Source organism: Engraulis encrasicolus, chromosome 16, assembly GCF_034702125.1.
Source record: "Engraulis encrasicolus isolate BLACKSEA-1 chromosome 16, IST_EnEncr_1.0, whole genome shotgun sequence".
Lineage (NCBI taxonomy): Eukaryota > Metazoa > Chordata > Actinopteri > Clupeiformes > Engraulidae > Engraulis > Engraulis encrasicolus.
This window is the reverse complement of record NC_085872.1, coordinates 34,024,401-34,079,526: the sequence shown is the minus strand read 5'-3', so window position 1 is coordinate 34,079,526 and position 55,126 is coordinate 34,024,401. Positions and strand designations below refer to the sequence as shown.

At 43.3% G+C, this 55,126-nt stretch overlaps 4 protein-coding genes across 10 annotated transcripts; 2 read left to right on the top strand and 2 right to left on the bottom strand.

Annotated features, from left to right (window-relative positions):
• The first annotated feature begins 3,969 nt into the window (after positions 1-3,969).
• On the top strand, positions 3,970-5,062 carry lpar5a (lysophosphatidic acid receptor 5a). The gene has a single exon (XM_063219971.1). The coding sequence runs from the start codon at positions 3,970-3,972 to the stop codon at positions 4,912-4,914; it is 945 nt and encodes a 314-aa protein (XP_063076041.1). The 3' UTR covers positions 4,915-5,062.
• An 820-nt stretch (positions 5,063-5,882) lies between these two features.
• Positions 5,883-12,229, bottom strand: itm2cb (integral membrane protein 2Cb). The gene is made up of 6 exons (XM_063219438.1): positions 12,039-12,229; positions 10,644-10,781; positions 9,439-9,630; positions 9,137-9,247; positions 8,849-8,999; positions 5,883-7,234 (listed from the first exon to the last, which is right to left on the bottom strand). The coding sequence occupies exons 1-6, from the start codon at positions 12,129-12,131 to the stop codon at positions 7,143-7,145; spliced, it is 777 nt and encodes a 258-aa protein (XP_063075508.1). The 5' UTR covers positions 12,132-12,229; the 3' UTR covers positions 5,883-7,142.
• A 1,709-nt stretch (positions 12,230-13,938) lies between these two features.
• On the top strand, positions 13,939-15,695 carry hes6 (hes family bHLH transcription factor 6). The gene is made up of 4 exons (XM_063220420.1): positions 13,939-14,278; positions 14,371-14,457; positions 14,559-14,640; positions 14,761-15,695. Exons 1-4 carry the CDS (start codon positions 14,198-14,200, stop codon positions 15,198-15,200), a joined length of 690 nt encoding a protein of 229 aa, XP_063076490.1. The 5' UTR covers positions 13,939-14,197; the 3' UTR covers positions 15,201-15,695.
• Positions 15,696-16,712: 1,017 nt separating this feature from the next.
• Positions 16,713-53,807, bottom strand: per2 (period circadian clock 2). 7 transcript variants are annotated; one of them, XM_063219431.1, is made up of 24 exons: positions 53,648-53,807; positions 46,298-46,806; positions 33,448-33,546; positions 32,824-32,981; positions 32,519-32,640; positions 31,686-31,887; positions 31,214-31,265; positions 30,559-30,701; positions 30,082-30,160; positions 29,759-29,865; positions 29,416-29,569; positions 29,201-29,309; positions 28,889-29,047; positions 28,653-28,728; positions 28,365-28,539; positions 27,572-27,687; positions 27,241-27,444; positions 26,673-26,930; positions 24,882-25,777; positions 23,960-24,112; positions 21,289-21,481; positions 19,934-20,153; positions 18,206-18,356; positions 16,713-18,101 (listed from the first exon to the last, which is right to left on the bottom strand). In XM_063219431.1, the coding sequence occupies exons 2-24, from the start codon at positions 46,690-46,692 to the stop codon at positions 17,913-17,915; spliced, it is 4,410 nt and encodes a 1,469-aa protein (XP_063075501.1). In that variant the 5' UTR covers positions 46,693-46,806; positions 53,648-53,807; the 3' UTR covers positions 16,713-17,912. The 7 variants fall into 7 exon arrangements, with proteins under 7 accessions (XP_063075501.1, XP_063075502.1, XP_063075503.1 ...); XM_063219432.1 differs by having other exon boundaries at positions 28,365-28,536; XM_063219433.1 differs by having other exon boundaries at positions 28,901-29,047.
• Between the last annotated feature and the right edge of the window lie 1,319 nt (positions 53,808-55,126).

Sequence of the window (55,126 nt, the reverse complement as noted above, 5' to 3'; positions counted from 1 at the left end):
ATAGATCTCTTAAGGTCACGGCATATCCTCTCAATGGAGTTTATATCAGGGCTGGGTGGGGGGAGTATTCCAGAATGTGTATTTTATTGTTCTGAAGCCATTGTAATTGATTTGCTTCTAAAATATGGTTTGTTGTTCTGCATCAGCACCCATCCTCTTTTGCGCTTCAACTGTGTGACAGACTACCTCTGTTTTTTCTATATAATGTCTCAATAAAGGGCCTGAGACACTAAGCTATACCCTCATGTGATGATCTCGCCATACTTAAAAGTGGGGATGCGTTTTGGTTTTGGTGAGGGTGTTTTACTCCAATTTTCCACATTGTGTGTTCTGCCAAACAGTTCAAACTTTTAAACTTTGGTCTAGAAATGCTTTTCACAAACCTAAAAGGTGCGGCATCCTCTTTGCTATCCCGTAAACCCCATTCCTGTTTATTTTTGTCGGCATTGTAGATATGTCAACAGAGATGGAGGCATGTTCCTGTGATTTCTGTAGCTGACCCTCTATGATTATTTTTAACCTCATTGAGGACTCTACTATGTCCTTGGAGTAATTTTTACCACTTGGGTCAGAAGCAACACTGTTGCACTGTCAACAAGGCCTTTTCACTAACCATGAATTTGTGGACGTCAAGACTTTTAGACATGGTTTTGTAACCTTTAGAGCAGAGGTTCAACAGAAAAACCCTTCAAAATGTGTAATAGTCTTGTTTGTCTGAAATTCTCGCATTATCTTTTGAAGGATCCTTAGCCACTGTTCTTTACTGCGATTTCCGGACAGAGCAGACCCTGTTTTATGACCAATTTCGACAGACATGTAAGAAATTCCAAAGGGTGTTAAAACTTTTCCCTACAACTGTACCTTTATTAGCTTAATATTCTTGACTGATGTTCATCGACTTCCAGCCGAAGGTGTTTCGTCATTAGGAGGGTGTAGCCTGGGTAAGAGATTCCTGGTGATGCAAAGAGCAGATGTTGTGAATATTGAGAATTCAAATGTCCAGTTTTTTAAAATCCTATTTTTTAAGTGTTCCATTGTATCCTTAATGTCCAACCTGAAAAAAAAATAATGCATTAAAAATAAAAATAAATATTTATCATTTGTGGAACTGATATCACATGGAAGTTCTTGCAGCTCGCACGGGCTTGTCGTCTTAACAAGCACACATGCAACTGAACCACACATGCCTCCAATATCCCCAAGAGTATGCATTATACGGTACTAAAAATAAAATACAGTTGGTATCACATTTTTCACTTACCCATGTCATATCATAAACTACTGTATGTATTAGGCCTATACACCTATTAATCAAGGACTTCATTTTGTACTGGAAACTCAACTTTTGTTAAGTCTTGAGGTTTTGCTCATACAATCATCATCTTTGGCTATGTTGTATTTTTGTGACCAAATCACCAAATATGTCCTAAATCCACTGCATGGATGTTTCACTCAATGGTTTTGCTGTATTTTTCTTTCTCCATATCATACTTTGTTGCACAGTGGTTGCCACCATCACCAATGAGGTATTATGCTGCTACTGCGGCTTTACAACTATAGGCCACGTCTACTACCACCATATTACCACCACCACTATACTACCTGGCCTACTTAACAGCAACAACAACAACAAATAATACATTTCTATTAGCAACCCAGGGTTTCTTCAGGTGGCTTTCTGTGAAACGCTAAGGATGCAAAATGATAACATTTTGTGAAAAAAACCCCAAAAAAACATGAAACAAATAATATATGATATATCACAAATTAAATGATGGAAGTAAATATTGCCGTAACTGATCCTCTCATTCGGAAATAGACTGTACATAGACCACAATGATTTTGTGTGACCTTTCTAAAATCATAGAGAGGGGATTGCTGTGTGCTCAGCTCCCTCTAGTGCAAGTTAGATGCAGTCTGCAGTTTTGTAGCCTATTCCAGTGTTTCTCAACATTTTCTCAGTTGCATTACTCTTAAAATGAATGAAAAATCTCAAGGCACCTCAGATCGTTTTAACATAGTTTAATGTAGATCATCACAGTCTCTAAACAAAACACATGTAGCATGCGTACAAACACCTCTCACAAACGTGAGCACACCGACATCCACACCCACACCCACCAGATTCAGAGTTACAACCCCACCTTTGGGCTTTCATGCCCATGGAGACCTTGGTTCAACTCGGGCCGGAGTCATTTCTCATCCCTATCCCATGTCTCTCTCCTGCTCGTTTCCTGTCTCCTCTCATACTGTCCTGTCATAAAAGCCCTAAAAAGCCCCCCAAAAAACATACTAAAAAATAATAATGAAAAAATAATAATGATTTAATTAAAAAAAAGTGCATCCTCGATTTTAATTATAAACCTAGAAGAAAGATTGCATCATCATTTCATACATTTAAATTTGATTTATTAGCCTAATGTTTGCCACATTTCCATGGGACAACTGGATGGTCTTCCCACCCATGATGTGTGTGACTTTTCTCTTACTTTGTGTAGAGTCATCTTCGCTATCACTTAGGTGCTGTTTCCACGTAGCAGGACATTTTTTTTGCAGGGTATTTTTTTCTCCTATTTAGGTGTAAACGCAACATGTGGATACAAATAATACTCCATTGTAACAAATGCGTGTCAGCCCCCTAAATAGGATATTTTTTTCTCATGCTTTTTCTACCTGGATTTTGAATATCTGCTACGTGGAAACAGAGGGCCAAAACCAATGCAAAACCAATGCAACCAGGAGAAAAAAAATATCCATATACAAAAATATCCAGCTACGTGGAAACAGCACCTTAGGTCCATTGTACAAAGCCTAGCAATAATAATAATAAACTAGAAATGCACTCAGAGAGTGCAGACCTCCACCAAGGAAGCTGGTTAATAGAACATTTGACTAGGTTTAAATTTTAAGTCTTTCTGCCTTGTTTTTGTGGAGTTAGAAACTGGAATGTCAAAATTTGCCCTATCCCGCTGATCACCACCACAATTTAATCACTTGTTCCTTTTGTCGTTTCCAACAACTCCACAAAATGTCACCAAAATCCGTTCATAACTTTTTGAGTTATCCTGCTGACAGACAAACTAATCTAAATGGGCAGGTTAGCCCATATTGGCTTCACAGACTTGCAGAAAGAAAAGGCAAGTGGCTCAGTTAGACCATATCAACACAGGCAAAGACGGCCTTGAGATAAAGTTGATAAACTGCTTGCTGACTCAGGTTTGCAGTCACATTTTACAATAGATAGGAATAGACATCCACTACATGGCGCTGTGTAGCTTGCAAATGCAGAACCATGATAGAAGAACTCAGATATTTTCCCCATGACAGTGGCGGCTCAGGTGATAGGAGCCATTTGGTAACCGGAAAGTTGCAGGTTCGAGTCCTGCTCGGTCTGACCGATGTGTACTTGATGTGTATTTAACCCCAAGTTGCTCCTGATGGCAGGGTGATACCCTGTGTGGTAGCCACTGCCACTGGTTTGTGAATGAGAGTGTGAGTGGGTGAATGTGAGGAATACAATGTAAAGTGCTTTCAGTGCTCGAAGGAGTGGAAAGGCGCTGTATAAATGCAGTCCATTTACCATTTATATGACTTAATTAAAATAGCTTAGGCCTAATGGCTTTTTTTTATTTCCATGTGACACTTTTAAGGAAGTTCAACTTTTTGAGAATTTGGTTATTACCAGTATTCATTAATCCATAAATTCAACCATTTTTGTTGCACAATTATAACTTTTTTTATACAGTAATGAATTACAAATATATATAAAATATAATATAATTTTGTAATGAACATAAGAGTTTCAAAAATGTGATGAAATCTTGAAGCAATGTTGGGTTTGAGATTATGCTTTCAGATAATCGCTGCATCTCTCGGCCTAGTTCCTGTCAAAATCGGACTGTGTCAGAAGTGTGAAAAAAAAGGAAATGTGCTCAGTGAGAAGTCCTATTTTGATGTGAGGTGCTCAGAATGGCGCACGAAGACACGTCTTATGGCTCTTGCAGTACATCTCATTTTAGATATCCACTGTTCACAGCAACTTATTGCATGGTGTTCCTTGTGGGCCTGCCACTGAATGCCTTCTCCCTGTGGAGCCTGATCCATCGACTGGGACTGAGGTCAGTGCCAGTTATCTACATGGTGAACCTGGCTCTGTCAGATCTGCTCTTCACACTCTCATTGCCTTTGAGAATCGTCTACTTTGCCAGGGGTCTATGGACCTTTGGAAGTGTGGCCTGCATGATTCCTGGGACTTTATTCTCAGTGAACCTCTACTCCAGTTCGTTCTTCATCACCTTCATCAGTATGGATCGGATGCTGGCAGTTGTGTACCCTCTACGCTCACGTCCCTTTCGCACTCTGTCCATATCCTGGGCAGCATGCATGGTTGTCTGGGCAGGCATCATTGGTCTGTCTGTCCCAGTGGCTCTAAACCATGACAGCAATTGGGATTCGAATTGCAGTGTTTACCGGTGCTTTGAGCATTACTCGCAAGAGTCATGGCACAATGGCTTTATCATCCTTTGTATTATAACTCTAGTGGGTATTTGTATCCCCTTTGGAATTATTCTTGGCTGCACCATTGCCATTGTTAAAAAGCTACGGGATAAAAGTCGGCCCCTCTCAGAGCTCACACAAGAGACTGGGCTGAACAGAAGCAGGATAGTGAGACTGTTTTTGGTGAATCTCTTCATCTACGCCGTCTGTTTCATCCCTTTCCACGTTGCCTTCATTCTCTACGGACTGCATAAACTGAATCACCTGGAGTACAACTTCTTTGACGTCCAAACTGTAACCATGTGCTTAGCCAGCACAAACAGCTGCTTGGACCCACTCATCTATTACTTCAGCTCGATGAGCGTTCAGAGGAAACGTCAAATGGAAATGACTGAGTGTAGGACAATACAGACCTAAGGATAGTCCAAGACAGCCTCATGCTCCACATTCATGTCAGCACGTTGGATATGTTTCAAAGCCTTTGTTTTAAGTTTTGGGTCAGACATACTGTATAGCTTTGTGTTGTGTGTTTTATCTTGTATTTAAAACAATCGATAAACTCATTTTATTTTAGCAGTCTAAATGTGAAAGTCAGATTAATTACTTCTTAGTTGCCTGCACGGCTTACTTTTGCAAAAAAGTTGACTGCTTGCATACCAAAACCAGGCTATTTTACATAGTCATTTAAACATAATTAATTCCCCGTGATCAATAAAATATCAATTCTCTACCACCAAATGTCTTTGACACAACTCAAATTAAATGATTCCTTAACTCAACGGTGTGTTTAAAAACAAAGTTTTGACTACTGTACATATATCATTGGTGGTTGTGGTCTGCCCCCCTCAGAAATAGCATCCTGTTACTCTATTTACACACACGCGCACACAATTGTGCTTAACGATTCTGCTTCAAGCCTCTGCTTCAAGTGAGTTTCCCCTTTACACAATTTCCTGTGTCTTCGTGTTAAAGGGACACTGCGCAGGAAATGGTCAAAAAAGGTACTGCAACTATGCTGCTCATTGAAACTGGGTTGCCTATTGCCAAATTTGATCTTGACATGAAAGTTTACTAAGTAGTAAACTAATATTTTCTTGTATGGCCCAAGTACAGTTAGTTTTGCAGCTAAAAATGGCTATTTCTGGAAATTCAAAATGGCGGACCATGGAGAAGATCCCTCTTTTCATGTATGAAAAATGCAATTTTTCCAGATATAATGGATACTTCGAATTTGATGCTGGTGGTAAGTATTCATGAAACAGGTAACATTAGTGAATGGGCAGCATGAATTCTGGAAATAAACAACTAAAAATCTCACACAGTGTCCCTTTAACATGCATGCAATTCTGTTGCCTGACATTTTAGTAGTCTTGTGAATCAAGAGAGAACTTCACTATCTGTAGTTTATTTGTTGTAAGAATTGTACAAGCAGGTGAATAAGAACATCTACAAAGAACATTGAGACTTAAATAAAAATAGGCATTTACATTCCGTTCAGCTCTAACTTCAGTGTCCATATTCATAAAAAAGGTTTTTTTTCCAGACACCTCTACCATGCACATCCAAAAAAAAAAGATACCAGGGTTGGGGAGATGAGTATGCCAACTACATGATAGCCTTATCCACTATTGAAAATGTAAACTATTGGTCAAATCACAGGTTACATGTACTTGACATAAGAAAAGCTACCACAGCCTGCATAGGGGTTCCCCTTTACAGCATTTAGAAGTCTGATGAGACCGCACAAAACAAACTGTACAAACATGTCATCATATACGGTACTGTAAACAGTCTACAGTACGTGAAACCATTTACTGACAAAGCGGAAGAGATGCTTGATGAGAATCTTGGTACTATGTTACATTTGGAAAGCGGATTAGCACATTCATCACAAGTCTGGGAGAAAATATTACAGAACAAGCTACCATTATGCAACATTGATCCTGATAAATGTAATTTAAGATATGAAAATTTAAATGTATTGCTTCGATAGACTGCAAAAGTATAGCCAACTAAAATCATAACCAAAAAGTAGATTCTAAAATATGAGGTATGTTGTGGCTTCATGACAAGATCTTCATATTTTGGATTTCCTAACAAACACAAGTTTACATATACCTCCAAGGAATTAAAACCCTGGAGGAACAGATATACATAAAACAACATGACCAAAAAAAGTAGAATAAAGGTCAGTGCATAGTACATGCGGCATTTTCATACCAAGCATCCCAATACCGTAGACATCGCACATATTACTCAAAGGGGTAAGACCAAAAAAAAGAGAGAGAAAAAAGAAAGACACAAGAACATACATGTATAAAATTCTGACAATCTTCCCTAAATGTTAAGGAATATAAAACTTGGATGAACATATTTAAGTCAGTGGAACGACTTCAACATGGTCAACAGTTATCTTTACAAAAAAGAAAAGGTGTGGTATATTATAAAAACAAAGACACACAACCCAAAATTACATTGTAACTCAGGATTGGGTCAAACAAAAACAAACAAATACAAAAACAACACAAACACAACATTTAGTTTACCATGCTGTTTTAAAGTGCAATAAAGCTGAATGTATGGGAGATCCAGTGTACTGTTTGGGACTTCACTGGGTGGGGGATTGAGGGTGATGTGGAGCATGTTTATACCGGGCCACAGATGACCGTCTCTACTGCAAATGTGTTGGCAAAATGACGAATACTGTGGCAGTTTCTGGTCTCGCGTCGGTCAATGCCTACAAAAGGAATAAAGCAACAGTCACTCTTCTTGGGAGACTACAGCCTTGCATGCAGAGTACACACTTATTTCCTGGCCAATAAGCAAGTGTTCTTTATGGGCTTTGTGACTGCTCACATTTCAAACCACAATGACCAAGACTAGTCCAGTTTTTTTAAAAGGTACACTGTGCAGGAAATGGTCAAAAAAGGTACTGCAACTATGCTCAGGGTGTCTACAGGTTTTGGCTAAGTCAAAATTAAGACATTTTAAGACTTTTCAATACCATTTTCCAAATAAAATTAAGACCAACTCGCGGCGTTAACAGGTTTTAGCAAGTCAAAATTAAGACATTTTAAGACTTTTCAATACCATTTTCCAAATGAAATTAGGACCGACTCGCAAGATCATACACAGGTTCAAATGAAGCACAAAAAACAATTGGTCATTTACATTAATGTAGCCATTTGAAAACACAAACCTATACACAATGAAAATTTACACTAAATAAAATTCAATAATGCGTTCTAAATTACACTACATGGCTACAACTCCCGATTTCCGTCGCGAAGTTCATCACATGGCTGACATAATTATTCCTCCCTAAATTAAGCTCCACAAATTTAAGACATTTGGGTTGACATTTTAAGACAAAATAAGACTTTTCAAGGCCTTATTTGGCGAAAATGAAATTTAAGACTTTTAAAGACTTTTTAAGGACCCGCGGTCACCCTGTATGCTGCTCATTGAAACTAGGCTGTCTGTTGCCAAATTTGATCTTTACATGAAAGTTTACTTAGTAATAAACTAATATTTTCTAGTAAGATCCAAGTAGTCATTTTTGCAGCTAAAAATGGCTATTTTTGGAAATTCAAAATGGCGGACCATGGAGAAGATCCCCCTTTTCATGTATTCATGAAAAGTGCAATTTTTAGATACTTAGAATTTGATGGTGATGGTCAGTATTCATGAAAAAGGTAACATTAGTGAATGGGCAGCATGAATTCTGGAAATAAATAACAAAAAATCTCACACAGTGTCCCTTTAAAAATGTTATCAATGCAATCCTGAACAGGTTGAAATGATAACATTTTATTCCTCTCTGTAAACCATGTACATTGGTGATTGCTCAAACTAGGATTAGGAGATATCCTCTTTTCAATAATCAGAATAGGCTACTACTAATAGTAAATCAACACCGCCACAGTCCACTATGAGAGGACACCCACTCAAAGGCACACAGACGAACGTACAGCGTTTCCGGCTGTGCCCACACAACTTGGTATGAGGCGGCTCACAGTGTACAATCAATGAATCACCCACTCACACTCGCCAGTCAGTTACGCATGTGTGGGGAAAGGAGCCCTGCCAACGCTCCTGCGTGAGCAACCAGCTGGGTGGAAGCCAGGCTGTCTGACGCACACCTCGTGGGTGGGATTTCTTGTGAGCGTGTCACCACTGAGCAGAAGATAGACCTTTTCCCATTTATATCCCCCACTCTCAAAATGATACCAGCCTACCCTAGCCATATCTAGCCTGGCAATGTTTTAAGGAAACATCTTCCACATTTTTTTAATACCTGATTCAAATGAAAATAATAATAAAAAAGGAAAATGTGAAAACTTGTACTTACGCCTACGTGCACTGCGCCTCTTCAATTTGTAGGTCTCTTTGCCATAGCACAGTCGGTGGATAAAAGGTCCTAGCTGGCGCAGGTTGCGGATGCGGCCCGTCACCATCATCTCTTCTCGGACAATGTAGGTCTGAGGCAGGTATGTGCCCTTCTGTGTAAACAAACACAAATATGTCAGCGAACTGAGAGATTCTTTGGTCCATCATCTGATGTACAGACCAGTCATACTAACATATATAATACATCTATAAAGTGTAAAACAAGGGCAGTTTGTAAATAAATCCTTACCTTGACATTAACAAGTAGCTCCCACAGACTTCTTGGTTGCATGACAATAGCGGGATTTAGCTCTATGACGTAGCACTTGTCCAAGGCAATGTCATAATAAGTAGTCAGGCCCTAAACAGAAGTAAATAATAGGAGAATGTTCACAATGTTAAACATGTGTGAATAATCACAACAAACACAAGGATGTAACAAAAAGCCTACAACCTAAACCACACAAATCTATTAAATATCTGGTCCTAACTATGGGTTTGAACCTTTCACTCTAACAGATGTCCTCCTTGGAAGTACAGGAATCAACATACCTGTTGAAAGTCGTGAATAATATCAGCAGGGTCACTGCCACCAAACTCGGGAATGGGGACACTGATTTGCTCATAGTTGTCTTGCAGATAAATGCCAACATTCTCTTCCAGCTCCTGACGGCCACGCAGCGGTGCATGCACACCGACATCATCATACAGCATGTGGCAGTTGAAGAGCACATCCTCAGGAATCTGAGAAAACGGCAATACAATAACATAAAAGTTAAGACTTATATATGACTTAAGACTGCATGTACAGTGTCATCACTCCACCTTGGTAATATCTTCACGTTATGAGGGTTGTATGTAATGTATGTAGGCTATGCATGCATGGCTGTCTGTATATAGACCTGTGTCCTCTGGGATGCTAGTCCAAGGTCCCATGTTTTGTTTGTCAGTTGTGCAATGGTCTTGTGATGTGATGTTAGGTGTATGTCCTGTCACAAGTTGTGCTCAAGGATGCAAACTGAATTTCAGTGTGAACTGACAATAAAATATCACAGTATTGTATCGTAAAAAAACAAAGTCTAAAATAAACATGTGAACCAGGACAGTGACAACATCACATCCAACACCACCACCACCACCACCACCATCATCAACAAAATATTTTCAATTTTCTTTGGGATTATCCATCTCTACTTCTGGTATTCTACACAAATATAAGATTGTAATTCTGCTGGTGTGTGTGTGTGTGTGTGTGTGTGTGCATTTATTGTACATGTCTGTGTCAGTATGTTGGTGTTTATATACTGCACATATGTATGTGTGTGTGTGTGTGTGTGTGTGTGTGTGTGTGTGATTTGGGGGGTGGGTGGGGGAGAGGTGGTGAGTGAATGTGTCTGAGCAAAAAATGTAAATTCCTTTAACGGTATTAATCACATAATCACATAGTGTGTGTGTGTGAGAGAGAGAGAGAGAGAGAGAGAGAGAGAGAGAGAGAGAGAGAGAGAGAGAGAGAGAGAGAGAGAGAGAGAGAGAGAGAGTGAGTGAGTGAGTGAGTGAGTGAGTGAGTGAGTGAGTGAGTGAGTGAGTGTGTGAGTGTGTGTGTGTGTGTGTGTGTGTGTGTGTGTGATTAATGTCAATGCTTTATTTTTTATGTTTAGATAACTGCACATTGGAGACTGGAGACTGGAGTCTGTAACCCTGTTCCATAGTTTTTTGACAATAGAGTATACTTGAATTAGGATGTGAATGAGGCTCACCTGTGGAATGAAGTAGTAGCGGTAAACACAGATGGAAGCCAGAACCAGACCGGACATGACAATCACAAGACCAAATGTTAGACAGCATAGGCCATTTATTGGGGACTTCTTGGACTGAAGTGGAAGCACCAACTCTTCCTGTTGGAAAGAACAGCACATCATAATTATTATTTAACTCTAGCGGCAATATGTGGGATGCTTCCCTCCAAGTTTGGCCATATCTAGCACTAAAGCTGGCAAACTTTTGAGCCAGCTGCTTGATGCTGGATTAGATGAGTGACGCCAGTATCTCTAGACGTCAGTACCCACGTGAGCAATAGCTGCCCACCACAATCTCTCGGCAAATCTGCCGCCGACGAGGGTTACAACGAGGCGAATGAAAAAGGCTGCCTACAGTATGACTTGATTTGACTGGATGGTGTTTTTAGTGATGTAGGCTACACATCCGCACTCCATATTTGTAAGAAGAACGTGTCAATAACGTCAGCATCCATTGACGTTCCATTGTCTATAGCCTATAGAAATGACATCATTAGTTATTTAACAAGAACATGCACGTTTTCAAAATTGGGCTTCTTTATTTAGCCTACGTGCCTTACGTCAAATGTAATCTACTCGTGGGAACGGAGATTCTCCAAAATAAAAATGAATAAATGGATGGCCAGAAAAAGAGCTACAGAAAAAAATGCTTCGGAATGCATCATATTATCAAGGCTGCATGTGATGATAAAACATTCATCACTTGAATCCACATCTATATAAACATGGGTTAAAGTGCAGCCACTAGACATCGCTGGGTCAAATAACTTGTTCAGACATCATACTGTGTGCTATGCTGTCTTTCAAATAACGTTATTGGTAATCATACGATTCTTGACAGATCATCTGCCATTTTCTGTAGAACTACCCCCACTGTGCGGGTAACGTGATGATGTCAACCTTACAAGCCAATCCGAAACGACCTGCTTCACATCACTAAGCAGCTCTGAAGATAATCAAAATAAACTTCTTTGGTAGGTAGCAGATACATTTGCAGTCAAACTTACTTATTGGTGGCCAAAGCAGAAAATAATAGTCAGAGCAAAACAAGACTCTGGCATAAAGCTAGATAGCTTGTTGTTAGATTACCTAGCAACTACAGTCCAACGCTAACAAGAAAGGACTACACAACAGCTTTTGGATTACACAAGCGCTGTTTGTTGCACATCAGAAATGCACTGACTTTCATTTCAGTAATAATTATTCCTGAAATGTTAGCACAAACATTTTTTTAATCTTAACAAAACAACACAAACAGTAACATTATTCCTCAAAGAGAGTGCATAACGTGGTTTTGTTTCCAAAACAAAAGAGATGAATCAAGCGCCAAGGTGACGAGAGTAGCTGGATACTCACATGTGGATAAGGCACATTAATCTCTTCCTTATCGGCATCGTAATTCTTTTCTGGCTTCTGTGCCGATACCGGTTGAAAAGCTATCTTCACCATGATTTCTTCTGGTTCTTGAGTTTGACCGAGCTCAAATGCGTTGCAGAGGTGGGCTCCTCCACCAGCAGCTGAAACTGAAAGCTGAAGCTAGCGAGTGAGCTCGGGACAATTTTTAAAAGAGCTCACGAACTTCCGGTGGATTATCAAAATAAAAGTTAATGACGAAAGCATGCAGGTCAGAAATATTCTAGTAAGAGGAGATAGAACAGGTACATAGAAATTAACGGTGAAGATTCGTAACGCAAATATGGCGTCTACCCGCACATCTCCCGCCTTCCTGGTAACAAGAGCCAATGTGCCTGCTGAGCTGCGTTGCCAGTGATCCAATCATCTGGCTGCATCGGCGCACGCGAAATTATGCACATGCTCAGTTTTGAAAAGCCGTTGCTCTCGTGCCGTTATGGAACTACTGCGCCTGCGCTCTGTCAAAAAAAACCGTGAGAAAAGTGGCTCAAAAAGCTTTATTTTGACTCGTATGACACAACCAAGTAGTCTAGATTGATCAGTTTTTCACGGTCGTTTCAACCATATGGTTTTCACAACCGCTGGGTTCCCCTCCGTCCTATACTCAGTTTCCCCATTCATTTTTCCCATTGACTCTCAGATCTGGTCTACTTAATCGCGAAATAGCACCCCGGAGGCGTCACCAAGATGGCCGCCATATGTCCCCTCTCATTCTAGAATCTCTCTGATGCAGTTTCTCTGACGTCATCAAGTATTTTACAGAGACGGTTCTGCATTTTACACTTTTTCATTCGTTGCATGCAATGCTTTCTTTTAATCATTTAAACAGAAGAATAAGAATAAAATGAAGAAGAAGAACAAAAACAACAATAAAATCATAATAATACATTTTAAAAAATAATAGTGAAGATTATGGTGGTACAAGTGGGTGGTGCTAAAAAAAACAATGGCCATCAAATAATAATAATCACAGTTTAATGTTTAATAACATAATTTATTTATTGGCCCGAATATTGAAATACCCCCCATTTACCAGACAGTGAAACTGTAAGTCTTTTAACTTGAAAATGGACTGATATGGTCAGAGATTGTAGGAATATTATCCAGTCTCTCTGATATGGTAGTCGCTTCCGAGTGTTATTTTGGTGTTTATCGACTGGCGTGTCTTACTACGCCATCCGGAAAATGCCTATTAATGGATCTAAACTCTGTAGTGGGCTATTCCTTGATCAGTGCATGAGTTTGACTTCTATTGCCCACTCTTTTGTTTATGTCACCGTGAGTTATATTAAAGTGCGTTTAATTGCACAAGCCGATTTCCTTACAAAGTTTAGGCACACTAGGCTAATATCTGAAGATGATTTGTTTTATTTATATGTGCATTCTATTAAAGAATGATTAACAATATATAAATATAACAGCGAAATGTGGGCAAATGTGGAAAGTTATAATTGCATACATCACTTCACCTGGATTCACATCAGAATGATTAGGCAGTGGCACATCATGTTATCAATGCACCTTATCTACACCCCCCCCCCCCCATTTGTTACTGTAATTACAAAAATGTTGGCCAATAGAATATTTTTTTGAATAATTAAATATAATTATTTTCAACTAATTCATAAATAAAAGATTTATAAATGTAATGATAAGATAATATCCTGAAAATAAGGCAATAATTTCGGCATCCACATCTGCATGCTACCGCCAAATCGGACGGCTCTGCCCTATGATTTTCATTCGGCGAGTTCAAAGGGAAAAAACGTTGCAAACAGAAAAGAGCTTGGCCGAAAATGTCCACATACTGGACTTGAATAAGGAGACAAAGACTCCGCCGTTGATTGGCTGGGCTGTCCATGTCCGCAGTCACCTCGTAGCGCAGCCAGCCAAGCTTTCTATTCACATGGAAATTGGGCCTCATAAATGCCTACTACAATTGCCCACTTTGCACAGTATATGTAGTGCTTGTTAGCACGCAGTGTGCGGATCTTTGTTTCTAACGGTGCTCGCCCACCATCTGCCATCTGCACCATTCAAAGATCGTAACGGCAGTCTCTGCAGTCTGTTCGCCACTCATTTCCAGGCTACGGCATAACAACATGGCCCCTGCCTCTAACAGTGGCAAAATGGAACTAACCCGGAGCGAGGACGAATGTTACAGCATTAAAGGAGACCGAAAGGTAAGAAGTATGTTTAATTGTTCATATTTGCACGCCATGAAAGGACACGTCTGTGTAGGCCTACCATTATAGCATCTGACTTATTTTTATAGACAAGAAAGCCGTTGGTTGAGAAGAAAAGAAGAGCACGCATCAATGAAAGTTTGCAAGAACTCAGATCACTCCTCGCAGAGGCAGATGTAAGTTATTCTTGTCAGTGCACAGCTAGCCAGCTTACGTCTATCCACACATAGTGTCATTGGCGCAGTAGATTTCAAACGTTATTTCTTATCTTCATCAGGCGCCGTCAAAAATGGAGAATGCTGAGGTTTTGGAGATGACTGTCAAACGTGTCGAGACTATTCTTCAAAATCGTGCCAAAGGTAATTGCCATTGATTTCAGGCAGCTAACGTGCATCTTACGGGGAAGTAAATACCTAGTAAATAATTTCTATCGCAGTGTGGTTTCGCATTTTTGTGATACATGTTTGTTTTTGTTTTAGAGACGGAAAACGTAAACCGGGAGGCGAGCGAGAGATTTGCGGCTGGATACATTCAGTGCATGCATGAAGTCCATACATTTGTGTCCAACTGCCCTGGCCTTGACGCAACGATAGCAGCAGATCTCCTGAACCACCTCTTGGAATGCATGCCTTTAAATGACGAAGACTGTTTCCAAGATCTTTTGTCCGATTTGATGTCAGACTCCTCGAACCACTACAGCACTTCAACTGAAGCAATGCTGTCACCAGCAGAGAGAAGCGGGTCTGGTGGTGGCAACTCGGCCCTGTCCCCGTCTCCCTCCTCATCCTCGGATGACCTCTGCTCTGACCTGGATGAGACTGACAGTGAGCAGAGTCACATAGCTGCAGATGTTGAACATAAAGACGCCCCTAGCACTGCAACGACGTTTTTCACAAAGGAAATGTGGAGGCCTTGGTAGCCTCGGTGTTTCTACTCTGTGTCACTGTCTTAGAATAATTAATTTAATTAATAGACCTAATTAATTGCAGTAGGCAGAATCAGGCATTATGCCATCTAAACATGTCCTCTTTTTGGAACAGCGACTAATGTGTGTGGTTTTCTCTTGAAAGCTCTTTATTTTCATCTGTAAACTTTATAGCATTCGAATAATCGTCTGTATGTTTTGCATATAATCAAACTTGTTGGATGTTTTTATACCATTGCAGAGCACCTGTACATATTTAATTGTCTTGGTTTCAAAGCGGAGAGTGCCAGAAAACCTGGCTAAGGTAGATGTTTCATTAGTCTGCCTCTGGTTTGTATCAATGCTTGCGCCTTATAAGAACAGAGATGTATGCTTTCTCAATTAAAGGAATTTCCATTATCTAAACCCCTCTGTATTTGTATGCTTCTAATGTGAGCCGTTGGGCCTGAGTATGGAATAAGTTGCCAAAAGATTCTGACAGTGCAGTATGGGGGCAACCCATTGACAGTAAATAGAATGGGGCAACCGTGAACATTATGATGTGGAGAATTCTGTTTGTTTATCAAGTTGAGTTGTAGAATGTTTGAGTAGCCATGAGTTCTAGAATCCTGACTGGGAGAATTTCCAAAGGGCGTTCTACTCCATGACACGATCAGGTCAGAGATTCTATATCTGATCAGGTTTTGTGATGTAGAGGCTATACTGTAGGCCTATCATTGAGGCTACAACTTCCCACCATAATGCGGACAGGTGACGGGACATGTCGCCTCCCAAGGGTTTTATGAAGTGTCAATGTCCGTTCCCAGCTTCGTCTGATCTTAGAAAAGTGTCAAACAACACAGTCACATGGCTTATATGGTTGTTTTTAGCCTAGGCGCGAGTCAACCCCTTCTTTTAAAAGTAGAGCAAAATTTGCTTGTAGATATAGATATAATGTACGCTTTAAATGAAAATGTGACTCTTTCCCGTTCAGTGTTGGGCCTGTTATATACCCAAGCTCATAGATGCGATGTCTACCCAGCACTGTGGAGACCACCGAAAAACTAGGCGTAACGCCACTCAACTAGCCTAGAGTTGTTAGATCCTTACTAGAGGCGTCCATAAGGTGCTGGGTCTTGGTAGGAGGTCCACACACACACCTTTGACTTGGCGCAGGAGGTGTGAACGGCGGAATGAGTAAATGACCTAGACCTTTCATCATAGCCTTCCGATGGCGCAGTCAAATGTCACGTCGGCTACAGCCACAGATCTAGACAGCTAGGGGTCGACACAAAGGAACCTTGATGTGGCGTCTACTTGTATGCTGTCCAGTGGCTGCTCAGCTCCCATAACAGATGGCATGTAGCCTAACGGTCGAGCCGAGGTTTCATTCAGATAACGTTTGTGATTGATTTCAAAAAACACATTCATTTTTAAAAGCTTAACAATTCAGTCCCCAATGGATTCTGCATGATGACATAGGCCAACAATGACTTGTGCATCTGATAAGAAATGAATGGCGATATGTAGAGATTTATTGACTTTATTTTAACAAATAAACAACTATTAAACAACACTTTCCATAACAATATAATGACACTGATAAATACATTTAGAGTGCCATGCCTTACTTTTGTCCATTGACTCTCTTCCAAAATAAATACGTTTTCTGACTTAACATATACAAGGGAGACAAAAAAGAAATCTAATATATTTTCATAGTTTTCCACTAGATGCCAGTGTCATGAAGTTGCCTTCCATTTCTCCACCAGAGACAAATCAACCTTAGGTCTCCAGGGATGTGGATTAACCAAACTTAAGGGGCTATGGTTTAGGAAAGATTTCAGATATGAATATCTCCACACCTCATAAAAATCATTGTTTTAAGTCACACTGACCTGAATGGTGTGTATTTCATGTAGGCTTGCTAAATCTTTTGGTCAAAAGAATTAACTTCACATTAATTAAGGTACATTTTAAGTAATTAGCACCTTGAAGAACTAGGGTCTCATCAAAAGCTTTACAAGTTCAGTTAGTTAACAAATGATTGTCCCCAAAAGGTGTCACAACGCCCCAATATCCTGTTCCATACCGTTTCATATATTATTACTTACTGTAGGCCTACAGTCATTTCCCCCTCTTTCACAACAATGCACACAGTAGTGTTTGTCACCAGTTATCCCTGTATAAAAATAAATAAATATTTTAACTATGAAAGATTTAACTCACTTTTACCATGGACAAAAAAAGGCAAGCAGAAAAAAATCCATAGGAGTTTGTCTGATGCCAAGAATCTTAAGAATGAAAAAAGAAAACAAAACAAAGAGATAATCTCTGGACAAATACATTAAAAGACACATTTGTAAAAAGAAAGAAAACAGAAGAAAGATATTTATCAACATAAAAAAGAGGTTTTGTCATGCGCTATTGGTTCCTGACAGGATTTCTGAGGATAGGCCAGGAGGGTGTTTGAAATCCTCAGACCGAATACAGAAAGGTAAGCATACTGCATACATTCCAGTTAACCACTTATACAATTGTGTTCTTATGTCACCCACACTTATGTCTAACCTCACTGGCACACACACGCACGCACACACACACGCACGCACGCACGCACACACACTTATTCACAAGAAATAAAATCATAATAATAAAAAATCAGCTTTTTCCTGTTGGAACATTCTATACAAATGCAGATGTAAGGCGTCTTGTTCCATAATCAATTCATTCATTGAGTGTCTGTAGTTGACCTAAGTCTCTGGTGCTGGATTTGAGGATGAGACTGGCTTTTTGCAGTAGCTCCCTGGATTTGTCTATAGTAGTCTCCTCACTTGTTTCTGCCTCGCCCATATGCATGTCAGGCGTCTCTTCTTCAATTAGACTTTCCGCCAGATCTTCACAGCCGACACATGCCTGTTTAGGACACACACAGAACAGTCAAATAAAAGTGACACACAACTCAAGTTATGAAAAATGTGGAAATCAGGACCAACATAAAGCACATCAGAGAGAATCACCTTGACGTCGATTGCTTTGGGCAACCCCCCTCTCTTCATCCAAGGGTGCACCTCTACGAGTTCCCTCTTCTGGTCCTTGGTGAAGCGAGGTTGGCTTTTCTGCATCCGACGAAGTTTCTCCCGGTCGTCTCTCAACACTTTTTCCATGTCACTGAGGGGGGGAGAGGTATATAGAAATACATGCTCAGCATATATTCCTTTTATATCGCTCTGTATATAAACTTTATTTCAGATATTAACTTCAGATAAGTAGTCAAGTCAAGTTAAGTCGGTTTTATTGTCAATTTCTTTACATGCACTGGTCATACAAAGAATTGAAATTATGTTTCTTACTTTTCCATGCAGACATAGACTTTAAGTGTGGACATAGACAATTAGACATAGACAGTACACATACATTACACCTAGAGTACCTATACAATACCCTTACAGACATATAACGTGCAAGACTGGGCAACAGCAGACATACATAAGCAGCATACCATTTCCAACATTTCTTTTGAATTTTGACTAACTAGTAGTGTGTGTCTTGATTGCCTCAGATAAAAAGGAAGAATCTAGAAAAGGGCCGTTGACACTTTTGTGTCAAGAGGAAACCTTCTCCACCACAGAGGTGTGAACCCTGCCCTGGCTGTCATTTATGAGGAGAGAGAGGAGAACCTCTTTCACACCTCCCTTGATGTACACGCCACATCAAAGCAACTTGAAGTCTTAAGTCTTAAGAGATTGGACGTCTTCTAAAAGGTGCACTGTGTAAGATGGTGGCCAGAGTAGGTATTGCAACAACACTCTTCAGTGAAATTGTACCGTCTACTGCCAAATTTGATCTTTTCATGAATATTTACTGATTAATGAACTAATATTTACTAGTATGACCAAAGTATAGTAAGCATTTCAGCTTGAAATGTCTATTTCTGGAAATTGAAAGTGGCGGACCATGGAGAAGATCCCTCTTGTCATGCATGAAAAGTGCAATTTTCCCAGTCATAATGAATACTTGGAATTTGATGGTGGTGGTAAGTATTCATGAAAAAGGTAACATTAGTGAATGGGTGGCATGAATTCTGGAAATAAATAAACAACTAAAAATATTACACAGTGCACCTTCAAGTCTTAAACCATCACATGGAAACGATTCATAATTTCTTTTTGCTAGCTTCCCAAATGCTGCTGGGAATTTTATTGAATAAAATGAGGGGAAAGCAATTAGTTAAAATGATTAGTAAAGTGAGTAGTTAAAATGATACTGTCTGCATAATTATGATAATGAAAAGGTCCCAGATAAGTTCACGTACATGCATGTCAACACTGCTATAGCATTGTTAAGCAGCTCAGCGGAAAAAAAAAGCTCTTCATGATGTTAAAGAAGGCAAAAAACCCTATGTAAGTGCTGGGGCAGACATGGCTCCATGGTTAGAGCACTGGTCTTTAGATCACAGGATTGAAGGTTCAAATCCTGCCCCCACCATCACCTTCATCCATGGCTGAAGTGCCCTTGAGCAAGGCACCTAACCCCACATTGCTCCAGGGCCTCTAACAAATACCCTGTACCTAAATAAATGTAAGTCGCTTTGGATAAAAAAAGTGCCAGCTAAATGTAATGTAATGCTACTGTAGACACACAGCCTCCTGGTTCAGACCAGGTCCAAAGGGAAGCGGGGGCAGGGGTAGGGTAGGGTAGGGTAGGGTAGGTGGGGGCCTCCTCTCTCTCTCTCTCCTCCCACTCACCTCTGGGGCATCTGGTAGGTCCCGTCTACATTAGTGGAGAGGTGCCACGGTGAATCCTGCAGTAGGTACTTGGAGAAGTCCCGGGTCTCCTCCACCTCCATCTCCCCAGGGAGGCCCATTGTCATGCTGGCATCACACTCCTTGGCTTGGTGGCTCTTCTGGGAGGAGTCCACACTGCCAAAGTAGTTGCTACTGTTGTGGCTTACACAGTGGCTGCTCCCTGGAAGGTGTTGGGAAAAATGTAGGAAGTTTTTTTTTTTTTTTTTAATAAAAAAAAATCATTATAGAGCTTGTAAAGGTAATGATACACACAGGGCAACTTTTTGAGCAATGTTGCCAGGCAACATCATGATTGGCTATTCCTTTTCTGATTAAATGGCTGAAAAAGTTGTCTGCTGCTAATCCAAGTTTTCCTATGAAAACATTGTGAGTATAAACAGTCAAAACAACATCTTACAGTATCCTTGCCCAGAGAGACTGCTCAAAAAGTTGCCCTGTGTATCATCACCTTAAGGGTGTCTAACAAATGTGAAGTTTCTTAATACTGAGGCCTATCTGTCCACAATGAACACTGATCCAGTACCCAAGTTGTATAGAGTAATACATTCAATATCAAATACATTTTGTCAGCAAAACATTCTCCCTCTGAATCCCAACTATTTAAGCAGTGGATGTCCACACAGAATTTACGGTCTACAATGTAGCCAAAACACTGCAATGTCAACATGGACATAACAGATTTTGTAAACACCGCTAAATAAATCGCAATGGACACTGGGCAGCACATTTTCATTAGCCGTGCACTCTGTATCAAAATAATTCTGACTTAAATGACTTTCCAGTAGAGAAAGGCACCATCAGCAGTCTTCAAAGGAACGAAGTTGACCATTTGTTTTTTGTTTTAAGTTCTCTTTTCATTGCAACATTGTGCAATTGCAAAGAGTATCCCAGAAGCCACTTTCAACCTGACGAAATAGTTTTCTTTTTGTTTGCAGTCAAACTACAAGTAGATTCTTTAAAAAAAACAGACTTAAAAACAAAACTTAAATCAATACGATGCCCATATATTTTTGTGTTCACTGACACAAATGAATGGATGGTTAAATAATTCAAAAAAAATCATTTAGAGCTAAACTATTGAACAATGGCGATTGCCATAACACGCTGAAGAAGGGCTCTGCCGGAAACATTCGTGGGCAAATGAAGTGCGAAAAAAATCTTTGAAGTGCTGTCCTCCGCTTCCTTCCTTCATTTATGGTTTATGTGGGATTCAGCACCCAGCTAAGAACAGTGAGAACCATTAGGCGATAGTGTGAGCGTCTTCTCTACTTGTTCAGCCAAGTACAGTACAGTACCTGTGCCACTGGCTGATGCACCACTGGTTGAGGTTCCGTAGGCAGACGTTCCACAGCCGCGAGAGCCAGAGCCCATGGAGCCAGAGGTGGCCGATCCCGTGCCCGACCGCGAGTCCAGTAGTAGGATGTCCATCATGTCACTGGATGAAGAGTTGCCATCACTATGGTGACTGTCTGCCGGGGAATCCACCTCCTGCAGAAGAATGGACAGGTTGAGTTGATTATATGAGCTGGTACTTCACTTCAGTATTTCGGAGCAATGAAAAACTGTTTGTTTAATAATTAAAGCAATAAAATGGCAGAACACATTTAATCTAAATCTAATCCCATTTCTTTTATACTTATATTTGATCAGGAATACCTTAAATTTTTCACAATATCCAACATAACTTAAAACGACATTTATATATATACAGTCCCAAGAAAAAGTTTGTACACCCTTTGAAATTTCTTACATTTCTGTCAAAATTGATCATAAAACATGGTCTGATCTTCCCGGAAATCTCAAGAAGGAACAATCAGAGTCTGCTTTAATTAATTCCACCCAAACATTTACATGTTATCATATTTTTATTGGTCATAAGGCCATAACATTCACAGGAGAGCAGGGCATAAGTAAGTACACCCTTGCATTAAGTAGGTTGTAACCCTCAGTTAGTTGCAATATCATCAACCAGACTTGTCCTGTATTTGCAGATCAGATTAACAAAACAATCTGTTTGTATCTTGTCTTCCTCTTCTTCAGAGAACTGCCTCTCATCAGCAAGGTTTGTGGGATGTCCGGAGTGCATCGCGTTCTTGACTTCATGCCATATAATCTCAATTGTTTTTTGTCAGGGCTTTGACTGGGCTATTTCAGAATGTGTATTTCATTATTATGAAGCCATCCTAAAGTCGATTTGCTTCTAAAGTATGGGTTGTTGCCACATCTCAGGACCCATACTCTTGTGTGCTTCAACTGTGTGACAGACTTCCTCACATTTTTTCTGTAAAATATTACAATAAACTTGAGTTCATTGTTCCACTGATAATAGCAAACTATCAAGGGCCTGAGGCAGCAAGGTAGCCGCATATAATGATGCTCCCGCTACCATACTCAGAAGAGGAGATGTAACCAAGAATAGCTAAAAATGGGATTCATTCTGCCAATCTAAAATTAATGAGGTTTCTGTCCAAAAAAATATTGCTGCACCTTTGAGGTTTGCGAAAAAGCATTTATATGCTTCATAGAATTACTGCAAAATATTCTGTAGACCAACGTTGAAACCAAAGTTGAATTGTTCAGGGGAACACACAATGTCATGTTTGGCGGAGAACTGGAGAACCACACCATCACCAAAACATCATCTCCACCTTTGAGTATGGTGGCGGGAGCATCATTATATGCGACTACCTTGCTGCCTCAGGCCCTTTTCAGTTTGCTATTATCAGTGGAACAATGAACTCAGAAGTTTATTGTGATATTTTACAGAAAAAACGTGAGGAAGTCTGTCACACAGTTGAAGCACACAAGAGTATGGGTCCTGAAATGTGACAACAACCCATACTTTAGAAGCAAATCGACTTTAGAATGGCTTCATAATAATGAAATACACATTCTGGAATAGCCCAGTCAAAGCCATGACAAAAAGCAATTGAGATTATATGGCATGAAGTCAAGAAATGTCATACCACAGACATCCCAGAAACCTTGCTGACGAGAGGCAGTTTTCTAAAGAAGAGGGAGACCAGATACATCCAGATTGTTTTGTTAATCTCATCTCCAACTACAGGAAACATCTGGTTGAGGTTATTGCGACTAACTTAGGGTTAAAACCTATTGAATGCAAGGGTGTACTTACTTATGCCTTGCTGTCCTGTGAATGTTTACATCTTATGGCCAATGAAAATATGAAAACTTGTAAATGTTTGGGTTGAATTAGTTAAAGCAGACTCTGGTTGTTCCTTCTTGTGATTTCCGGGAAGATCAGACCATGTTTTATGACCAATTTTGACAGAAAGGTAAGACATTTCAAAGGGTGTACAAAGTTTTTCCTGGGACTGTATATAGCATTGAAAGATATCTGTCTCAGGCTAGAAATAGATGCAAATGACTTTAGTTTCATGAACAGAAAGGAAGTTGTCTGTTCTTGTGTGAATATTACAATCTGAACATACACACAAGCACTTACAGTATGTTGCAAAAGTAAGTGTGTGTGTGTGTGTGTGTGTGTGTGTGTGTATGTGGGTGGTTCCCATGCAGACTGATTTATTTAAAAAGGATGGAGAAGGGAGTGGGGATGAGAAACTCAGGCGGTTTCTACTGCACCTGTCCAGCCTTTTTCATGCAAGCAGATGGACATTTGGTGCAATTCTAATGGCTGACGGCAATAGTTGCACCTTGTGCAACATCGGCCACAGAGAAAGAAAAACATGGCATTGTACTGCGCATGTGCATGCTATGGGAGAAAGCATGACATGCAGAATCCAAGCTCAAAATGATCGAAGAAATAAAAGCCTGAATACTCAGGCTTTCGGAACTCAACAAAGCAAAGTCATCAAAAAATCAATCAAACTAAGGAAAAGAACAATGTGAACAAAACACCCAAAAACCCAAAGGGAGGGCAGACTCATTGGTCTGAATGTATGGGGGGGAGGGGCAGTGGGGTGGCGGGCTGCAATGTTTGCCTACCTCTTCGCTGCAACACCTGAATTTAGGGAAAAGACTTTCCCAAGACAACCCCCGACCGCCACTCTGCCTGAGGCCGCAGAGGCCAGGGCTAGAGCCAGAGCATGGGGGGGAGGCCGGGCGGACCCTGACTAGACCAGGCGGTCTGAGTGATCGCTAAAGGGTGTAAGGGACATATGTATTAACATCAATCTGCTGGGACACTTCTACATGCTCCCAATCATTCCTAGCATGGCAGGTAGAACTCATGCTGTACTTCAACATGGCAGTTTACTCACATTTGAATATACACACACTTATTCACACTGGAAATATTGAAAAATGTTGTGTGTGCAATTTGCAACGACTAATTTGTTTCCAATTGGAAGTGTTTTATACTCACAATACGCTGTAACATAAATTTGAGTCTATTACATTATGAGACACATGAGTCAATTAATTTAGCAATTGACTTCACAATACATATAAACAGCACTTCCTTATTCACATTTTTTCCTTCTACAATTTCAAGCATGCTAACATTAACAGAAGGAACAAAACTATTAGTACCACTGCCATCTGAAGACAATACCTGCAAAGTTGACTTATCAAATCTGTCCCAAACATTTTACAAGTCACGCGTCTTACCCCATTCGAGATATATATACGCAGTGTAATAGAAGAGTGCATCAAAGGAGAAGTGGTGTGAGGAGAAGTGTTAGCGGACCTTCTCTCTCTTGCAGCAACTCCAACATTGACACACACAGAGCATTGCCTCAAAACTGTGGGATGACGGGGCCATCTGCTGGCAAATCGGCAGAACTGCACTGCCGACCGTCACATCACATTTGCGTGTGCGCGCGCGCATGCGTGTGTGTGTCGGGGGGTGTTAGAGGATTGGAGAGAGAGATAAATGGCACCAAAGTAAAAGCAGGTAGGCCTGTACCTGTTGCAGTTCTGCGTTGGGTGTTGTTGGCACGCTGCCGGTGGCTTTTTCCAGGGTGGCACTGCTGTTGCCCTGCACCCCGGCAGCAGGTGTGAACGCACCGTCCTGCCTCTCCTCTAGCTGCAACAGGTTGAGCTGGAGTGGCGAGCTGCAGCGCGACTGAAAGAGAGGCGGCGAGGCCTGGTCCCGGGCTCCCAAGGACTGCGGTGTGGAGCAGCGCGACTGGCCCTCTCTTGCCTCTTGGTACGGAGCCTTTGGGGGCTCAGTGGGCAGGGTGAAGGAGAAGGGCTGAGGTGGGAATGTAGTCTGTGGGGTGAACGGGGACTGCGCGGCAAACGTCTGCCCGACGAAGTTTGGCTGGACTGAGAACTGAGGCTGGGCTTGGAATGCGGCTTGTGGGGGGAAATTGTTCTGAGGAGGGGCACTGCCCATCTGAGGGAACATGTAGTTGGGTAGCACCAGCGCCACCATGGGCGTCACCAGCGGAGCCGGGTAAGGGGTCGGCTGCATGGAGCACCGAGGGTCCTGGTTGATCTGGCCCTCGCTGAAGCCGGACAGGGAAGGGTCCACTTGGGGAGTCATGGTGCTGGTGCCGGGGTAGACCTGGAGCGGGTAGGCAGGCATGACGGCAGGGTAGGCGATAGGGAATGTGGATTGGGAGGTGTCGGACGGCGACCAGGACGTCTGCTGGAGGCCTTGCAGCGGGGGCCGGGGCTGCTGCTGCTGCTGCTGCTGCTGCTGCCTCCTGTGGGACACCGTGCTGTCCGACGACTCGTTCTGCTTCACGCGCTTGGATTTGGTCTTCTTGTTGCGGCCACTGCGCCGGGTGGTCGGTTCAGCGACCACTCCTCCTACGCCACCTTGCTTACACTTACAAGACCGTGCCGTTGGACCAGCTACAGGGTGCAGAGGAAAGAAGAAAGAAAACAGAAGGAGTCAAAAATATTTACTTAGAGAGACCCAGACAAGTGTTTGCTACAAGTCTTATCACCTTAGTGCTTTCGCAGACATGACCTTGTAGAGCAGACGTGGGCACGTGTCATTTTATTCGGTCCGCGAGATCGTTTCAAATGTGTATTTCAGTTGGCCCACATACACCATTAATGTATAGCATGACAAGACTTGAACATGAAATGTGCGTCACAGGAATAGCAGTGGGCCCAGGCCAATGAAACAGCTTACGCTCATATGCAACACAATTTGCACATCTGAACTATACCATACTGTGTATGATGGCAAAGAGTGTGTGTGTACATGCACAATTTTAGTCCATTTTTTTTTTTTTCAAAATAAATATTGAGTTCGGGCAGGGACTTCGCTCCAGATTATGATTTTGGCTCTCAGCCAATTTCAGTTTGACACCCCTGTTGTAGATGATACAAAATTACATTATAATTCTCTCGGCCATTCCTGCTAATTCCTGGAATCTACTCCACTCGTCAGTCCACCACAAAACCAAGAGGACCTCACTGGCGGAGGGCATGTTAACATCCTAAGCTGATTAAATAACTTTCTGTCCAAAAAAAACTAAAATGGCCTGGCAGTGCTTAAAATACGTGGTGAACCTTTGGTCAAATGCCCTGGCATGTGTGCTTGACTGTTGGGTCTTAATATTTAACCAACTACATCTGTCTGTGTGCTTAGCCATAAAGGCAAATAAGCTCACCCTTTACCCTCAAAACCAGCAGTAGATGAATTATTACAAAAGTACTTCATGAATGTGTGAATGTATAAATACACTCCACTTCATGAGCCAATAACGAGCTGACATCACTCAATCGTTTGTCTCACCTTCAGCGGCCAACTGGGCCTTTTGCCTCTCCAGGAAGTGCGAGCAGTCGGCCTTGAAAGCGTGAACCCCCCGTAGGTCCCGAAAGCGGGTCAGGAAGGCCTGCTCCTCCTTCTGCGTGTGCGCTGCCAGGACCTGCTTGGTCAGGCCTAGCCTCTTGTATGCCCCCCTCTCCTGGCTGAGGGAAGACACTGCGCTTGGCGGCCCAGGGGTCTGGCACTCCACCACTTCCCCACCACCCGACACGTCCTCAATGATCTCTGCACAGATTAAAAGGAAGAACATCATTACGGATGGGAGCAATTTCAGGATAAAACATGCAGCTGGCCCAGCCGTGGCCCAATCGGCAGGGCACTCGACTGGACTGCTACACCGGCCTCCTTTGCCGGACGTCCCCTATCTCTCTCTCCCACTCCCTCTCCCTCAACTATATCGTCACAAAAATAAAGCCCCCCCACCCCCCACCACAAAAAAACCCCCAAAAACATGCAGCCTACTATTTACACTGGTGATACTTTGTATGATAATAATGAACACAAATTCACCATAATCTTGAAAGAAAAGGTATACCTGATTCAGGCTGGGGCTTTTTGTCTCCAACATGAACAATGGTGCTGCTATAGCTGCACTGGCTAGTAATGGACACAACACTCTCTGCTTTACTTGGCAGGGCCAGAGGTGTCAGGGACGTGCTCACTACCCCCGAGGCAGTGCTCTTCTTGGACACATTCAGAGTGGTCAGACTAGGCTGAGGTTTCAGGAGTGGCGTCTCCACTAAAAAGAAGCGCAACAACACAGAAGGCATATGAGGCATGCGATATGAGGCATCAATTCAAGCATAGATAAGATGTCAACTCAGCAGCTATGACAAAAAAAGATGAACAGATTGCCAAAATTGTACCTTGCATGGAGCACTCTGGTTTTTGCTTGTCCTCATCTGAGTTAGAGGAAGCGGTGTTGGAGGAGGATTGGCACTTTCTCTTCACAGTAATAGGGATGTTGCAGCTCTCCAGGTACCTGATTGGAAGTAAAGGCAACAACATCATTCTCAAGTGGAACAACTACGAGACATCATTTGATCCAGTCATTCAATTATCTATCTATCTCAAAATGAAAGAAAAAAAACATTGGTGATACACTAACTAAGAATTCCCAACTCTGCTTTGAAACGTTTGTATAGGTGCACAGCACTTCTTAAACTATATGGCTTTGATAACAGTAAAAGTAACATAAAAGGGGCAGCCGTGGCCTAGTGGTTAGAGAGTTGGTCTTTCAATCTAGGGGTTGCTGGTTCGAATCCCCCCTGACCTCTCCCTAGTCCCTACATCTCCTTCCATGGCTGAAGTGCCATTGAGCAAGGCACCTAACCCCACATTGCTCCAGGGACTGTAACCAATACCCTGAAAAATAATAGTTGTAAGTCGCTTTGAATAAAATGAAAGCGTCAGCTAAGTGCAATGTAATGTAATGTAATAATGGTTAACAGAATCAAGCCAAGTCAAGTGTACTTTGTCAAAAATCTATGTAACAGAGATAGCACAGAAGTTCCAAATTGCGTTTGACCAGTCTCCAAATGTGCAGTTAAACTAAAACACATAAAATAAGACATTGACGATAATCTCTCTTTCACACACATGCATTTACTATAACAGATTGCATTTCTATAAATGCAGAGAGAGCACACATGTTCTCACCTGATGACACTGTCCAGGCAGCTGATCTGCTGGTAGGAGTACACGGTTTGGTCCTTAAAGGCCAGCTCCTCCTGGATGACCATTCGCTCCTCCGGGTTTGGCCCGGTGTCCCTCCAGCTCACAGGGGCGGCCATGTCCTTTGGTCGAACCACTGGGCTCCGATGGAGTGACTCTACTGGAGACAAGACATGTGTTACCTGCTGTGTTCTGTGCTCAGGTGGCAAAGGGACGTGTGAACATCACTTTGACTAACGGAGAAGAGCTAATGTGACGTATGGCTCTACTTACTATGTGGACTCTTCTTAGACTGCAGTTCTTGGTTCTTCTGCATGTGCACTCCTTTACAGATCTCCTGAAAGGAACGCTGTGGTGGAAATAATAGGGGGGGAAAGAACATTTAACGTCACCACGACAACCAGACGCTAAAAGACAAAAGCTTGCCTAATTGGCTGTTTTGGTACGTCAGAGCACATAAGGAGCACTAGCCACACTACAGGACAGATGCAGGAGTTCTGAGTGCTGACCGTCTGACTCACAGGAGGTTTGGCAATATTCCGCTCGTCCTCCTCAGGTGGTCGCGGTCGGGCGCTGTTCCCCGCGCTGTCGCTCGAGGACGCCACGCTCATTATGTGGTCATTGCTAGCCAGGCTGCCATAGCCACTGGAGCCATTCACATGGACAGGCTGTAGAGAGCAAAGAAAAACAAATAACTTTACAGACAAGTTTATATGAGTTTCGTTTTTACATTGAGTAAACTAGGCAAAATATTCCTCAAAGTATTCCCTCAAAATATTTCTTTGGCAATAGTTTTGTGCATATGTGTTTGTAAAATTCACCTGCAGGAGCAGCCGGTGAATCTGCTCTGTGATTTCATGGATGTCCGAGTCCATTGGCTTAGCTTCGGCCATGGCTGGAGCCACAAACACATCCTCATTCACAGGGCCACTAGGTGACACAAAGGGAGAGAACAACATTTTTGTCACACTCACTCGAACATGGACAATTGATGAAATGTGACTGTCACAAAGAGACATTACTCAAATCCACTTACTTCCGGACTTTGTGACGGCCAATGACAAAGGACACCTTACGGCTCCATGGATTGACAAAGCTCGACCAGCTTGTGTCTAAGGTGATGTACTCGCCATTGCTCGTGCAAAAGCGGATGGAGGAGTGGTCAAACGGCTGGCCAGCATGCTGCAGGACTGAGCAGAGGAAGACGGACATTACAAGCAGTCCATGAAGCTACATTAGCCTGCAGCAGTTCACTCAACAGAAATGACTAGACGATTTCCATAGGGTCGCTATATGTTCTGAAATGCTCTGCTGCACTTTAAACGAAATACAATACAGTCATAAAACACAACAATGGTTTGTCATCACACTTGACTTACTCTTCCTGTGGATGCTGAGCATGACTGGTCGGTCGCTGGGATGCAGGTGCAAGAGCACCGGTGTACCTATCAGGTCCTGAGGTAGGTATCCTAGTAAGGGAACAGCCCTGGAACAGAAATGCCAAATAAAGTTGAGCATGTTGAGAGATTTCAAAAGTTCTTAACATTAACTGCCAGCCTCCTTAAATTTGTGAAAGCTGCCATTTTTACTCAAATTTGTAGAGATGACCCAAGGCTCAAAAAGTCATCTCTCCAACAAAACTGGACTGTATCATACACATTATAGGCATAACCAACGTGGAACAAAGGGACAACCAACATACCTCTCGTCCACATCCTGGAACACACAGTTAGGAGTGTGTGTTGTGGTGAAGATCCGCTTGTCAGTGGGGATTCTTGGGGCTGGAAACAACAGATTCAAATCAAGTCCATTTAGGGTTTAAGATGTCAACACAGTTCACCTTTGGGTTATAAATGGAGTGATCAGCAATCTCCCAGCTGGCTTCCCTTGGGGAATTTTCTTTGGCAAGAAACTATCAGAAAAAAAATGGCAGAGTGCTGAAAACCGTTTTCCAAATCTTCTATGGAAGGCAAAACGTGGAAGAGGTCAGCAAACAGGGGGGTATCTATTAACCCTCTACTGCATGGTGTTGCCGTGTGGCAACAATTGACTTTTTCCAGTTTTTTTAAAAGATGGTACACTATAACCGGTGTATTAATACTTATCTGTGATAAGAGAGCCTTTTACTTTGAAACAAAAAAAAAACCCTTTTAGGTCACATGATTAAATGCAGCCTTACCCTCGTAACCTGAGTGCACCCTTTCAGCAAGCAGAAGGCAGCAGAACTGGTCCTCTGCATGGTGGGAGTCTTGCACCTTCATCAGGTAGGGGGTCATGCGGAAGGGGTAGTACTGGAGGTCCCCCTCACGCTCTTTACCCCCGCTGTACAAGATGGGAACAGAGCAGGTTCATGTCATATTCATTAAACACACACATTGTACACGTGAGGCATTTAAGTATTTCAAGTGATCAATTATAGTAAGAAACATCTAGCTAGTCTGACGCATAAAAATCTGATTTGTGAACGTATAACTTTCTTTCTGATTAATACAGCTGGGTCATATTTATTTTGGGCAGGAGGGAGATTGTTCTTTACACCTGTAACTTTACCCCCTTACTCTAGTCCAAAGATGGACCTGCTCAAACTGGTTATGTACTGTAGGCGACAAAGTCCATTGGTATCGTGGCACGTCAACACTGCCATTGCGCATCACTTCTGTGATCCTCAAGGGGGCAGTAGTGGAGCTTTTTGAAATAGGGATGGCAGGTGTGCCCATCATCTTTCAGTCTGACTAAACCAGCAGCCTTGAGCATGTGTTTCCTGACTCTTATTCAAAGCAAATCCAAATAATGAATAAATCTAAACAGAACAGATGGCTGGGAGAAATACAGACCTGATACGGCAGAAAAACGACTTCTCCTGCATGCAGTCTGAGGGTGATGACTCTGAGGGGAAAAAAAGAAGGGAAAAGGGCTCTAATTAATGTGCATGAGGCCTGACCGCTGACAAACACGTCAGTTTTCCCCTCTCCATTCAACCATGCGGCCCTCTAAAGCACTTCCGCGGCTGTGCTAATGCATGAATTAAGCTCCACACAGGCAAAGTACTGAGCAAATTGTGGTCCAGGGCATTCAACAAAATCTGCTTGTGAGAAAAGATCCTTAATAGTAATGAATCTCATTGGGCGCATGGCTAGCGAGCCAGCCTTTTCACACATTCATATCCATCAATAGTTGCCAGACAGAGACAAACATCCCGACAAAATGGCCTTGAGGCATTCTTTCTGGATGTGTTTGGGTGAGCTACACTCAACAAACATCAATGCCTTGCGTCCATATGTGTGTGTATGCTGCGAAGGGTATTACCTGCTCCAGTGCACATGCTCCAGGAGGGGAGACGGTAAGGCGTTGTGAAGCTATAGAACACACTGACATCCTGGGGGGTTAAGAACTCCACAAACTTGGCATTCTTGAACACATCCCTCTTGCAGTTCAGAATGGAGGCTGCCTGGTCAGAGATGTACACAATCTTCCCAGTAATTAGGGACACGGCCACCGCAAAAATATCCTGAAAAGAGACAAAAACAGTGCCATATGTCAGTGCAATTACTCACAGCATGCATTTGTGATGCAAGCGTAGTATTTTTAAATCACATCCCATCACTTCCAGGGCCTCTTGGCACAGACCTTACCACCTAGCGGTGAGATATTTATGGCATACTAGTGTTTTTATGGTGTGATTTTGAATGAGTAATTCAGGCAAAGCAGGGCTTTATATCTGATTGTAATTCTGAAATAAAACAAGAAAGGTACGCCTTTCCGTTTTTTAAGACAGTAGCACTATGACAGGGTACAACTTTATTTTTCATCTGAAGAGTAGATTATATTTCTAATAGCAATTGTTGTTAACAGGCCTTAAACAGATTGCAATGTTTCATCTCGGAAATCATCTCTTCATCATAACACTTTCAACTGGTTTGAGCATAAACTAAATGACTGTTCAAGGTGCAACTACAAGCCTTTGCTTCTATCCCTTTGGTGCAGTTGGGATTATTGGCTAAAACAACTCAACTTCTGCTACACCATAACAATATTGCTATGACATTGCCGAGAGTCTTAAGTAACAGATTAAGATTTACCATTTTGGTAACGACAAACACATAGTAGGGGCTATGTATGAACGAGTAAAAACAACTTACTGTGTTTTTTAGAGTGTATTCAGAGGTAATACTGTCTATTTCCTCTATGGTGTATGAAGCCACATCCAAACCAGACGGATGACTGTCATTGCTCATCAGCATCTGATAGTACTCCTCATTGGCTGGGCAAAAAAAAACAAATGTAGAGATGAGAATACAATATGAGAAAATGACAATACAGCCGACTAAGCCACATAACCAGCAGCTATTTGACACAACAAAGGAATGGAAAATCCTCCCTCCATTCAGTCAAGTGGTCTACCACAACTACTCCTTGAGAACAAGAGGCCGTGGGGGCTCCTTACCTTCCACCTGCTTGACACAGCGCAGGGCGTACTTGAGGGTGTTGAGGGTGTTGGACTTGCTGCCCTTGTTCCTCTTCTCGGTGGGGAGGTGCATCTTGAGCTCCTTCAGAGTCTTGATCAGCTCCTTCTGAGTTTTGGCCTTGGCGGGCTCTTCGCTACTGCAAGGGGCGTCAGAGGCACAGGTGCACAAGCAGGTCAGCGTTGGTAACTTGGTTCTTTCTAACAGAATGTGTACAGTATGTGCGATGCCTGCCGTAGACGGCGCCATGCTTATCCTGGCAGCAGGGGCACTCACAGATGCTGCTGGGCTCCCTCAAGGGATGCTAATCTGAGCCCTTGGAGGAGTAAGTGTCAATATCAGTAAGGTCACAGACATCACAGATGGCTGATATTCTTGCTCCTGTGATAAATTATGCTGTGACGATGCCACATATGCAGTGTTGCATCCTGTTTTCAGTTGGCAGCATTTTGTTTCTCTGACTGTGTGTGTGTGCAAGCATGTGATACACGTGTGTGTGTGTGTGTGTGTGTGTGTGTGTGTGTGTGTGTGTGTGTGTGTGTGTGTGTGTGTGTGTGTGTGTGTGTGTGTGTGTGTGTGTGTGTGTGTGTGTGTGTGTGTCTAACCTGCAGCCACTGGTTGAGGGGTTATCTTGTTCCGAGCTGGCACTCAGCAAACTGAAGGCATTGGAACTACTCGGAGGCGAGGGGCTGTGGGAATTTGAGCTGTGAAAACAGAAAACAGTGTTTCAGTTAGTTGAAACGACATAATGAATACCAATTCAAAATCGACTAACATGAAACCTTATACTGCAACAATCACATAATGCGTCTTCAGTAACAGGAACATATTTTCACTTACACTTTCATTTTATTGAATCAAAGTGTGTGAAAGGTAGAGTGTCGAGGGGTCTTGGAATGGCACCAAAAATGCTCCAACAGGCAAAAACTGCGTCGACTGAATTTTTATTTTTCTTCACACCAGGAGTGATATTTACAAGAGTGTCCAAAGAATCCAAAAAGGTAAGTATTCAATAAAGAAAAATATTTACAAAAATATATTTACAAAAATAATAACAAAAAGGTCAAAAATCAAAATGTCTCTTCAGCAGAGAAAAAAAAATGCTTTGGCATAGCATAAGACAATACTCTCAGGTAAGGTAACCTTCACCTACCGACCTCCTCGAGCAACTGAGAAGTCGGACCTTTTAAGCAAAAGTTTTCCCGCCCTGGCCACTGGACTAATCCATTACAGAACACAAGCCAGGGGGAGTTACAAACAGAACTGAAAATAACTAAATAAACTCTATAAAACGGTACCAAACATATAATAACTAAATCAGGCCTTAAACACAAATGATAACAAATGAATGCATAAAGAAATAAAGCAACAAAAAGCGAAAATAAAGATAATTGATTTTGCAGCGCACAGCGCTGCCAATGAGCGAACGTGCCCATGGATAAATACACACAGAAACATACGCTCGGCTTCTCTCCCCAAACCCGGAAGAGCTGCAACACTGCAGGTAAGTTTAAAACACTACACAAACCAAAGACAAAAGCAAGTAGACTTAAACAGTGAGCACAATGCATTTAGGAGGTGGTATGCTTTGTAAACTTGATGAAAGGGAGTTATGACAAATAAGCATTTCGTGGACAACACTGTGTTTGTGTTTGATGTCGCTGTGCGAGGTGTATGGCGTGTGTTACTATGTGGAAGCGTTTAGCGTGTGTAAAGTGTTTGTCATGCCGCGATCAAAATGTGTGCACCCATATGATTGCAAACAGTCAAACTACACATCGCAAGATGTTAATAACAATGTCCCGACACATAAATGAATGTCCAATGCGCGGCGTTTCAGCCGCGGGCTTAGGAGAGGTGAGAGAGGGGAAAGCGCATTGGCGCCAATAAAGTTTAAAAGCGTCCGCCTGGACGCGGTGGTGACGCGCCCATAAGCCGCGTCATCACACACCCCCCTCCTTAAGATTGCCCCTCCTCCTCGGGGCGGGACAAGAAGTCAGCGGAAACATTTTCTTTTCCGGCCTTATACCGGATGGTGAAGTTGTACGGCTGCAATGACAGGTACCACCGCGTGACTCTGGCATTACTGTCTCTCATGCGGTGGAGCCACTGCAGCGCACGGTGGTCTGTCTCCAAGTCAAAACGTTTCCCCAGCAGGTAGTACCGGAGACTGTCCAAGGCCCACTTGATGGCCAGGCACTCTTTTTCAACCGTAGAGTACCGGGTCTCACGGTCGAACAGCTTACGGCTGATGTACTGCACCGGATGTCGGTCTGCCCCTTCCCCCTGCAGTAGCACAGCACCAAGCCCCAGCCCAGAGGCGTCGGTCTGCACCGTGAAGGGGAGATCAAAGTTGGGGCTCTGTAGCACCGGTGAGTCACAAAGACAATCCTTCAGGTCCTGGAAGGCTGCCTGACAGTCATCTGTCCAAACAACCTTGTTGGGGCTGTTTTTGCGGGTCAAGTCAGTGAGCTTGGAGGCACGTGTGGAGAAGTTGGGGATAAACCGCCTGTACCACCCCACGAGACCCAGGAAGGATCTCACACCCTTCTTGGTTGTGGGTCGTGGGCGGTCACGGACAGCCTCCACCTTGCTCACTTGTGGCTTGATGTTGCCACTACCCAGCACGTAGCCTAGGTAACAGACCTCCGGCCTAGCCAGCTGGCATTTGCTGGCATTCACAACCAGGCCGGCGTTGCTGATCCGACTGAACACGTCAGCCAGATGGGTCACATGCTCCTCCCAGGAGGAGCTGTAGATGATGACGTCGTCGATGTAGGCGGCGGCATAAGTCTCCGCCCCCCGCAGCACTTGATCCATGAGCCGCTGGAATGTAGCGGCCGCTCCGTGGAGTCCGAAGGGCATGGTGGTGAACTGGTAAAGTCCACTCGGGGCCCGAAAGGCTGTCAGTTCTTGGGCCTCTGGTGTGAGTGGCACTTGCCAGTACCCCTTGCAAAGATCAAGGGTACTGAGGTACTGGGCTTTGCCCAGCCGTTCCACCATCTCATCTACCCTTGGCATTGGGTAGGGGTCAAAGGCTGAGATTGAGTTCAGTTTTGAAAAGTCAACACAAAAGCGCAGCTCGCCGTCCTTTTTGGGGACGAGCACGACGGGGCTGCACCATTCGCTGCGCGATGGCACGATCACGCCCATGTCCAGCATTGCGTGGACCTCCGCCTTCAGAGCAGGGATGAGCCTCGCCGGGACCCGGCAAGCAGTCTGTCGGACCGGACCTGGTCCTGTCAGACGGATGTGGTGCTGCATCAGCGAAGTCCGTCCAGGCTCCTCTCTGAACAGGCCCTCGGGGATGACCTGCCGCACGTCGTCCTGCTGGCAGTTGGACAGATGTTGCAGTGGTGGAGAAGTCTCGCCTCCCCCTGTGGGGAAGTATTGCTCCTTGGTCTCCTCCTCTTCTTCCACCACCCGAGCCCAGTTCAGGTGGCTGGTGGTGTCTGGTCGAGGTACCCACTCTTTGAGCAGGTTGATGTGGAACCTTTGTCTTGGCTTCCGACGATCTGGCATGGCGAGTTCGTACGTCACCGGACCCACTTTCGCCAGCACCTCGAACGGCCCCTGCCATCTCGCCAGGAGACTGCTGGTGGACGAAGGCAGTAGCAGGAGAACCTTCTGGCCCGGGTTGAAGGTGCGGCTCCGCGCTGTCCGGTCGTACGTGGTCTTCTGGCGTGACTGGGCCTTGACCATGTTGTCGTGGGCCAGGCTGCTGAGCTCCTCAAGCTTGGCTCTCATCTTCAGCACGTACTCTGCGATGCTGGTCTGTTGTGGTGCCCCCTCTCCGGTCCACGCCTCTTTGAGCACATCCAGGGGTCCTCTCACCTGGCGGCCGAAGAGGAGCTCGAAAGGGGAGTAGCCAGTTGAAGCTTGGGGGACCTCCCTGTACGCGAACAGGAGGTATGGCAGCCACTGGTCCCAGTCTGCGCCGGTGTCACACACAAACTTCCTCAGCATGGATTTGAGGGTCTGGTTGAAGCGTTCAACCAATCCATCAGTCTGTGGGTGGTACGGTGTGGTTCTAATGGGCCTAATGCCCAGGAGGGAGTAAACCTGTCTCATAAAACGGGAGTTAAAGTTGGTTCCCTGGTCTGTTAGGATTTCTCGGGGAATGCCTACCCTTGAGAACAACTGAATGAGGCAGTTAGCCACTTGTCTTGACTTGACATTTCTGAGGGGGTACGCCTCGGGATATCGAGTGGCATAGTCACAAATGACTAAGATGTAACGGTGGCCTCCTCTACTCTTCTCCAAAGGGCCTACAATGTCCATAGCAATTCTTGTGAATGGTGTGTCGATTATGGGCATGCTCATGAGTGGTGCTTTTTGGCCTCTGTGCGTTTTGGATCTGAGTTGGCATGTGGGGCAGGACTTGCAGTAATCAATCACCTCTTGATACCACTTGGGCCAGTAAAAGCGCTTAGCAACTCTGTCTAGTGTCTTCTGCTGCCCTAAGTGTCCTGACCAGGGGATGCTATGTGCAAGGTGAAGAACTTTGGACCTCAGTGACTCAGGGACTACAATATGCTCTGCTTCCTCAAACACACACATCAGCACACCATCTCTCACAACAAAGCATTCTTTGCCACACGGTAGCTTTCATGACATCCTCCTCACTCACAACTTTCTCAAAACAAGACTTAAGTGTGGGGTCAGCTTTCTGAAGGTCTTTGAAATCTGCACTGTCGATCACATCGCCATCTAGTGGTGGAAGGGGCAACTGCTCCTGCACTGTAGTACCTAAAAACTTGTCCCTTCTCTTCAGTGACCTAGACTTTTTGGGCTTAGCAACAGGCTGTGTGACTGGAAACGGTAACTCCGCCAACTCAGCTTGAGCTTGTAATCGTGTCGTAACAAAAGCAGATGCAACGGGTGCAGACTTCTCCAGCAAATCAAGTAACACAGGCAAATCCTGGCCTAACACAATGGGATAAGGCAGTGAATCCATAATGCCAACATTTAGCAGATACCTCTGGCCATCAATCTCCATGTCTACGTTAGCTGTCTGGTGCTCAGTTTCATCTCCGTGGATACACCTCACCCTCACTCTGCCAACAGTAGCATAATCTGCAGGGTCAAGACAAGCGCTCCTTACGAATGTCTGGCTACTACCAGTGTCTACAAGGGCCTGCAAAGTCCTACCCCTGATGGTGACGGGAACTAGCGTGTCAGTGGAGCTAGGTGTAGGCATGGATGTGTGAGATGGTGTGTAACACAAATTGACGTTGCTACGGTCGAGTAAAGGGCAGTCTGGCTTGATATGATTGGGTTGATGACAGTTATGGCAAACTATGTTGGGCCTGGGCTTAGACTGTGTGCTGGGCTGGGAATTGGGGTTATGGGAGCTATAGGACCTATTGAACACACGACCGCCACCCACAGACTTACTGGAAGGCTGACGCGTTGGTTGCCTCGGTGGTGGTTGGCCCCGCCTCGCCGTGGTGTCATGGGCGCCGAGCTGGTAGGTCCCTCTGTGGCGTCGAGCTGCGATGAAGGTTTCTGCCTGGTCCGCAGCTTCTTTCGACGTCACCGGGTTGCGCTCCTTGACCCATATCCTCAGCTCCGGGTTCAGCATACGCAGGAACTGCTCCAGTACAATGGCGTCCCCGACTTCAGCTTTAGTCTTCTGCGCCGGGCACATCCACTTGGTGTACAGGTCACTAAGGCGTGCCTGCAGCTCTTTGGCAGTCTCTCCGTCCAATAGCGTCATGGACCGGAATCTATGTCGGTAGGTGTCGTTGTTGATTTCAAACTTGGCCAATATGGCCTCTTTGACTTTAGTATAGTCCATGGTGTTGTCAATATCCATTGCGACATATGCCGCACGGGCTTTCCCTGTCAGCAGGGGCACAAGGTAAACAGCCCAACTGTGTCTTGGCCATTGGTTAGCCAAAGCGAGTCTTTCAAAAGTTGTTAAATAATGTTCGATATCTTCGTCTTCTTGGTATGGTGTCATCTTGGGACGACTCCAGCCATAAAACTCAGATGGGGTTACGCTCACCGACCTTGGAAGATCTGGCATAGGGGTGACTGAGCGTGTGTAGAGCTGGCCCCGCCCTGGTGAGACGTCATCTGGCGTAGCGGGCTCCTGAGATCGACCCGTCGCTAACCTTGTGCATCAGATGCGCCGTGGGCTGGACTCTGTTGCTGCTTCCTCCCGTCTTTGGTTGTGGTCTTCTGGTACACACGGGCTCTCGTGCGACTGGATCTGGTAACTGGCTCGTGGCTCCCTCTGCTGGACGTTGGTCGAAGAGCTCACCTTTCACAAGCACCTGGAGTTGCTGGAACTGATGTTGCATTGCTCGCCAATTCTGGTCCTGGGCGCTCCTCTGGCTTGCTGTGATTGGATGAATGAGCGTAGCGTCTCCTCCAGTCTGGACGTCCGGTCATCCGGGGGTGCAGAATGGGGCCTGGAAGCCATGTTGTCCTCTGTCGCCGTCTGGTGTGCAGTCGACTCTGCTGATCTGCTTCTCACAGCATTTGGTTGCAGGCTGGCCTGCTGTGACATCGTTTGGGTGCCACCCTCTTTTGACACTGGAAAAACACCGCTGCCACCACTTGTGAAAGGTAGAGTGTCGAGGGGTCTTGGAATGGCACCAAAAATGCTCCAACAGGCAAAAACTGCGTCGACTGAATTTTTATTTTTCTTCACACCAGGAGTGATATTTACAAACGAGTGTCCAAGTGTCCAAAAAGGTAAGTATTTAAAAAGAAAAATATTTACAAAAAATATATTTACAAAAATAATAATGCAAAGGTCAAAAATCAAAATGTCTCTTCAGCAGAGAAAAAAAAATGCTTTGGCATAGCATAAGACAATACTCTCAGGTAAGGTAACCTTCACCTACCGACCTCCTCGAGCAAATGAAGAGTCGGACCTTTTAAGCAAAAGTTTTCCCGCCCTGGCCACTGGACTAATCCATTATACAACATAAGCCAGGGGGGTTTTACAAACAGAACTGAAAATAACTAAATAAACTCTATAAAACGGTACCAAACATATAATAACTAAATCAGGCCTTAAACACAAATGATAACAAATGAATGCATAAAGAAATAAAGCAACAAAAAGCGAAAATAAAGATAATTGATTTTGCAGCGCACAGCGCTGCCAATGAGCGAACGTGCCCATGGATAAATACACACAGAAACATACGCTCGGCTTCTCTCCCCAAACCCGGAAGAGCTGCAACACTGCAGGTAAGTTTAAAACACTACACAAACCAAAGACAAAAGCAAGTAGACTTAAACAGTGAGCACAATGCATTTAGGAGGTGGTATGCTTTGTAAACTTGATGAAAGGGAGTTATGACAAATAAGCATTTCGTGGACAACACTGTGTTTGTGTTTGATGTCGCTGTGCGAGGTGTATGGCGTGTGTTACTATGTGGAAGCGTTTAGCGTGTGTAAAGTGTTTGTCATGCCGCGATCAAAATGTGTGCACCCATATGATTGCAAACAGTCAAACTACACATCGCAAGATGTTAATAACAATGTCCCGACACATAAATGAATGTCCAATGCGCGGCGTTTCAGCCGCGGGCTTAGGAGAGGTGAGAGAGGGGAAAGCGCATTGGCGCCAATAAAGTTTAAAAGCGTCTGTCAGGACGCGGTGGTGACGCGCCCATAAACCGTGTCATCACAAAGTGGAAGTGTTAAAGCTGACATGATGAAAAGACATGGATATGATCATGATCAATTTAGCCAAAGTATGGCATTCGTACTTATTGTAGTATGTTCCTAATATGCCTTCACGTGTTTCTTATCAGTAGATCACTAGAATGCACATCTAAATTGGCAGAGAATCTTTAAAACGTCTTTACCAAAACCCCAACTTACAAAAAATAATAATAAATGTGGTTTTGGGAAAAGTGACCACATCGCTCATCTAAATGTTCCCACTTTCCCCATAAATGACAGACACACATTAGTTAGAGATGAGAAGAACAACCAATTGTTAACTCAAAATAGGTAGGTAAACGTGATGTACAAGTTAATTTCAGGAGCAAATTTAAATCCTTTCATTTCGTTTTTGTTCACTCCAGTTGGCTCCTTTAATTTTAGCAGGCCATCTGGCCTTCGAGGGGGAGACAGGCCAAAATGAGAATAGATAATAGAGTTCAAGAAGAGAGAAAATTACACCCAGAAGAAAGAGGTTGAGCGTTTGTGTGTGCGTTTGTGTGCGTTTGTGTGTGTGTGTGTGTGTGTGTGTGTGTGTGTGTGTGTGTGTGTGTGTGTGTGTGTGTGTGTGTGTGTGTGTGTGTGTGTGTGTGTGTGTGTGTGTGATAAGATTAGGAATTACATGGAGGATGACCGTGAACAAGAACTGAGAAGAGAGAGGCTATGTGGCACCTGCTGGTCATGCAACTATTGGCACCTCCACTTCTCCACTAATGAGGTGTTCAACTTTGGGGGTCAGTGTGACTTGTCCCCAACCCACTTCCATCACCGGATACTCCCAACTATAGCATTCTCTCCTAGCAACCCCGCCCCCATCTCCACACTAGGGCTGTAACGATACACTCAACTCATGATTCGGTTCGTATCACAATTTCTGACCTACGGTTCGATATGCCCCACGATTTCACATAGCCAACATTGTAAAATAAAATTGTGAATAAAAACTGTGGTATTTTATAGGTAAAATAAGTTACAACATTTTAAAAAGTTTAAATATAATAATGATGATGATGATTTAAAGCTTGGAAGCACCATCACTTCATATCATATGGTTGTTTTCTGGACTGCTGGGCAACAAAACTTTGAAAGGGCGTATCACGATACTGCCTCACTGTATCACGACACAGTATCGTGACTGTGTATCGCGATTTCTCGGTTCGATACAATATCGTTACAGCCTTACTCCACACCGTAGAAAAGCCTGCTCGGCAGCACCAACAGCCAGCTTCCCTGGACCATGCCTGGAAAGCCACTCTAGCTGATGGCCACCAGAGTCCTACCTGCTGAAGGTCTGCCAGTCAGGCCACTGGCTTTGGATTAGAGTCGCTAATACACACAGACACAGCTATAATAAGCAGGTGCAGATGACACGGCGCCTACCTGAAATACACGCTGGCCACAAATATAGCTCACAAAGGAGCTTGTTATAGCAGCTGTTCCTACAAATAGCTGCTCGCATTAACACAGCTGAGCTAATTATATGAATTAATTTGAAGCAGCACCAGGACATTAGGCTAGTAGACTAAGCGATCGCCGCAGTAGGTTAATAGTCCTCCTGGGTGAGGTGAAAGCCCTTCCTGAAGTCCTCAGCAAGTTCTGCTGGCACACTCACAGTATGTGATGCAATTTGTGGTGTCATTACAACACTAGCACATTATATTGCATAGCTGTTACTCCATGTACTCCATTGTAACTAATGAGGTATATAGACTTGTGTTGTTACTGAATAACACTGAAAACCCTACAAGGGCCAACCACAAACTGGATCCAACCCGTGCAGAGTCAGCCAACTCAGATAAGTTACCTATGCCGAAAGGAAACTTTGGTTTTTTTCTTTTACTTTTGACACCTCTGATGTGCTTATACAGTACGTATGGTAGCAGTGTGCTATGGCGGTCACCCCCGCGGTCACCATCACCCCCACCACCACCACCACCACCACAACACCAGCACCACCACCACCACCACCATCACCAGGTCCTTTCCCACCAGTCCAGGGGCCTATACTACAAAGCTGGTTCAGGAGTAAACCAGGTTAAGTTAAGAGCTAAATCATCTACTAGAAGAGCCTTTTCTTAAGAAAATGAGGACTCCAGGCTCTTCCATTAGACAATTTACCTCTTTAACTTAACCTGGTTTACAACTGAACCAGCTTTGTAGTATACAGTAGGTGATTAACCGCTAATGACACAACACCTGCCATGGGATGCTGTTCACACTTACTGTTTGGGCTCTGCACAATGATGTGAGACACCGTTAGCGAGCTGTTCCTCGCCTCACCATTCAGGACAAAGCATGATGTGAGAGTCGAGCGCTTGTTGATCATAGTGAACATGGAAGCACATACAACATGAACGTGTTGTATGTGCGGTGAGTGGCGGAGTGGGAGAGGGCAGTCCTGGGGCTTGAAGGGTCATTGAAAGGGGAACAAGAAAGGCAAAGAAAATTGCCTGCGTCAGTGGCACAGGCCTGGCACAGGAGTAGGTGTTAAGGCTTTTGAAATTTCTTGCAACAATCGGATATCAAACAAAGTCCTCTGTGCTCTTTTTGCACAAAGGGATGACCCAGAGGATCTTTGGATCTCAGGGATGTAGGGCAGATCGTAATGTGAAGAGCTCCTGTAATGTAGCAGTCAGGATGAGGTAATAGGAGAGAGAGTGGATTGGGGATGAAGGGTGGAGGGTAGGGGGGGTATGATGCTAGCATAGGGTTTCTCAACAGGGGTGGTACAGCCCCCCAGGGGATGTTGGTAAGCTCTAGGGGGGGCGTTGAGGAGGATACAGCTGAGGGGGCGGTGCTTAGTTGCCATTGGGGGACATTAGTCTATTTCATTATTTTATAATAAGGGGGGGCGTTGTCAAGCTCATGAGGAGGTCAAGTGGGCGTTTGGAGGCTTTTGATGAGGCCAAGGTGTTTGTTCAAAAAAGGTTGAGAACCACCGTGCTAGTAGGAGAGAAGGGGGCACCCTGACACACGGAAAGATAGAGGGCAAGAACACAAAAGGTCTTTCCAATCTTCCCAGTAAACACACAAACTGTTTGTTGCCTTGGGAACAGCTAGGCTGATGATTGGCTTTGACGCATATCATCTGGGGTAAAGACAGTCATCTCAATTCGTTCTTTGACACTAGCCACTAAGCTGACTCATGGGTTTTGTTAAAGTAAACACCTAGAGTAAACAAGTGAGGCAAATGGATGAATGAGGCCAGTAAAGGCTCGTTACTCCTTTCAAAGACAATTATGCCATGCCATTAAGGGGGTGTTGTATTAAAATGTAAAGGCCAGAGGCACATTTCCACTCACTAGACATTTCCCACTCAACACTCAAACTGTTGATGGTTCTAAAAAGTCCAGGCATGTCCCAAACGGACGCGTACCCTCAAAATCAAAATCCATCAAGAAATAGCAAACTACAGTTGTTGGGGACATGGCAGCTTTGTTAAGATCTATGATCAAGCACGGGGCATTGCAAATATCTCCATCGCAAAAGGGAAGTGAACAAATAGAACAATCTGTCAGTAATAACTCTTCTGATGAGGTCTTTGATTCTGAAGACTTCAATTACAATTTATTTTCAATTTACCATCCTTAACTATTTACAATGATGTCAGAGGAAAATTCAATTTCACTGTAAAAAAAAAAAGCAGAACGAGACGGAGACACCTGAATTCTATACTTATAAAGCCTTCTGGGAAGATATGATGGACATTTGAAACGTCAGTGATGTAATGATGCTAATATGGTCAACATACGTAAACCATCCTCTTGCTCAATTACTTTAAAGGTGCACTTTGTAAAAGTTTTAGAAGTTTATCTCCAGAATTCATCCTTCTCATTCACAAATATTATCTTTTTCATGAATACTTACCACCGTCATCAAATTCTAAGTGTTCATGATGATTGAAAAAAATGGCACTTTTCATACACGAAAAGGGGGATCTTCTCCATTGTCCTCCATTTTGAATTTCCAGAAATGGCCATTTTAGCTGCAGAATGTGTTATACTCTGGTCATATTAGTAAATATTACCTTATTACTTAGTAAATATTCATGAAAAGATGAAATTTGGCAATGGACAGCACAGTGGCAATACCTACTCTGGCCACCATCTTACGCAGTGCACCTTTAAAACATAAACACTATTGTTTGGTCATGTAATGAACAAATGGACACATTGAAGAAAAGGGGACCATTCCCTATTTTTGGAAGCAAAGCCATCATTGCATCAGGGGACCCTTCAAAAAACTTCACTGCGCTTGTGCTGAGGAATGCATCTTACTGGAAATATTTTTATGTTGCTTTTAATTGTACAAAAACAAGAAGAGTCTATCCTGGATAACGCAGCAGGACTGCACATAAATGTTAAGTTAATTGTGGAGAAGGATGTTTCCTTGTAAGCTGTGCGAACAGAAACAAGAAGCTCACATTTGCAACACACAATGACAGCAACAAACGCATGCAACTTCTTCCTCATGCATTTTGTGCACATTACAGGTTAAGTGCTGTAATGAGATGCCATTTTAAACCTAATGCCTGATTTGTGTTTTACTCCATCAACAGTGAATAGTTATCTGGTGCTGTGCCAATGGGATGATGTCAGTCAAGAGTCAATCTACTTACCTCGTTTACTACCCTGAATTTCCCCCCCGGGGATCAATAAAGTTACTCTACTCTATAATTGCTGCCAGTTAATAGTTTGTTAGCCAAGGATATAAGCCTCATGACATAACTATCAAGGGAGTCCTATCCTTCAATCTGTGTCTCGCAAAAAGACACTTGAAGACCCCCAGAACTGAGACTGTTTCCACGTACCCATGACAACAGTATATGGAAATTTCGGTGAAGATGTCAAGCTGAGCAGGGCAGACTAAGTGGCATTGGCCGTGGCAATGACTTGACATAAGCAAATACAGGGCATGGTAAAAGAAGAGTGTTGTGCGATTAAAAAGCGGAGGGGATTTTCCACTGCCAAGTTTCCATCATAGTTTCCAGTACATTGATATGGAGCATAAAGTGGATATATATTTGTTCTGGCTGTGTGCATAACAGAGCGGGCATCTGAAGGCTTAGAAAACAGCACATTTCTTTCACCATATGATTGCACATACTGTAGATTACTCCAATTCTAACAGCTTATTGGTGTGGCTGTAAAACAAACTGCTTGAAATATCCTGCATGACAATTGCAAGAATCTCTTCTTATGTGATTCTGTGCTCATTCTTGTCCTAGTTCTTGCAAAAAAACGTTCTTCTGACTGAACTCGAAATATTAAATAGAGGTATTTTGAACACACTGTCAGCTGGTCTCGCTCAGTTATCTAAACAAGCTTCGCCGTCCTTAATAGCTGCCAGTGTCTTGCTAAATGTTTCGAGGACATGACCTTACTTTGTGTAATTTTTTTTGCAATTCTCAGCTCTTAACTTTCAACCAATGTCCTCTTGAGAGACATATTTAATCTCGTATCTGTTTTAAGAGGGGACAAAAACACAAAACTTAACCCTGCAATTCTACCATTTCTACACCCGCCTGCATCCATTATTGTTAAAGCGCACACACACCTTTTTGGTGTACAAAACAGTTGAACAGTACAGTATGTTGTCCTAAGTGTTCTACTGACAAGAAACACAAAACAGTATGGCTTAGTAGTAATTTCTCAATAGCAGAGATTTAGTGAAGATTTCGAGGACCCATTAACTCTACGGATTAATTGACATGCTTGTGTTGGTTGACATGATCTGAAGTTTTTCAGAGCTCCTTCCCGTACTGACCTCTTATTGCTCCCCGATGACTCCAGGAGGGCAGAGTCCTTGCTGTGGCCGTTCGAGCTGCCCGTCGACTCGTTGCCATGAGACTCGTTGCCGTGGGACTCGTTGCCGTGGGACTCGTTGCCATGGGACTCCGTCCCACTGCCACTGGACCCGCTACTACTTTTCATCTCCACGTCCTCCTCGTGCAGCGAATGGGCCATCTTCCTGTCACTGTGCGGGGACACCGGAGGGTCCTGGCTGCTACTGTCACTGCCCTCGGACGGCAGTCCCAGCTCGGGCCCTTCCGTGAAGCCGGCCATCCGGTGGAGCTGCGCCATGGAGCTACATGCACCGCCGCCATCCTGGACCTCCAGGGAGGAGTACAGATAAGGCTTGGAGTCCGAATCGTCAGACATCGCCCAGGCTGAGTGGTAGTGGTGGTGAAGAAAGGGAGGACAACAGGCAAAAGCCCAATCAGCCCATCTTCAAGTTGTGGGAAGACCTTGAAATGGTGCCAGTCACAAGGTGCTCTGTAACAATGAAACACAAGAGAAAAAGAGAAAAAATATTTTGTTCACTGGACAAAATACTCACAAGCAGCTGTCTGAAACCATGTGTGTTACACTTTCTAGTTTAAAACACAGACAAAATATTACGGATGCTCAATGAAAACAAAACACAATCTATAAATACTTGATCTCTTCTACAGCTGCCCTAATCTAACGGAGGGTCAACACTAGTCAGGGATGAAAGTGTGGGAGGACACTAGGAATATTCCAGGTTTCCCCACCGTAGGTTAGAACCAGAGTGCTCATCTGGCTCAGGTCAGTGTGACTACCTTCAAAGGTGCCCCATGTGAGAGACCTATGGGATGGCCTTTACCTGCTGACGCCTGGGGGGGGCAGATCTACATCTAAGGTCTCCGCATTAGGTCAGATAGTCATGGCATTTGAGACCACCACAGACATGAAAGATGTCAAACAGTAGTCTGGATATACTTCAGTCTGTATAGAGGGTTTTTGAAAACATTCACCAATGGAGCGTTTGATGTTGGATGGTGGGTAACAAATATGAAATGCATAAAAACAATAGTATTACAGTTGAAGTGAAATGTGTCAGGGGTGTAAAAATAAGATTCAATTGATCATGGACCATCTGACCACTTTATCTCCTGTTCTACTGTAGTACTGTAAACAAAACCTGATCTCTCCATGAGCAATCTGAGGCCCAGACGCATGCTCACTGGTTCTGCCACCTTGTGAACATTGGAGTAATCAGTGTAATGTGTTTGAACTGTACATCACCATGCATGCATGTACACACCATGTCTAAGGTGTTCTACAGGTTCAAATGACTTCAATCAACAAGCAATGTATGAACCTGGCAATAGTTCAATTTGTCTACAGATGGCATACAGCCTAAAAGGTTAAGAATATTGCCTACTATGCAAAACATATTCATATACAAAGAGATCCAGTTACAGTGACCCACCCCTCTCTACACACACGTCATCCAAAGCCTCTTAACTAAACCTACATCTGTTTTTTTTCCATCTGTTTTTTTTTCATGCAAAACCCTTTTTATTCATATACTGTAGCCGTATAGCCACGGAGCACATGAGAACCAGATAAATCACGTTACATTGTGTCAGACTGAACTTTGCTCGACAGTCCTGGCTGCCCAATCCATGTGCCAGCCAGCCTATTTGAAAGTGATAAGAAACGAGAAGCAAGGTTATCTGGAGCTGGGCCAAGGTAACCCAGTAACCCAGAGAGAACAGAGTGCCACTCTGCCGGGCCACATTTCAGTCAGTCACGCAGGCGTGCCGCTGCATGCTGCGCAGACGGTGAAATCTTTGCCTAGATTAGCAAGTTTTGCGTCACACCTGCAGCTCTTTACATGTCTTACCAGTTTGATATGTGATTTTAGTCAGGAGAAAGTCAAAAGGGCTGAGATGACAATGATAAATGCTCTGCTCCTGTGTGACGTAATTGGTTAATCCCAGTAGACAATGTGCAAGATTGTCACTGCTCTATAATCAGAATGTCTAAGTTCTTAATTCAAGAGTTTGGTTGGAGGCACTGTTTGAATGCAGAGTTTGCTGGGTTTAAAAAAAAATCATACACAGAGGCAGTACAGTTTTTCACATAATGATTATATCCTTAACCAATGTTCCCGTGTGTAAAGTACGTTACTAGTTAGACTAGGTTGTTACAATTACATTAAGAATTAGGCTGAAGACATGTTTGCTGTGAGCCTTACATTTACTACGGAGTTCACATACTTGCTTCAGAACTATCAGAACACAGCGTAAAATACTGGAGGGATCATGTAGGGGGCAGGTGGCCAACAGAGCTCTCATTAATATTTTCCACCATTGTTTGACTATCACGACCTCAACAAGAAAGTTCGGAAGATCACCCTCGCAGTTCTATCAATACTGCACCATGCATAGTAAGCTTACCCATCTGTGTGCATTGTATCTGGTGCTCTACCACACACAAAAATCACATCAAATGTGCATGCCAATGATTCTGATGGTATTATTCCAATCCCAATTGACAACTGGTTTGGGTATTGGTGACAATGGGACCAACCTGTTCCAATTCAATTTTATGCTGTGAGTGTGCACATACACAAATTCGAGTCAGTGGTGCACCGGACTATATGCTAAACCTGAAGCTTACATTTCAGTTTGACAGCTGACACCACAGAGACAGGGCTACAACACAAACACATGTATTCTACACTAATTGCGACAACCAGGTCAATGGCTGATGAGTACAGGTATTTGTGAATCAATGGTATCGCTACAGTACTGTAGTAGTAATGAGGTCAATACCCTGGCACGCTGATAGGCATTGAAGGACTTGGCTCAGTGAAATAAAACAAAAAAAAACAAACACGAGTGTTATTCACTGGATCAACACAGGACTGGACAAGATAACCACTTTAACATAGACACATCAAGGAGTTCTATCAGGAGACTGTCCTTTGTGTACAACTTTCGAGGAGAATAGAAAACTCTGTGATGGAAGTCATTCTGATTCAATGCTGGAGCAATCTGAACCGAATCTTATTTGAATATGAAGCTTTCCCCTGAACCTATATTACATGAACATGTCTCTTTACACATATACACTCAGAGAGGGCAACAAGATTTCATACTGGTGGAAACGGAATAGATTTTGATTGGATTTTATAGCTTTGTCAGGTCACGGCCTTTATGTTGCTCATAGCTGATTTAGCTCCAGCTTGTTGAGAGTACAGTATACAGAGCAGACCCAAATGGCTGGAAGCCAATGGCCATAGCACTTCCAAAGCTGATCAGGAGCCACAGGTTGCAGACAGCCTGCTTGGACATAGAGATGGAAAAAGGCTCTTCGACGGCTTGGCATGCTGACAGCAAGAACACTGCAAGTTCTTCCTGACCTGTCAGCTTGGCATCTCCTGCACCTGCACTGTGACATCTGAATAGACCTATAATGAACCTCTGGATACAGAGCCAGGTGATGAGAATGAGGGGAAAAGGGTCCTCTTAAAGGCACAACGATGATGACAGTGGCTGGATAACATGGTTTTAGTAAAGACCTTATACGAGAAAACCTTGGTCTAACACAATCAGAGCAAGTCACACTTCCTCACTGGACACAAATAGCACAACGTACCACACCAATTGGGGGACACGATCCTCTATTTGTCTTGAGGAAACCCAATAATCTACACACAGAAGGACCGAGACCCCAACTGCCCTGCCATGTGATCACTGATCACCGCTGACAATGGCAGGCAGCGGATTGCAAAGGTGGCAGTTAAGGTCGTTGCCTTTTGGACCACATGGCATCTTGCCCACAGGCACATTGTACTATAGACCAATGACTAAGCACATAGAGCAAGCCAAGCAACTTGCACATTTTTTCAAAGTCAATTATAAACCCAGATGTTAATGATGGACTGTATTACGGGCATATGGCTATGTACTATAGAATATAAGCTTAATGCGTGTAATAATCGAGGTTCATGATGGTATATCAAACTGTGAGTTAGGCATACGTTACTTCTAAACCATCTACAATAACTTGTATACTTTTTTTTTTTAAAGAAAAAAGACCTGTAAGCTCCATAAGCAGTGATGCCAAACGAGTTCTATTCTGGGTTAAATAACAACCATTATTACAGTGACATACAAATGCCCACTAATCAGCGTAGGGATTAACTAATTTGGTCACAACATCCCTTGATGCCCTTTTATAATTTAGAGTGAAGCTTGAGACATTTATGCAACTAAATGGGTAACAATACTTCTTCAACACTGATTAATTTTATATAAGGGCTTAATCTTACATAATTTGAAAGAAGCAGGGTTATCAGATTAAGGAAGTATGTTAAACAGTACAAATAATTGGACTGGTATAGTCCTAAATATATTCTGAAAGAAAAAGGAAGTGGACATTTCACTAGGAAGTAATAACAAGGAACTTGGAGTGATGTGATGCTCTGCGTAATGTGGAGAATCATGAAATTGATTGATTGTACCCCATATCTATATTATTATTTTGTCAGATGGTACCTTCCAGTAACATGGCCTACGTTTGGTTTAATTTGCTAGTCGTCAGTGGAAACTTCCCTTCTACTGGTTCTCAAATTCAAATGCTCAGTTCTATCAGTTCTATCTATAGCAATAATACTCAATAAAGTATTGTTTTGCTCAGTGGCCTAGCACAAAATCCTCTGTAAATGTCAATCTGATATTTTCCCCATAAAATCAATGACTGCAACATAACTCCACTGCGACCACCTTTCACTTTCTAGGTGAGCAATGAAGAACCAGCTTCACAGTTACATCATTCACATGGGCTTCAGGGTACTGAGATTGTGGTCCACAGTGCCAAGGGAATAGCCTCAGGCAACACCTCCCTTTGACATAATAACCATAAAATCATTGTCTGCCTATCGTGCCACACCTGTTGCAATGCACATCACTGCCTGCCTGCCTGCCTGCCTAATACGCACCCACTTGGCCACTTGCCAGTTGGCAATTGGGATGGAAACGGCCCGGGCACTAACAGGTCAACAAGGTGAACAAGTGGAAGAGATGGAGCACTAACCCACTATATCCAGGAAACACTGGGCGTTTTGCATGTATACGACTCTCCATCTACTGACAAGCATGGGAAGATCAGATCAACCAGCAGGGAAATCTCCCAAAAACAACCTCAGGCCATGGAGGGATAGCTATATGGAGCGAGTTGGATCTTCCACATGGGTTTCATTTGCATGTGAGAAAAGCGAGTGTTGTCGACACTGAGCAGTTTTGAGGTTAGTGATAGCAGAGGAACCAGGGCAGAGGATTCCCCCACCCCAGGTTAGAATGATCACAGGTCAAAAATAAGAATTAAGACTTCGATCCAATACTGTACCAGTAATTAAAAAGAAAAAAAAAAGGAATCGGCAAGCAACTGCCAGACAATACAACCAAGCCAGAATAAAACACTGTAACCATATAAAACACTGTCTGTAACCATGATGCAACTCCCAAAACTGAAAAGTGAATGTAATGTGGATCAGACTTTCATGGCTTGGCATTGGCAACAAAAAAAAAGTGTGTGGGCGAGAGCAGTGTTTCCGACAAAGAGAAAAAAAAAGGAAAAAGGCAGATCCAGGAGCTTTCTCTAGGCGCCTCCCCTCTCCTCGTGCGTCATCCTCCACTCCATACTGCACAGTGGAATGCTCGCACACACCCACATGGTGTAGCAACCAGTAAATAATTTCATAGCAACTCTATAAACAATTCACTCAACTTAATCTCATCCAAGACAAACCCAACAGTAACCTCCTGTAAAATTATCACAATATAGAAACCATCAGTTTAACAAACGGCTTTGGGATGATAGTAGTAATTACAAATGTAATTTACTGGCCAGTGTGTGTGCAGTCTGGATGCTGCTAAAGGACTTTACATGGCCACTGTACGGTGAGTGTTATGAGTGAGAGATTCAAAAGTTATCTTCTAACTATTTCTGATCTGATCACCACAGATAGGGCCATGATTTAAGATCCAAGCTTACAATGTGTTCCATTATTTTGATATTTAATTTTAGTTGAATGAATGAGGCAGTGATGGGTTGAAGAGGGATGGTGTTGGCTGCCGCAGTTTAAAAAATGAAGGGCATTAGTATGATGTTTGAAAAACACAAATGTCCAAACAGAGGTGTGCACACTCTGTACCTTAACACCAGATTAAGGTATCTGGAGCACCTCATGTAGGACTAGGTCACTTTTAATAACCTGGTGCTGCTGAGGCCGAGTAGTGTTTGCCTACTGTATACATCATCAGTTGGTCCACATGAACAATTAGTGAATAAATAAAAACAACAATGAAAACATTGACCATGTAGACAATAGACCCTAAATGAAATTGCCTCCATGGCCTTGGCAACACAAACTGGGAGGGAAATCCTGAACAACTCTAGTGCTAAAACAATATCTGCTGAAACATCACAAAATCTCAGTCCCAAGACTGTCCAGACTGAGACAAGAGCAACTGGCTCAGAATGTAAAACGGCAGGTGCGAGTGCAGGAGACATTTTAGTAGACCTGTCATTCTCTCTAGGGCCAAGACATTTCCTCTGTGTTTGGCCTTCAGTCTACATTACCTTCTTATATAAAGAGAGGCTATCGAGATGTATCACATGCATAATTCCCATCACATAACCTCGAATAGCATTACATCATAACCCTTTCCAAATGTAAAACAGACAGACATTGAACATCAAACTGCAATTCACTATTTTGACAAACAAATAAGTGATTAACAGCATAGGATTTGGAATGGGTTTTGTGACCTATAATGTGCACGTTCTTCAATAAACTAGCTCAACAACAGGGGGCAGTGCAATAGGTGTCTGTGTTCCCCACACATGACTTCAATGATCACTAGATGTAAACACTTTCCAGACGAAACTGGTGGTCCCAAAACTTCATCATATGCATCATAATACCCATCAATGAAACATACTCAAGAGAAGCTGACGTCTTTCAGAATTAAAGGGGAAAACTTCAGTTCAAAATTGTGGGTAGGGCGAGATCTACTCCAGTGACCGGCTTTGACCTGAGCCGTGGCACAGTTATGCAAGCTGATCTCAAAACTGTAATTAAACTAAATACGAACACATTTCCTTGAATATTATTTTAAAACTGGATAAAGTTACATATTTCGAGTTGAACCATGTGTATAATGACGTGATCGGAGGTTGTTAAAGTTAGCAATGATCTCATAACAAGTCACATTGCAATGAATGGATGTCAATATGTTATACAACATCATTCTGCTACAACAGTTAAAGCAACAAACAACGAGTCAAAACATACCTTGACGAGGTTATAGATGTTTTCTATGTAGCCGCAAATGGCACCTCTCCCCACTGAATTTTAAATCTTCAAAAGGGTTGATATTTTCCCCTAATTTCCTCGATGGTGAAGCCGCTTGTGGTCACTGACACACTGCACTCGCTGTTACGTTCAATGTTCACTCACGATTCTGCCCTGAATCTCGAGCGCTCAGCATGACCTCAATTCAAACCCCGCCCACTGGCCCTCCTTCTATGCAGCTTCATTGGCTACGAGTGTTGGGTTTCCATAGAAAACATGAAGCCGTGGAAGACAAGACAGCCGATTGGTCTACAAATCCGCCAGTCTCTTTACATAAGGATGTCATACGCCTCACGTGGAAAACCACGTCCAGTGACGGCATGCGAGACGTGTGGGCAAATCAGTAGTAGCGAGCCCTGTAAGTGAATGAAACCGTAGCAGGGGAGGATAGTGGTTGGTTCGTGGCGGTGAAATACGAATGAGCGTTATCTAAACAGTTATACAAGTGTGTGTGCAGTCAATGTGTTCAATGACTGCGCCAAATGAGCGATTTCTGATGTTACGCTTGCACTATTACTTGTTATCAGTGATACTGGCACTTTCATTAATTCCGCACAGCACTTGTTTTGTAACCTGAAATTCTCGTAATGTAAGCATGGATTTATCCCAGTTTGATAGCCACGGCCAGACCCACCAGACTGCTTACAACATGAGACAACATGGTAAACAAATACAGTTTGATGTTTGTGGAGCAGCATTCAAGCAGTCATTGTCAAAATCCAGGGACGCAGCAGCCACGTTATACACACAGAGACTTGCTGAGTTATAGTCATACATGAGATCTGCAAAGTGTTGTCATTTACTTATGAGAAACAGGACACGCCTAAAAAGATTAGTATGTCTAGTTGTCTCACCGTGTGAAGCCGACTGATTATAAAACCAACTCAGGATCAGGTGCTCGTGGACCACCAGGGTAGAAACTTGCCGCAGCCAGCCGCTCGCAACTGGCTCCAGCCAATCAGCAACAGAGGGAGTGCGACATGCTGCACAAGAGCAAAACGACCGATGAGATGGATGCACGTTTCTTGTGGATATGATAAACAACTGATGGCAAGGTACCCAAGAATGAAAACACATCAAAATCCAAGCAGTTATAGAAATGCATGCTGGCTGCCACATGAGGTGTGACTTCACTTGCCATAGGACTAACTAAGGTGAACAACATTTCCGGTCACTCAACTAACATTTAATACTCCCAACATTCTATGATAAAATAAGGATGAGACGCTGTTAGCTTAGACTGCATCAAAAGACAACAGAAATGCAGAGTGTAGGCCTACTCATTTAACATGGCAGGTGAGGTTATGCAGGAGTGGGGAGCCCATCTCGAGTGCCGTTTACGGCCTTTGAGGCCGCTTATCCGCCGCCCGATATAAACGTTTTTTCACAATAGCCTATGGTTTTGTAGAAATTAAATTT

Bases quoted from the DNA above. Each gene is read 5' to 3' on its own strand.
- lpar5a (XM_063219971.1), top strand. From the start codon at position 3,970: ATGGCGCACGAAGACACGTCTTATGGCTCTTGCAGTACATCTCATTTT.
- itm2cb (XM_063219438.1), bottom strand. From the start codon at position 12,131: ATGGTGAAGATAGCTTTTCAACCGGTATCGGCACAGAAGCCAGAAAAG. The intron at 9,631-10,643 runs GTGAGCCTCATT...CCGTTTTCTCAG, and splicing joins GCTACTACTTCATTCCACAG to ATTCCTGAGGATGTGCTCTT. The intron at 9,000-9,136 runs GTAAGGATTTAT...TTGTTTACACAG, and splicing joins AGCTACTTGTTAATGTCAAG to AAGGGCACATACCTGCCTCA.
- hes6 (XM_063220420.1), top strand. From the start codon at position 14,198: ATGGCCCCTGCCTCTAACAGTGGCAAAATGGAACTAACCCGGAGCGAG. The intron at 14,279-14,370 runs GTAAGAAGTATG...TTATTTTTATAG, and splicing joins GCATTAAAGGAGACCGAAAG to ACAAGAAAGCCGTTGGTTGA. The intron at 14,641-14,760 runs GTAATTGCCATT...TTTTTGTTTTAG, and splicing joins TCTTCAAAATCGTGCCAAAG to AGACGGAAAACGTAAACCGG.
- per2 (XM_063219431.1), bottom strand. From the start codon at position 46,692: ATGTCTGACGATTCGGACTCCAAGCCTTATCTGTACTCCTCCCTGGAG. The intron at 32,641-32,823 runs GTAAGGAGCCCC...TTTTTTGCCCAG, and splicing joins CTGTGTCAAGCAGGTGGAAG to CCAATGAGGAGTACTATCAG. The intron at 20,154-21,288 runs GTACTGTACTGT...AACACCTTCCAG, and splicing joins TGCATCAGCCAGTGGCACAG to GGAGCAGCCACTGTGTAAGC.